At 38.8% G+C, this 72,089-nt stretch overlaps 1 protein-coding gene and 1 long non-coding RNA gene across 2 annotated transcripts; one reads left to right on the forward strand and one right to left on the reverse strand.

Moving 5' to 3' along the window:
- Nucleotides 1–1,807: 1,807 nt before the first annotated feature.
- On the reverse strand, nt 1,808–42,785 carry LOC138833892 (fatty acid desaturase 2-like protein FADS2B). Its single transcript, XM_070032319.1, has 12 exons — nt 42,180–42,785; nt 32,116–32,226; nt 28,389–28,586; nt 27,010–27,111; nt 19,472–19,597; nt 12,661–12,721; nt 11,159–11,235; nt 10,916–11,013; nt 9,689–9,785; nt 6,120–6,199; nt 4,681–4,806; nt 1,808–2,841 (listed from the first exon to the last, which is right to left on the reverse strand). The coding sequence occupies exons 1-12, from the start codon at nt 42,498–42,500 to the stop codon at nt 2,793–2,795; spliced, it is 1,446 nt and encodes a 481-aa protein (XP_069888420.1). The 5' UTR covers nt 42,501–42,785; the 3' UTR covers nt 1,808–2,792.
- A 184-nt stretch (nt 42,786–42,969) lies between these two features.
- LOC138833893 (uncharacterized) lies at nt 42,970–43,453 on the forward strand. The gene is made up of 3 exons (XR_011373972.1): nt 42,970–43,144; nt 43,242–43,284; nt 43,381–43,453. It is a non-coding gene; the product is annotated as an uncharacterized lncRNA (long non-coding RNA).
- Nucleotides 43,454–72,089: the final 28,636 nt, after the last annotated feature.

Genomic DNA, 72,089 nt, shown 5'->3' on the forward strand with positions numbered 1-72,089 from the left:
CCTGCCCCATGGGGTTATGATGAGGCTTAAATAAAACAAAGCCCACGAAGGGCTTTATTAAGGGTCTCATATAACAAATCCACTCCTGTGTATTCATTAAAAACAATGGAGTCAACAATGTTAGTGCTCTCCTCTTAAAAGATATTAGCATTTTTGTCTTAATTACAACAGTATTCACAGTAGCTAAGATATGAAAAGAATTGAGATGCTCATCAGGATATGAGTGAATAAACAACATGGCATGTGCATCCCAGGGAATATTATTCGATCCCAGGAAAGCAAAAAACCCTGCAATAAACAGCACAACTTGACCTTGAAGACATCATACTACGTGAATAAGAAGAGTGCAAAAATGCTTTATGTTCATTTCATCAAAAAAAGATTCCTATCAGATTGGAAGAAATTAAATTAACATTTTGATTTTGCAATCAGAAAAACCTTGATGGAACAAAAACTTACTGGGTAAATTTAGTAAATTTTAATTTGCTTCATCGCTTGCTAATTCATAAGACCATTTTCCTGGGTTCTCAGTTTGACATATTTTATCCTTTACTCTGTGTTGACTGGTATTTGGACTTGTGCCAGGGTAGGGGTTGAGGTAAGCAATGAGAGCTGGTTGCTCTACAAGCCACTGTTAGAATTTAGGTTAGCTGAACAGTAGGCCAGCAGCCCCTTACTTTGTTCTTACCTAGTTAACCTTCTCTCCCTCACCCCACCATGGCCTTCAATTTTGTGTTTATTATTTTCTTACTTCACTTAATAATGAACACATTTGTGAATCCCTAGACAGCAAGTCATTTCATTTACATCTGTTTGAATAACACAGGAACACAAAGGATCACCATAATTATTCACCCACAAATTGGATAAATGGTAGGAATAAATTCCCAGGAACGTGATCTAAAAAGACTGAATCATGAAGAATAGAACATCTGAACCAATCAAGAAATGGTAAGGGATCAAAGCAGTAATCAATGACACTGATCAGGATGCATTGTACACATTGTTGAATTGACCACCTGTTCTTTGTGCAATTATTTAAAAAATAAAACTTTAAAAAATCCTCCCAACGAAGAAAAGCTTAGGACCAGATGACTACAGCTTTCTTAAAACTAATTTCACGTTTTCCCCTCTATAATCTATGGACATATTCTAGTTCCCTTGAAATGTACACAGTAAACAACTCTAATTGGGGAACTACAAAGTAGGCTAATTTGAATGTGGAGTGGGGAATTCCTTTGAGATAATTAGTTTTGGCCAAGGAGAGGTCCAGTTGCTCTTTTTAGACACTAAGAGCACAAAGTGCCTGAGTGACAGAGAGAAAGCCAGTCACTGTATTCTCTTCCTGCTTGTAACCCTGACTTCAGATAGGAGAGACTGGAAAGGCATATCAATGGGAGAGATGGCGATCCTCACAAAAGAATCATGGAGTCAACAGTACTTTTTATTCTCATTCTCTATCCAGATTTCCTATTTGGTAACTCTATATTCCATACCACATTGGTATCTCTTACTCCCACACAACCACTTTTCTTTTAGATTTGACATGCATTTGTAATTTCCTAGGAGCTCAGAGTTGCTTAACATTCTGTTCTTCACCGGGGATTTGATTCAGACTCAAACAAACCAAAGGGTGTTTTTCAGAATGTGGAGAGAATGATTGCTAATGGGTAAAATTTCAGTCAACAGAGAAATCAGCAATGCTGATTTGCGTGGAGCGGTTATAGTTTCCCTCCTTGTAGTTAAAGTCAAGTTTTATCACAGACCCCCCCCCCCCCAACAATGACTGAACAGAAGGACAAATCAGCATGGTACAAACGAACCATGTCTACTTTATTCTTTGTGAGGAGGGTGGGGAGGAGATTTCTCTTAAGACATATTTAATTTGATGTAACTAAATTTGAGAAAATTCTTTGACACAACTTACAGTCTCCATGATAGAAAATGAAAGTCTTTCTTTGGTCCATGTGACTGAGAAAAGATCTCCAATCATTCTGCTCTGGTGGATATGGGATTAGGCCACCAAATCGTATACTCGAGTCTGTTGTTTTGTTTTGTTTTTGTTTTTAGCTGAACATAAGATACCTTCAAATACAGAACTGTTCAGTCGGTTGCTGTTGGGACTGATTGAAGTTTCCTAAAAGTTTTTTTAAAATTGAAATTCTAACTTCTCCTATAAAAACACTATATATACACACTAATTACAAAGATATATAGGTCCAGAAATGAAAGTCTAAAGCAATATATTCAAATCTTTGAAGATAGTTTAATGTTATTCAGAATAAATTTTTTTAAAGAGAAAGAACTCAAATGTTTGAGAAGACATAAGCAAAAATTTGTACTTCCTAAGGGACCTGTTAAGTCAAGATAATTTCTTTTAAGATGAGTTGCCCTGTTTACCGAAATACTCCATTGGAAGTCTCTCCTCTGGGTGGCTTACTTCTTCCTATGTCAGCTTCATCTGTAAATTTTACCAGGTTCCTGCACTGATCATCTTATGAGGTCTATTGTTCTATCTATTAAGATTCCATTAAGTTCATGATTCTAATGAAAAAAATGAAAACACTCATTTCCTTTTTATCACTGTGGCCAAAATCACCTGACGGACATTTCTTCTGCTTCTTATAGGCAAGAAGACCTTTAGAGAAGGGGTTTTTGTATGTGTCTGGGATTCACATTCCTGGCACACTCAGGGATATCAATGGTGCCACTGGCTGATTCCTAGTAAAGCAGGAGAGATCCTCATACAGCCACCAGTCCCCCAAGAAATACAATTAAAGGCATGCTCTGCATCATTCATAATAAGCATCCATCCAGAGAGCTGCAGATTTCTTCAATGCCCTGTGAGAAGAGTAAACGAAAGCATGTAAAAGGAGTTTCCAAATATCTTCTCCTCTACATGGTGTCAGGACAATATGACTTCCAGCTCCATTTGGTAAATTGGTCAAAACTATCAAACTGATTTGGAAAATAAGTTCCTCTTCCTTTTCTGAAAAATTGAGTTTAGGTTTCATTTTTTTCTCTTCTGCTCTTAAATATTTACAAGCCAGTCTGTCCTATATCCATTTACCTACAATATGTTATAATGAAGAAGGCATTTTTCTTTGCTCTGGATTATACAGTGATGAAGGAAACAGAAGTAAATCCTGTCTATGTGGAGTTCTTGGTACAGTTTTAGAGACATGTAATAAACAATTTATTGCATACTCAAATAATAATTTTTTTAAACTCAGTAGATCATTATTAACAAATAACGAATTACTTCAGTATGGCTGTGACAAAAGTCATCAGCTAAGAGAAGCAGGTGCCGTGAGATCGTGTTAGGGATTTGCTCTTGGATATTAGTGAAGATTAATCTGAGGAATAGGAATTTAAGAGGAGCCCCATTGAGTGAATGGGAATTGTCAAAGAGACATTGAAGAGATGCAGCAAATTGGAAGAACATCCATGAAGAAGAGGGAAGTGGTAAAGGAGTTTGGTAGCAACTGAAAGGAGAAAGGGAAGTGTGGTAGGTACAAAAGTGGGGGCATTGGAGAAGGATTGGATAAGATCAGGCATGGCTGTGTTGACCTTTTAAAGTAAAGGAGAAAGTTACTAAACCTGGATCAGGCTGGGACCAGCACAATGTCTTCTAGAAAAGTGTCTGGGAATGCCTTGGGATGAATATGGATTTTCAGTTTTTATAGCTCTCACTCCTCAGAGCCAGCCACCCCAGTTGGATCCCCTTTGTGTTCACTAGCCTATCAACAACAGTGGACCTGAAGATTTGATCATCTCTTTCCTCACTTAAATCCTAAAGCATGTGGGAAGTCTTTAAGGGATACAGACATAAATCACACATAGCTTTCATTTCCAGAAGCTTGAAATATGCGTTTGATGCTGGTAGTTTTTGCCTGTAATCCTAGCTGCTCAGGAGGCTAAGAACTGAGGATCATGGTTTGAAGCCAGCTGGTCAGGATGTGAGACTCTTTATCTTCAATTAACCAGCAAAGAGCCAAAAGTGGAGGTCTGGCTCCAGTGGTAGAGTGCCATCCTTGAGCAAAGAAGCCAAGTAAGAACACAGAAGGCCCTGAGTTTAAGCCCCAGGACCAACACAACGCACACACTCACACACAAAATCGGAAGAAGACTAAGGAATTTTCACTTAGCTATAGAAAATAATAGGTAAATGATAAACTTTTTTTGTTTTTTGTTTTTTTTGGTGCTGGTCTTGGGGTTTGAACTTAGGGCCTGGGCACTGTCCCTGAGCTTCTTTTGCTCAAGGTTAGCCCTCTACTACTTGAGCCACAGTGCCACTTCTGTTTTTTTCTGAATAGTTTATTGGAGATAAGAATGTCACAAATTTTTCTGCCTGGGCTGACCTTGAACTGTGATCCTCAGATCTTGGTCTCCTACTCAGCATCCAATAAACAGGAGAACTGCAGTTTGAACTCAAGTCTTTGTGCTTACTAGGCAAGTGCTCTTCCACTGGACTCATGCCCCCAAACCTATGGTACGTATTTCAGTTATCAGATTGTTGCTGGAGTTGTTCTCTGCAGAGTCCCCTGCTTATGCTGGGCTCACATGGAACTACCTTAACCAATGGTTGTGGGAGGTATGATTCATAGGCCAGTGAATTTGGTGGGGACTGTCAGTGAGGGAAACATGAGAGCTGTCAGCCAAGAGAAATTATGTTCGCACCTGACAATATCTCCAAACGCCTTCAACATGGGCTTGTTCACATACTGCAATCCGTGCTTGGCACACAGTGACTTCACCAAAGGGGCCACTTTGTGGTAATTATGACGTGGCATTGTGGGGAATAGACTATTGAAACAGAAAATACAAGTTAGATGAAAGAAAGAAAAACATCAGGGGTATTTTAGTTCCTGTATTACTACATAAAATTACATCAACAATGCAAACCCAACCTTGACCTTACACAATCCTTCTTGGAAGTTCAAACGTCCTGCCAATACACTCTCATCCTATTTCTTAACATGTCTGTCAGCCATGTGGGTGGCAAATGTTTGAGAAATGATAACAGGAAAAATATCACCCCCCCAATGCATTTACTCTGGGACAAGTCAGGTAAAAGTATGGGTCATTGTATCATGTGAATGACCTCCTCTGTCTGTAACTCTCTTTCTCTCTCTCTAACTTTCCATCCTGTGAAGAGGTGAATATTCATTCACAAGGGTCCAGTTATGGCACACGGGGAAAAGCTCAAGGACAGTAAGAAGAATCGATGAGATACAGATTTTATTCAAGGTCATGCAGCAATCCATCAGGTAGCATTCTTGTTTTTTAACCTCCTCTTTGATAAAATATGAGTAACAGCCCTTTGATTATTTTTTCTGAGGGTTTTAAAGACTAACATAAAAGAGAAGATGAGAAAAAATCCCATGAACAGGCAGACATCAGATCTCTCTCCTTCACTGCCTTTCTCCCAGATATTGTTTAGATAAAGAGATGAGGAAATTATCTTTCTGAATTTTCTAGAGAGATTGGCTATCCAATTTACTATTATTTCCTATTAAGTTTATGTTCAATAAACTGACCTATTGGTAAAGTATTTACAAATACTACCTGGGAATTGGATAAGGAATAGATTTGATGGTTGAGTATTTTATAATTTTGGCTCTAAAAAGACATTCAAATTGTCATTAAATTTCAATAAAACTTTGTAACTCATGTTATATGATTCCTTCCCCCCACTTGGGTTTAACCAACTAACCAAATGTTCATGTACACATGTTAACACGTGCATACACAGACACAGACACAGACACACACACACACACACACACACACACACGGACACACAGACAGACACACACACACATACACACACACACACATACATAACACCCTCCAACTTCTATGCCTCAATATAACCAGAAAAAAAGTCACTGGTACATTTATACTCTTCCACTTCATTTTCTCACAATTAGGGAATCTTCTTCCTTTCTTTTTGCCCTCCCCCAACCAGTGACCCCAATGGAAAGATAGTAGACTTTAGAGAATCCTAGTTTGTTTTAGCTCTTCCGAGATTCTGAGTGGAAGAACTGCACCCAGGACTATGTGGGTTGTTCCTTGTGACTTCCCTTCTCCTAGCAAGGATTGTCTCTATCACTTACTGGTGCTCAATTTGGAAGTTCAGGTGCCCTGTGAACCAATCGTTGAAAAAGGACTGTTCGATATTGCATGTGGCCAAAACCTGCAAAGGAAAAGCTTACATTAGATAGGAAAGGTAAAAACAAATGCTTATTCTTTTATGCAGACAACTGTCAACAGGTGCTTAGGAATACATTCCTGAGTGTAAGAATTGTAGCAGATATAAAAGATAACACAGTCCCAGGTCTTAAGAAGCTCAAAAAGATGATGAGGTTTTTTTTTTTTTTTGCCAGTCGTGGGGCTTGAACTCAGGGCCTGGGCACTGCCCTGAGCTTCGTTTTGCTTAAGGCTAGCACTCTACCACTTAAGCCACAGCACCACTTCTGGCTTTTTCTGTTTATGTGGTACTGAGGAATTGAACCCAGGGCTTCATGCATGCTAGGAAAGCATTCTACCACTCTAAGCCACATTCCCAGCTCTGATGAGATTTTTTCGTTGTTGTTGTAAAGATACAGTTACATGAGTAAGGTAATGAGTACATTTCCTATCAAGAATTGTTACCTCCTCTTTTGTTTTTCCCCTACTATCCCTTCCCTCTCCACCTCCCAACTCCTTCCCTGCCCCAGAAGTTGTAAAGTTCATTTTCAATATAGAGTCTTGTACGTCTCACTGTTACGATGGGTCAACCTGTATCCTTATTTCAGCATTTTGTTATTTCCCTTCCCCTCCCCAAATTAGAAAATTGTATATACAAGATGCCCTGCCCTGATGAGATGCTTTTAAAAAGACAGTTAAAAAGACAACGAAATATGTTTTTGCCAAGAAGCACATACAAGGCAATAGATATAAAAGAATATGAGGATTTCCAAAGAAATGGTTACTGATGATTCTTAGATAAACAAAATTATAGTGTTAAGATTAAGGATTTTGGCAGGAGAAAGTGGGATTGTAGAATTACTATAGAGATTGTAAGAATAGATTACCATTCAAAGAGTAGACTTCGTGGATTTGTAAGTATGGAGAAAGGCATATTTTAATGTTCCATTTTATGTTATGGATTAAGAAGTCATGGTTTCAAAGGAGGAATGCTTAGGAGAGGAACAAAGGTGCAAAGTCTCTGCGGATCTGATCATATAACATAATATTTGTCAAAATGAGCTCCAGGAAATGGAAATGGGGATTTTTCTTTGCTGCTGTTTTTGTTTTCTTGTCTTTTTGTCTTTCTTTATGTATCTATCTTTGAGAGAGTAAGGGGTTCACAGAAATGAAGTGACAAAGGTGAACAAACGCAGCAGTGGTACTAACTAGACTATATGATTTGTGGGTGGAGATGGGAGGAAAAAACTGGGAGAGAGTGCAAAGGAAGGGGTGACATTGTCCAAAACGAAATGCATTCTTTACCTAACTCATGTAACTCTAACTCCTCTGTACACACCTTTATAATAACAATAAAGATTAAAAAGTTATGGCCTCAAGAGGCAGAGGCTTTGTTTTAGCTTGCCAAGGTTAAGAATCCATATATCTCTATCTCATCTATCTATCTATCTATCTATCTATCTATCTATCTATCTATCTATCTATCTATCTATCTATCTATCTATCTATCTATCTATCTATCTGTCTATCTGTCTGTCTGTCTGTCTGTCTGTCTGTCTGTCTGTCTGTCTGTCTGTCTATCTATCTATCTATATCTATCTATCTATCTCATCTATCTATCTATCTATCTATCTATCTATCTATCTATTTATCTATCTACCTGCCATTTTCCTCTATGTCTTTTTTTTTTTTTTTTTGGTCCTAGTCCTGAACTCTGGGCCTGAGTGCTGTCCCTAAGCTCCTTTTGCTCAAGGCTAGCACTCTACCATTTGTTATATCACCATTTCCAACTTTTCCTGTGATTAATCAGAGATAAGAGTCTCATGGATTTTCCTGCTCTGGCTATGCTCCTCAGATCTCAGCTTCCTGAGTAGCTAGGTGAGAGCCATTGGTGCCCGGCTTTCCTCAATATTTTTTAAAATTTAATTTTAGCTGGATATTTCCCTTGAATGTAAATTAGTTGTTGTTCTATGTTAGCATTACTCAAAGTGTAGTACTGATCATTTTGAGGTACCCAGTGCCCTGTATTTACAAAATATTTCATATTGCTTCTAACACACTATCTTTTAATTTTCATCCTCTTAAGGAATGCAGTGAAATTTAGGCCCAGAGAGTACAAATATGGAACGTGTCATGACCTTGGTGTTAACATGCACTAGAGTGTTTATTTTGAAATTTTAAATAATTTCTGTTTCAGTTTCAAACATAATAGATAACAATAATATAACCTACATACAAAGTTCTTTGAGGTTTTCAATAATTTTTGAAATTGCAAAGTGTTTTTGGTGTCTTTCATTATTGTAAGAGATGGCACGTACTAAAAAACCAGAAATCTGGAAAATTAGTGGGAAGATTTTGTTCTTTTTCCATGCACTAGCTATAAACATGATATGGTAGTGTATTATTCTAAATAAATTTCTTACTATAAATTATATGCCTCAGTCACCACAATCTGTGATGAGTGGAAAAAGAAGAGTGAATGGCTCAATAGTTATTTTTTCAGGGATATTGGATGTGAAACATGATGAAATATTAGTATTTTTCCCACAGTAAAATTATAGGCCTAAGAAATATGCAAGAAAAAGTGTATAGTATATATTACAATATGCTGTTATCTTTACAAAGTTATTGAAACTCAATAAGAAATATACAAATATCTAGATTGAGTAATAGATGAAACAGTTCACAGAAAAAGAAATATGAAGAGAAAATAAATACTTGAAAAAGATTTACCTCAACAGATAATTAAATTAATTATAACTGGAAACCAACAGACAAAAATGTGGTTCTGTGGGCAAAAAGTTTAAGATGCCTCCTCTGTATCAGAAGAGAGTCCTTTGAGTTTACATATAAATTTGCAGAAGAAATAAGGTAATTACTGATTCCTTTGTTAGCACAATGAAGCACAATGAAGCATATGGTGTAATAGGAAGCAGAGCAGTTCTGCATTCGAAATAACGTTGTTAAGCATCGACAATATTTTGGAATACTCTATCCAGATATTAAAGTTAGGCAATTTTCAAGGTTCTTACATACAATTTTTTCTATAATTCTGTGAGTTTCAGATTCATTTGAAAGAATATCATTGGGGGATTAGAACAGGGAGAGAAAACTTGTTCCATAAATACCACATAATAAATATTTTAGTTCTCTCACAGTTACCCAATTCTACTGCATCATGAAAAGTCATAAATAATATGTAATTGGATGTATTTAAAAAATGACATAAAGCAGAAAGAAGTAGTCCAGGTCTAGTTGACTGATACTTGGTTTAGTGGAAAGGTTCTACAATCAAAGTGCCAAGGTTAAAACCTTGCTGCCATCACTTATTACTTGTGAGTTCTATACGCGTCCTATGATTTCAATGTTATGAACTGGTTGAGTGAGAATAACCTTTGTGCTTAACCTTGCGCCTGGCTTCTGGAAGCACTTTGTGAAGGTTATGTGATTCCTATCTGAGGTCACAAGACTCTTACATCAATCTGGTGGGGATTACCTGCGTGCTGAGCCAGTCCCGGTTCTCCTCTCTGCTCATTTTCATGGGTATGTGGCTCATCTGCGTGACATAGGCAATCCATGGGCTCTCAAGAAACCTTTCAGGGAAACAAAAGATGGGTGATGGCTTCTTAGTGTGTCTTCAATGGCAAACATTTGGCTTGCAGAGCCCTTTGGGGGAGGTGGCCAAAGACTGGATGGAATTGGAGAGATTCCACCATTGCAGTAAAAATAGTCTTCATCCTATATCCTCCTCGCATATTCTTCTAATCTAGCACATTTGGCCCTACCATTTGCCTAAACCAGGAGAGTAGTACCACCAAGAATTTCTAGGCTCTGTGCAAGGGTAAAACGTACCAGGTTTTCAAAGGACATGTGCAAAGTGTTTGACAGCCTGCTTAGTCATCAGAGAGAATTGGGTTCATGCTCTGTGTTGGCATTAGTCTTGGCCCTTACCGGTTCTATTGCCACAGACTAGTGATTTAATCTCTATGAGACTCAGTTCCACTAGCAGAAAAATGAAGATGATACCATCTACCTTGTAGACTTGTAGGAGGATTACATTAAAAAAGATAATGTATGTAAAGCTTTTAATGAAGTGTCCAACCCATAATAACTGTCGCTATACTTACTATTAGTTAGGATTTAATATAATAATGTGGTAGAATGAAGAAAGGAATAAACTAAAGAGTAGGACAAGGTTATTTAGGAAAAAGTAATAATTGGAAGTCATTTGGGCTTTGGGAAAATCTCTATGTACAAAAGTACTTCAAAAATATCTCATCTTGGGTAGGGTATGCTGGTACATGCTTATAATTTCAGCTATTTGAGAGGCAGGGATAGGTAGACCACAGTCTGGCTTTTCTGAGCAAAAGCATGAGACCCTATCTGAAAAACAACTAAAACAAAAAGTAATTGGGGTGTGGCTCAAGTGGTAGAGAACCTGCTGCTGTGAATCTCAACTGAAATTCTATATTTTCGAATCTGGGCAAGTGCTGAAAAAGGGAAATTGGGCAAATCATTCTTGTGAGAAATAGATCTTGCTCAAGTAATTGAACCATTGCCTTTTGACATTTATTTACACACACACACACACACACACACACGCACACACACCCTCAGTTCCCAGTTAATGGAGTATGGTGTTTAATCTTCTACCAATCACAGATACCTCTGACAAGAAAGTACCAAGACCATGTGAGTTGTGGCAATAAGAGAGCATTCTTACTTGACCAAATATATGAGCAACACAGTTCCAAAAATTCCATAGAAAGGGCCAAATGTGATGAAGTGTCGGATGTAAAAGCTGCTGACCCAGGCAATGTCCTGCAGAGAAAAAAAATACTGAGTATCATTTCATTGCTTCTTCATATCTTGGCTAAGTCTACGTGCTGTGTCTCAAGGGAACTAAACATTTTCATCCCCCTTCTTCTATTTGGCTTAGTTTCAGGTAATAAGGCAAGTTACTCACCCACCAATACTTTCGAAGGTACATCACTTGCATAGATTGCAGGTTAAAATACACAGGCATGAGGAGGGGGAGAGCAACTAAAAAATTAAAAGAAAACAAGAAGAGATGACATTAAAATGTGACTCAGAAACAAACCAGCAAACCTCTATCTGTTTCCCTGTCCTCCCCATCTGTCTCTTTCTCTCCCTCTCCATGCCTTTTCCAGAATACTGGGCCCTGAGTATGGAGATTCACACCTGTATCTTAGACTTTATTGAACTTTCCAAGGCCCAGAAGTTGAAGTAAGAATTTGATCAGAAGCTCCAGGCTCAACTTCCCTGAAAGCAGTTAGTGAGATTTTGAAAATTCAAGTCATGTGGGATGGGTGCACTTCCAAAATTTTGTTGTGAATTTGCAAGGTTTAATTTAAAAAATAATCAGATCCTACAGTCTTGTAGTTGTCCTCAAATGCTTGTTATTGGGTCCAGTCCCAATATGGTTGTCTTGTAGGAATGAGGAAGGTTCATCTACTTCCTGGCCAGAGACTTCAAACGTCTTTAGGTATTTTCTAATGTCTCCAAGGGAAAAAACTTGCTCCTGGTTGAGAACCATTGTTCTACCAGCAATGTTTGGTTCCCTTCTTAAATTTTTTTAATTTCCCAAATGTGCAAATATGTTTTAGAAGAGCAAATTTGCAAGTTATTTGAAAACTTCCCTTGTAGGCTGCCAGAAATTGAATTGGTGAAGAGGAAAATCTCTTTGCTATGATGTTCTTTTATTGGCATCAGAATTACTCAGCTAAACGAATTTGCCTTCTGGCTACTATCCCTGCATAGATATGTATGTATGTATGTATGTATGTGTGTATGTATGTATATGTATATGTATATGTAGTTGTGTGTGGGTGAAAGAGAGAGACAGAGAGGGCGGGGCAGGGAGGGAGATTATCTCATGCATTCTGTAGTTATAAGTAGGTCATGGGAATATCAAGCTTTCTTCCACACATACTGCTGGCTTTTGTTTTGAGTTCTTCTTCTGTCACCATGCTATATGTGGTTCATTATTACATTTCTTTCTCTTTTCCCTCCCAATACAAATACCACTCTTAGCTTTTGGTTGATGTGATTCTTTTCTCAACATGACAGTTCATACATGGCCCCTGGGTTGATATTCTGACTTCTGAATGTTTAGGTTGTCTCCATTTTCCCCTACCCAGCACCACCCAGTGTGTGTGTGTGTGTGTGTGTGTGTGTGTGTGTGTGTGTGTGTGTGTATGTGTGTGTGTGTGTGTGTGTGTGTGTGTGTGTGAGAGATGAGATGAGTGTTTAAGAGGCCTGCTTGATTTTCCATTTTACTTTTCAGATTTTCACACCAGTGGATCTGAAATTAGACATGCTGCTTTTCTCAGTAACGAAAAGATCTGGGCTGGTCTCTGTGAGAGGTTTCTGATCATGCCTTCTGGCTTGGCAAGTGCATGCATGAAAGAAATGGGAAGATAAAGAAAGTGCCTTCAAGAGACTCACCCATATAGAAGTACAGATGTTGCTTTTCGTAGTCAATGTATTTGATTTTCTTCTTACCATACTAAAGAGAAAGAATAGAACAAAAAGAGACAACACCTCTGATTATCACACTAAAGGACATTTGTGTATCTCTGTGTGTGTGTGTGTGTGTGTGTGTGTGCGCACACACACACACGTGCGTGAGTGCGCCTGCAATCATGTGCATCAAAGAGCCATTTGGTTAGTGTTCAATGGTTGGCAAACCTGAGACACAAGAAAAAACAAAACAGGGATGGGAATAAATATTACACTTTAGTCAAATAGAGACAATTATAGCATGCATGGATTTTTGTTTATTTTACTAAAGGAAAATTTTTTTTTTGTCACTCTTGGGGCTTGAACTCTGGGCTTGGGCACTGTCCCTCAGCTCTTTAGCTCAAGGTGAGTGTTCTACCACTTGAGCCACAGCACTACTTCCAGTTTTCTAGTGGTTTATTGGAACTAAGAGTCTCATGGACTTTCCTGCCAGGGCTAGATTTGAACAGTGATCTTTGGATCTCAGCCTCCTGAGTAGCTAGGATTATAGGTGTGAGGCACCGATGCCTGTCTTTACTAAGGGAATTTTGATCACTAAAAAAAATTGTTGGGGCTGGGAAGGTGGCTCAGTGGTAGAGTGCTTGCCTTGCATGTCTGAGACCCTGGGTTCGATTCCTTAGCACCACATAAGCAAAAAGTAAAAAGTCAGAAGTGGCGCTGTGGCTCAAGTGGTAGAGCGCTAGCCTTGAGCTGAAGAGCTGAGGGACAGCACCCAGGCCCAGAGTTCAGGCCCCAGGACTGGACCAAAAAAAAATATTGTTATGGAAATCATGTGGAGACTTATTCCCCTTCCTTATGTGCATTTACTGAAAAGGGATGGTATCGTTAAGCTTTCTTAAATTGTAATAGTTAGGATTCTGAGGCAAGCTTAGGCTCTAGCTCCATTATTATTGAATAAATATTTATTAAGTGGTCATGTGATAAGTGATATAGACATATTACTTCCTGTCTCGTTTTTCTTCTTTTATGATCTCACATGGTGATTCACTACTGTTTCTAAGAAGAGATAGCAATATGTATGAGCATTCTGTTTATTATGTATCAATACTCATTGTCTATGTTATTATTTTCCATTCATAACTTTGAATTTAGTTAACTTCCTAGGTTTTTCCTTGGTGAATATGACCTGTGGCCTAGCCACAATGACAGAAAATGCTCTGAGAGGAAGAACAGAAAGAATACCTATATCTCTGTAGTCCCAGCAGCAACTCAACTGTTCATTGAAGGGTTGACTGAATGAATGATCATTCACATTCCTCTTGTGCATTCAGTTACAACAGTATTAAAAGGGTTAGGCTCTTGTTTTTTTCCCATTTTCTTTCTACCATCTTAGGTAATAACTTCTTCACTTATTTGGATATTATAATTAGTCCCTACTCCATTTATTGTCAGAAATAAAAAGAAATAACACATGGCTGAGATAACTATTTGGAAAAGCTACCAAACTTCTAAACACCAAAGTAGTAAGAAACAGGAAAAAAAAAAAAAGAAAGAAAATGGGTAGAGAATGCTTAGGAGTTGACAAACTTCTATGACCTGGCTAGGTATTACTCTGAAGAAAGACAAAAAGTCTTGCTTGATATGAGTAAAGGAGATAAAAGACTGAATGGATGTGTATTAAGAAACAGATGTTTAAAAAAGTAGTGGAAAGACTATCAAGAAAGAGGAAAGACATGCTCAGAACTCATCTGAAATGTGCAACTACTGAATTTCAGAGTTGAAATAATTTCATGCTCTATATCAATTACAATGGCCTCAAAACCAACGTGTGTAGAATGCTGTGGTTCTGAGCTGAGAAAATTATGTCCTAAGCTACTCAAGGGTAGTGGCACAAGTTAGAGAAGTGGCCTCTGTAGTGTGGGTGTTGATTCTGGCTGTAGAAGCGTATCTAGGGAGTCAGACTGCTTCCTTGACTATACTTCCTCTGGAAGAACCATGAGAGAAATCAACATTCCACAATTCTAATGCTAGGCACAGAAGTCCACAGCACATCGGAGGTGCTCATGTGGCTTGTGGAACCATGGTGGGCATTCATTTATTTAAGAGTTAACAATAGGGCTGGGAAGGTGGCTCAGTGGTAGAGTGCTTGCCTTGCATGCTTGAGGCTCTGGGTTCGATTCCTCAGCACCACATAAGCTAAAAGAAAAAAGTCAGAAGTGGCGCTGTGGCTCAAGTGGTAGAGCGCTAGCCTTGAGCTGAAGAGCTGAGGGACAGCGCTCAGGCCCAGAGTTCAGGCCCCACGACTGGACCCCCCCCCCCAAAAAAAAAAAGAGTTAACAATATTTTAAAAGACCTACAAGCAAGAGTCTGCTGCCTTTGTAGCTGAGGTACATGGTAAGGTTTCCCCAAACTGAGAAAAATGATTTTCAAGATTTACACAATTTGTTTTTTTTTTTTTTTTTTGGTTTTCATACGTATCAGATCGATCCAGGTAATCACTGGCAAAGATTCACTCTTTTATTGTTTAGCACTCTTCAGTTTTTTGAGAAGGGAAAAATTTCTTAAGCATTTGACAACCATTATCCAACCTGTCCCCTTGAGGAGAGATTATTTTTTTGTGCTCACCATTATACTTCCTCTGTTTAAGAAACACTATCTTGCCAGGTGTTGAGAGCTCATGCTGTAATCCTAGCTACTCAGGAGGCTGAGTTCTGAGGATTGTGGTTTGAAGCCAAACCTGGCAGGAAAGTCTGTCTCCAATGAACTTCCAAAAAGTTGGAAGTGGAGATGTGGCTGAAGTGATTGTGGAAAAAACAAAAACAAAAAATAGTAAAACTCAAGGACAGTAACCAGGTCCTCAGTTCAAGTCCAAGGACTGGCACAAAAGAAGAAAAATGAACAAATGAAACACCATCTCTTACAAAGTTTAATGGTTTAAATAGTTCTTTACATGACAGGCATTAATGAAATATTAAAAGAAATCAATAAGTGAGGAATTTTACTCATGACTTTCTCCCCTCCCCACTTTTTTTCTGTTTAGAGGTAAAACCTGTCTTTTACAAGACATCTGGGCTCTGCAAATTATATAAATCAAATATCCCAAATAAATATAAGATAAATCTAAAAGCATAGTCTCTTTTAACTGGGCTAAAATTAGTTGAGACAACTAGAGGTTTAGATGTGTATGACTAGTGCTAATTGAAGAAGCGATTTATTTTCAGTCAGTGACAATCTTCTCATAGCTTTTTATTTTTCAGATGTGAGGCTTGAACTCAGGGCCTGGGAGCTGTCCTGAGCTCTTTTGCTCAAGGCTAGCACTCTACCACTTTGTACACAGCTCTACTTCTGGTTTTCTGGTGGTTTATTGGAGATAATAGTCTGAATAGCCTTTCCTGCCTGGGCTGGCTTTGAACTGTGATCCTCAGATCTCAGCCTCCCAAGTAGCTAGGATTTCAGGCGTGAGCCACCAGCACCTGGCATTCTTTCTATATCTTTAAGTTTAGAAAGTCATACTAGTTCACCTCATCTGCTCTTCTTTATTTTTTAATTGTTTTTTTTTATTGTGAAAATACTGTATAGAGGGGTTACAATTACATGAGCAAGGTAATGAGTACATTTCTTATCAAGCACTGTTGCCTCCTCCTTTGTTTCCCCTACCATCCCTTCCCATCTCCCCCCACCCCCAAGGCCCTCTCCCCAGCCAAAGTTGTAAAGTTCATTTTCGACATAACGACTTGTACATCTCATCGTAGCAATGGGTCCACCTGTATCCCTATTTAAATGATTTGTTTTTTCCCTTCCCCTCCACAAATGCAGTGAATACAAGGGTTATACTGTGGGGGAGGGGCATACAAAGCAACAAAGAAATCATCTTATAAATATGTTAGAAACAATCACATGAAAGAAAAAAACCATTTGAATATTATCTTGGGGTTCATTTCACCTAACATCAACTTATCTGTCCTTTTCAGCTTGTCTCAGACACATACTAGTTATTGCAAATAAGGGAAACCATGGGACCTATGTTTCTTTGGGCCTGGCTTACTTCACTTAATATAATTTTTTTCAAGTCTTTCCATTTCCTAACAAATGGGGCAATGACATTCTTTCTGATGGAGGCATAGAATTCCATTGTGTATATATACCACATTTTCTTGATCCATTCAACTACTGAGGGGGATCTGGGTTGGTTCCATATCTTAGCTATGGTAAATAATGCTGCAATAAACATAGTTGCACTGGTAGCTTTAGTGTGGTCTTGTTTGTGATCATTTGGGTAAATGCCCAAAAGTGGGATTGCTGGGTCATAAGGGAGCTCTATGTGGAGTCTTTTGAGGAACCTCCATACTACTTTCCAAAGTGGCTGAACAAGTTTACACTCCCACCAACTATGCAGTAAGGTTCCCTTTTGTCCACATCCCCTCCAGCATCCAAAATGAGTTAAACCATCTTAACAGGCCCATATCAAGCATTGAAATAGAAACAGCAATAAAAGACCTCCCATCTAAGAAAAGCCCAGGACCAGATGGTTTTACAGTGGAATTCTACAAGGCCTTCAAAGCAGAGCTCACACCAATACTCCTCCAACTCTTCAATGAAATTGAAAGAGAAAGTTCACTACTGAACTCATTCTATGAAGCCATCATAACCCTCATCCCTAAACTAGGCAACGACTCATCAAAGAAAGAGAACTATAGGCCCATTTCTTTGATGAACATTGATGCGAAACTTCTCAACAAAATTTTGGCCAATCAACTTCAACAATTCATCCAAAAAAATCATACACTACGATCAAACAAGATTAATTTCAGGGATGCGAAGCTGGTTCAATATACGCAAATCACTTAATATAATTCATCACATCAACAAGAGCAAGGATAAGAACCACATGGTTATCTCAATAGATGCAGAAAAAGTATTTGACAAGATCCAACACCCCATTATGATGAAGTTTCTGGAAAAATTAGGAATCCATGGAACATTCCTCAATACAATAAAGGCTGTATATGACAAACCTACAGCCAGCATTATACTTAATGGTGAAAAACTAAAGCCATTTCCTCTTAACTCAGGAACGAGACAAGGATGTCCACACACTCCACCTCTCTTCAATCTAGTATTAGAATGCCTAGCTACAACAATAAGACAAGATGCAGACATAAAGGGGATTCAAATAGGGAAAGATGAAGTAAAACTCCCTCTTTGCAGATGACATGATCTTGTATTTAAAGAATCCCACGGACTCCACTAAATTACTCAAGCTGATTCAAACCTTTGGCAATGTATCAGGGTATAAAATTAACCCATAAAAATCAATGGCTTTTCTGTATGCCAACAATGAGAAAAGTGTGGCTGAAATCAGGAAAGCAACTCCATAGTAAAAACCCCACAAAAATAAAATGCCTAGGAATTAACTTAACCAAAGAGGTGAAGGACCTCTATGATGAAAACTTTAAAAACCTGAAAAAGGAAATCAAAACAGAACTTAGAAAGTGGCAAAACCTCCCATGCTCCTGGATTGGAAGGATCAACATTATGAAAATGGCAATACTTCCCAAGGCTATCTACAAATTGAATGTGATACCTATCAATATTCCAAAAAATTCATATGGAGCAATAAAAGACCCTGAATAGCAAAAATGATCCTCAACAGAAAGAACAGTGCTGGAGGAATAGCAATACCAAATTTCAAACTCTACTACAAAGCCATAGTAATCAAAACAGCTTGGTACTGGCACAAGAACAGACCTCAGGACTAATGGAATAGAATTGAAAACCCAGAAACGAATCTACAGACCTATAGCCATCTAATCTTCGATAAGGGAGCTAAAAAAATAGAATGGAAGAAAGACAGCTTCTTCAGTAAATGGTGCTGGCAAAATTGGTTAACTACTTGTAGAAAACTAAAGCTAGATCCTTATATATCACCCTGCACCAGAATCAACTCCAAATGGATCAAAAACCTCGGAGTCAAAGCAGACACTCTGAAAACATTACAGGATGGAATAGGAGAAACCCTAGGTCTCCTTGGCCCAGGCCCAAATTTTCTTTATAGAGACCCATAAACATAACAAATCAAAGAAAGGTTGGACAAATGGGATTGCATGAAATTGCAGAGCTGCATGGCAAATAACATAGCTGGCAAGATCAATAGAGAGCCCACGGATTGGGAGAAGATCTTCACAAGCCATACAACGGACAAGGGTCTCATATCTAAAATATACCTGGAACTCAAAAAATTAAATCCCCCAATAACAAATCCTCAAAGAAACAACTGCCCAATAAATAAGTGGGCTAAAGTCTTAAAGAGAAACTTCTCTGAAGAGGAAAGAAGGATGGCCAATAGACACATGAAGAAATGCTCAACCTCTCTAGTCATAAAAGAAATGCAAATCAAAACAACATTGAGATTCCACCTCACCCATTTGAATGGCTATAATCAAGAATTCTAGTAACAACAGATGCTCTTCTTTATAATAGTGGTTTATATTATGTCAGAGCTAGTGGTAAGTACTGGGCAGGGACCTGTCTGCCATTGAGATTGCCCAAGTCAGGTGATACGACTTATCACATCTCCTGTTGTGGGAGTTTGGACTGAATGACCTTGATGATCATAGAGTCATGACCTCAAATATACTTCTGTTCTTAGAAGCTCTTTTTTTTGTTATTTGAAATCTATATCTTAAACTTCAAAGGAGAAAGTTTCTTAGGTCTTTCCAAACACAAGGATGAAAGCCTTTCCAGAATCCACTTCTAGGGAAGTTTCTGTGGTTTCCTAGGGCAGAGAAATACATACCTTGATAGGTTGCATATCTCCCAGCAGAAAAAGTGGGCCTACATCAATATCTGGGTCTTTGGGGTAGATGTTTGGTTTTACATGATGCTGAAAGTGTCTGTGATTCCACCATCTTGCTGACAAGCCCTGAGAGAAGAAAAAATTATTAACTAATAACTCAATTAAATTGTTAACTCATTAACTAATTGACAAATATCCTATCATTGTTGTATTAAAATGCATCCTCAAAGGCCAAATTAGATAGTTGCATTTCTATAGCCCAATTGCAAGGCTGGGTTACAGACTGACTCATGGGGCAAAAATTCCCAGTGCTTCTGAAGTCAGTTCTCTGATTCAGAAACAAATTTTGAGGCTAAACCAACTCCCCCAAATGAAAATATAGAACAAGTTACTGACATGAAATGTTTTTGCTCTTCTTCTTCTATTTGATGCTCATAAAAAATTTCTGAAGGTAAACAGGGAAGAGAAGATTACTTCTATTTTACCAAGACTTTAATTAGTTCTGGGAATTAAAGGGTGGCTCCACAAAGTATACTTCAATGAATATTTCAAAGAATCATAGATCTGAAGTGATCTCCATGGGAGACTTGGCTCAGATTATTATATAGCCCAGCTTCAATGCTCTCGTGCAAAAATAAATCCAAGCTTGAATCCTCTCTGATGAGGTTGCTGATGATTTTCTCTCTTACTAAAAGTTTTAGAGATTTTTCCTAAAGTAGAAGATTTGGAGGTATACCAACCTCTCTCATATGTTGGGTGCATAAATGCTGTTGTGTGGTTGTGGTAAAGCATTCATCCCTTTTGAATCTGCATTCTATCCCCACTAAATGCATTTATAGGCATTCACTCCTGGGTAGTCCAGAAAGCTACTAGATGTATGTATAATGTATATATAGTGTTGGCACATTGCCATACTCCAGCCCTTTTTATTGATGCTAATTATTTGTAGAAGAACATGGCACAGCATCAATTTTTAATACATCTTGCAGTTTCTTAATAGGTAGTCCTAGATCTGTGCTATTCCAATACATTTACTATCTGTAGCCAACTGAATTAACTATCATAAAAGAGACAATATTCTGAAGACTCAGTAACAATAAAACAAGGAAAGACAAATATTACACAAACATTTCTTACATCTGTTACATGCTGGTAATATTTTCCTTATTGCTGTCTGAACTTAATATTTTCTGACTTTATCTTCAATTTCTAATATTCTTTCTTTGCTTTGAATTTTTTTATTTTTAAAATTATCTTTAAGTCTACAAAGGAGTTTCAATTCAATCTACTATCCTTTCTTATCCTTGTTTTGGTCAATATTTTGATGTTTTGAATTTTTGTTTTGCTTTTCATGCTCAGTCTCTGTATATGTCTTTGCCAGTAGGGTTTATTTTAAATATATATGGAATGAATAAATTGCTTTTTAAATGTAACTAGTAGAAAGTTTAAAATGACAGGTTATTTTCATGTGACTTGTGTTTTATTTCTCCTGTAGAATACTGGTCTGGATACTATACATCTAGAAGGAGAGTATGCCTGAAAACCTGTGAGTGTTAGCTCTGACTTGCCACAGTTTTCTTGGGGCTTTGCTAAGAGATTGAGGAGACCCCTACACACTTCCAAACATAAGGGGTGGAATGTGTAATTCTCTTCCCACCCTATCACTCTTACTTCCTTACAGTGGGATGCCTCCTTCTACTCCCCAGCTCTCTCCTGAATCTCATGACAGCCTGTGAAAGCACTTTCCATCTGTTTCTGTTTGAAGATCCTTTTGATATCTCAGACTCAATGTATCCCCAATTGGGTTTGTCCATGTCTAGCCCATCTTTGGGGAACCACTGCGCCCTGTACTTTTGTCAAATTCTATAGGACCCTTTCACTCTCAAAACTGCGCCTGCACTCACTTATTATTATTCTCTCATTCACTCATTATTTATTTTGATGTTTGTCCCATGTGTCAGATGCTGAACCAGGCATTTGAAATGCCAAAGTAAACATGGTCTCATGGAACGCCCGTATTAGCAAACATGTAATCCAGTGGGAACAGTAGACAACTAAACAAGAGCAAGGGCGATAAAAGTGAATTCCCCTTTTTAATTAAGTTTCTCCAGATCCTCTTCTATCAGGTGACAGTATCTTCTAGCTAACCACTACCTGTGAGACAGGTTGTGATTCACAATAGGTCAGGGAACAGATCTTAACAGCATAAAGCCCTAAAGCTTAAAAACAGTGGCCAGGGTAATGATGGGTGTGTTCTAAACAACCTGTTCTACCTGGGCTGCTCCGTCTGGAAGCCAAGTTTACTCAGAGACAGAAGAGAGAGAGAGAGAGAGTCTTTCACGAGTAAATGAACGTTCTCAGCCTTTGTGCTTGGTTGTCCCTGACAATCATCTGACACACCTAGAGCCGTTCCTCATTTCTGTGTCAAGTCCTTTTTCAGTACAGGAGAAATAATACAGGCTTTGCCCTGCACCAAGCCTAATTTAAATGCCTTCTTGGTCATCTATGAGGTGTGTGACTTGACAATTTCCTGGGAAAATTCCAGGAAGCAACATACTTGACACTCCCAATGTTTTAGAATGTAGTCATGAAAGACAGCCTAGGTTCGCCTTTGTAGGAAGATCTCCATTGAACATATTCTTCTCCATTGTCCCTAGAATGACCTTTGTTTTGTATTGTTTTCAAAATTTGCTGGCTGCCAAGGATTGAAAGACACATCTCTAGAGGTCTACTGTGGCGTCAGGAGCAGTCACACAGCTCTTATTTTGAAATGCTTGGGACTAGAAATATTTTAATTCGTTTACAATTTTGAAAAATTGGGTTGGGGGAGATAGAAGACAATGATAAAAGGGGTGACATTGACTAAATTGCATTATACTTACAAACTGCCATGTTGAATTGAAATCCTTTTGTACAACTGCTTAAGGAAATTAAAAAATAAAATAAAAGTGTGCCGGGTGCCAGTGGCTTATACCTGTAATCCTAGTTACTCAGGAGGCTGAGATCTAAGGCTCTCAGGAAGCCACCCCAGGAAGGAAAGTCTGTGAGACTCTTATCTCCATTAAACTATTGAAAAAAGCCAAAAGTGGCATTGTGGCTCAGGTGGTAGAGCACCAGCCTTAAGCCAAAGAAGCAGAAGCTCAGGGATAGTGTTCAGGCCCAGAGTTTAAGCCCCAGGATGCCAAGAAATAAATACATACATACATACATACATAAAATTATTTATTTTTGTATCAGTCTTGGGATTTACACCAAGGGCCTGGGCAGTGTCCCTGAGATTTTGTGCTCAAGGCTGATGTTGTGCCACTGGAGCCACAGCTTCACTGCTAGGTTTTTGGTGGTTCCACTTCTAGACTTTTGGTAGTTCATTGGCAATAACAGTCTTCGGTACTTTCCTGCCTAGGCTGGCTTTGAACTGCCATCCTCAGATCTCAGCTTCCTGAGTAGCTAGGATTACAGGCATGAGCCACTGGTACCCTGGACCAAATTAAAAAAAATAATGGAACAAAGTTTTACGATGTGGAATTTTCTGCTGCCAGAAAATGTCAGAGCTCAGAAACGTATAGATTTTGGAGTATCTTAGATTTTGTATTTTCAGATTAGGGATTCCTCCACCTGTATTGCATGAAAAATCCGAAAACTACGTGGTCAATTTGTAGCTTACTTTTTGAGGATCTCTTTTATTGTGCCTACATTGCAAAGACTAGAAGATACTTAACTTCGCAACAGGGATGAATGAAAAGTCCTAAAGTGTATCACTCGGTATCTCTGCCTTTCCTGGGATTGGGAGGTGGAATGGAAGATCAAGTTTTGAAATTAAAAGTTGTGATGCAAACGCAAGGAGGGGATGTGACTGCTCCTAAGTTTCTTTGTCATCTCTTCTCCGCCCACCTTTCCTCACCGCAGGTGATTGTCTCTTCTACCTGTAGCTGAAGCCTATACTCATCTTGCTCGTAAATCACTGGCTTTGCTTGAATGAGGCTAACATAATACATCCTGCCTTGCTTTTAGACTCCACTCCCATTTTCTCGTTCTGTTTACAAGTTCATCAGTTCTAGTCATTTCAACTTGTGTCAAATGGATTCTGGACACACAATATATAAAGTGCTGTGATGTATAGATTTGAACCGGTGGGAAAAGCATTGGCTGTGTAAAGGTGCCAGCAGGGGTGGGGCTGATGGGAAATTTTGTACATACTGGCACCAAGTCCACTGCCAATGACCTCAGGGGCAGGCGAGTTTTACCTTTCTCAGGCTCCTTCAGGAGTGGAAGGCATTGGGCCAGCTTTCCACCTGAGTCTGACGGTGACAAGAAAATAGCTCTGCTTTTATTCTGTGGTATTTCTCAGTGAATTCTGCAACACCCACCTGGTATATCCAGCACAGACAGATAGATGCTGCTGACATTGCATGCCAAGGGAATCTTATGCTTCAATAAAACTTGTCACATCAAATGACTTTTTATTTCTCATTCTAAGCATTTTGAGGGGTAGTCATATCTTTAATACTGGAAATCTAACTCGAGGATTTTTTTCCACTGTATTTATAGAGTAAAAAAATAGTATAATTTGCTCCATGGAAGGTAAGAGGGAGTATTCTTTGCAAGTCAATGAAACTGTCTGAGATTTGAGGTCTACTTTCCTACCTTAATACTAACACGATTAAATACTTTTCTTAATGTGTCTGGGCCATTGCCTTATGAAAAGATTGTTCTGAATATCAGGAACAGTTAGAAATGACTGAGCATTTTCAGATACTATTATATGGTGCATGGATGCTTTATATAATCCTTATTCTATCCCTCCGTGTTGAAGCCATTATCTACCCTGATTTTACCAGTGAAGAAAGTGAACTTCAAACACATGTAATATCTTGTTCAAAGTGGCCTAGCTAATCGGTAGCTAATCAGAGTTTGCGTGGAAGGCAGCTCTGTCATTGGGTCAGTAGTATGTCATTCTGGTTCAAGTTAGAATCACCTGGGGGAGGGCAAGCTTCAAAACTGGTTTGATAGATCTTCCCACAATTGAATTTTATCAGAACATCTGAAAAAGTGTACAGCTTGGGGTAGGAGGGAATATGAGGTTTGCACTCAGTGCTACAAGTTTGCTAGACAGGCAATCTGCCACTTACGCTACACTCCCAGTCTTTGTGTGCTTTAATTTTTTTAACATTATATTTTTTCAGATAAGGTCATGCATTTTTGAGTGGATAAAGCTCATACAATGATCCTCCTACTCCGGCTTCCCACAGAGTGGAGATTACAGGCATGTACCACCACGCTTGGCTTATTTGTTCAACTGTTCCCACGTTATTTTTTATTTTTTTATTTTTGCTTTTGCTCGGCGTGGCCTCAAAAAACCAGGATTCTCACAATCTCAGACTACTGAGTACTTGGAATTGCAGTTATGAGCCAACTGTGCCTGGATAAGCATTTAAAAAAATTCTAGTGCCTCTAACTGGTAGGTCGAATTGAGAAACGCTGCTCAGAAGTCTGTACCATGTAACTCTCTGCTATCAATTTTTTCCACTTACCAAGGTATTGACATTGGCTTAAATAGTCAAACCCTTTGACTATCTATCTCCACTGTGAAATAGGGGCACTAGAACTCCCATTTGTGAAAATTACAGGATATAATAGCTGAAGGTGGCAGCTTCTATCTATTGTGACCTCCCAGCGGCCCTCCCTCGCTGCCCATGACTACTGCTCTCTCTGTAGTTCCAGCATTCTTGTTGTCTCCTTAGTAGCTGGCTGCTTCTAAGGGGCTGCCAGCTGGTAAACCACAAAATAGCTTTTAAAATAAATAATTAGTAACTTCTATGCTAACACATAGGCTCCGAGTCTATGTCCTCCAAATTTTTTTCCTTAAAAGGGTTGAAGGATTTGGTTTAGTGGGGGTGGGGCAGTGGGGGAGAACCAGGGAGGTGGGAATCAGATCATTAGTGACTACAAACCCCAGAAAGCTAAAAGCAAAGTAGAGATCGTGCTTCACTCCTAATATTGTAGATGAGAACACTGAAGAACATAGACAGGCATGCAATGAAGGTGCATTGATCTCACAAACGGACATGCTGAATAGAAGCCCCTTTGTATATCTACTTAAAGATGATGAGGATGATGGTGATGAAGATGCTGCTGCTGCTGAAATTGTGAGTAATGTCAGAGCTAAGGCTGAAAGTCACTCTGAACAATGATGCGCTGTCACCTTGTTTCAGTTGTTTCTCTAATCATTCATTCAAAAAATGCTTATTTGAAGGCCTGTTGTGTGTGTGGCATGCTGCTAGCCACTGCTTAGAGGAGCTACCCCATGGAGCTTATACCAGGGCGGATGAGGCCGGCTGTCACCATTTTGATCTGTCCATACGTTTAGGTTTTGTAACCAACCTGGCTTTTGCTGACCATTCTCTCCCTTTCTCTTCACTTTTATCTGGTCTCCTTCAGCTTTTTTCTTTAGCTACTTTTTCAGAATCAATCAGACCTGCTGGATTCCTTCTAGTTCCCAGCAAAAAGGTTCACATTTCTTCTAAGATGACTATATTTAATATGCAATATGTAGAATATAAAATATAAATATTACAAATAACTCAGAGCCTGGGTACTGTCTCTGAGCTTTTTTGCCCAAAGCAAGCACTGTACCACTGGAGTCACATATCTACTTCTGGATTTTTTGGGGGGAGGGGTAGTATATTATTGGAGATAAGATTCTCTTGGACTTTATTGCACTGGCTGGCTTTGAACTGCAACATTCAGATCTCAGCCTCTGGAATAGCTAGGATTACAGGCATGAGCTACCAGCACCATGCTAGATGAATATTTTATTCATGAATTTACAGTATCTCTCTCTCTCTTTCACTCTCTCTCTCTGTCTCTCTAGACAGACCTGATGTGTGGGACTGTTGTAAACTTTATATAGTGTATGTATACCTACATATATATATATATATATATATATATATATATAATATGATATATGCTAGATAATCTTTTATTTTACATGCCAGTACTGGGGTTTAAACTCAGGACTTGTAGCTCTTGCCAGGCTTTTGTTTTTGCTCAAGGCTGGTGCTCTACCACTTGAACCATATTTCCACTTTTGTATTTTTGCTGATTAATTGGAGATAACAATCTCACAGACTTTTCTGCCTGGTCTGCCTTCAAATCTCAGTCTTCAAACCTCAGTCTCCTGATTAACTAAGATTACAGATATGATTCACTAGCAGCCAGTGATATCTTTAATTTAATGGTTTTTTTTAGGACAATGAGAGGCCATGGATTGTGCCAAATAGCCTCAGAGTAACCAAAATATAAGTTTCTTAAATAAAAATGAAGTTTTCTAATAAAAATGAAGATTGTAATTTATCACCTATTTATGATGTTATATTGCCTATTAGTATGTATAAGCTACATAATTAGAACATTTATATTTGGGGGAGATGATAAACATTTTTTTTACTGGCGTGCATACACAATTGGGAATGGAAACCCTGTCTTTGGGAATAGCAATGAGGGGTCCCCATCTCATTGTCTGACACACATTGTACCTTGAGATGACACATCACGAATTTGTGCATCAGATGGTTCCACTTGGACTTCTTGAACAGGGAAAGATGTCCTATGTCATGCTGCAAAAATGCACTCTGAGCCTAGGAGAGAAAAAATCGGGAAGTATTTCTATTTCCCACACATGCCATCTTCTTCCTAATCTCCCTCCCTTTGTACAGGTGTCGGAATTCTCTCTTGACCACTATTAACAATCTCCCAGTGTGGAGTAGAAACACCAGGCCTTGGGGTTCTTGATCACTTAGGAGCTGCATGACTCAGTACATCTCTTCTCAGGTATTTACATCATACATGAAGGCAATAACACCTGATGTGTGGGGCCTTTGTACAATTTATATAGAGTAAAATATTCAGTACATGCAGGCACCAAATACTTGTTTCCTTCTTTCTTTCCAATTCTTGCTCTCCAAAGAATAAAGCAAGGTGGGTTTTCAAGGGAAAAAAATGAATGATGTGAACATTTTGGACTCCACTTGTACATGACTTCTAATTCTCTACGAAGATCTTTCTCACTTCTTCCAACGAGAATGAAATGAATTTCTATTCTAAAGCAGCATGTATTCTTTCCTCCTGATGGCCTGTATCCTCATTCTGCCTGGCAGAATGTCTTCTACCTTCTAGAAGCAGAGTGGCTTCTACCTGCATGGATGTTCACATTCCTAGAGGAAGAGTGTGTGAATTTCCCTTTATATCTACAATACAGTCTTGTGATCTTGGGAGCCACGTGCAGAAATCATACTGCATGTACTTCAGCCAAGATTTCTCGAAGTCTCTCCAAAGCACCAGTTTCTATTTGTCCCTTACAAGACATTCTTGCTATTCTCTGAAATCACAGTCTAGTTCATTGATACATGTTGGTGGATCAATGAATAAAAGGTAAAGAGGAATTTTACAGGACCAAGGACAAGATTATAATTACTGAAATTGTGGGTGGGGAGCAGACACAAAACAAGATGAAGAGTAAATAGCAATTGTCACGGATTAAACCTTTACCAGGTGTTTGATATCATGCTAGGTGGTTTCCATATTAGCTTGCTTTGTGTTCTTCAGAATTTTTTAATATATATTTTTATTATAAAGATAAGGTACAGAGAGGTTACAGTTACATGAGCAAGGTAATGAGTCCATTTCCTATAAAGCACTGTTACCCCCTCCTTTGTTTAAATATTCATGATTGTTCTTACTCTATGGATGAGAGAATCCAGGCTTAGTGAAGTTTAGTAACATGTGGATAAATGTTTAACCTTGATGATAGCCTGCCAAGATGTATCAGGCAGCTGCTGACACCAATCAAAAAAGGGAAGAAAAGTCTACATGCATCTCACCAAGGCTACTGCGTAGAATTAGAATACCAGCTTACCTGAGACACTGTGAGGAGAAAAGAAACAAGTATTGTAACCGTCCAGCCACTACCAAAATGACACAGGATTAGCCATGCTAGGACTTCCAAAACCAGGATCTGGGCAAGGTGGAGGAAAAAGAAGCCCAGGTTGGCATTGAACATGTTCATGCTTTCCAGTGTCCTTCGCAATTTTTGGAAATCTTCCACCAACTGTGGCTGTAAAATACATATTAAAGGGAAGAAGAATTAGTTTTCCCTACCCCAAGAGGAGAAGAGAGTATAAAGACGTAACAATGTATTCTTACTAATTACTAATGGCAAGCTTGGTTGTGCGTATGAATCTGTATTTTCCAGAATATTCCCATAGTTACTGGTGATCTTTACAAGATGCCTTTCCTCTTTTCAGCCCTTGAATGTGTCCAAGGAATTCTTTTATGGAAAAGTGTGAACACACAACCACATAATTCACTTATATGAGCTCTAAGGATGAATTTTTGAGGATTATTTCAGCAGATTTTTGGAAAGCAGGTTAAGGTTTCCATTGTCCTATATATTTACTATGTGAATGTGCCTGTGTGTGATTATGTACGATACATATTGTTTTGCAAGATCAAGCTTGCCACACCACCTAGGGAAGTGTGCAGGGGCTTGCGAGAGGTATCACTTGGTTTGATGCTATACTGTTTTTATAGCCAGAACAGTTGAGAAGGTGACTGAAATTTGGAAAAAAAAGTATCAAGTTTGGACAGGTGGAAGAAAGGAGAGAAATTCCAAATTAAAACAATAAGCAGCTATGAAAGTAATTCTAGATGCCAGAGTCTCATTTGAAAATACACTGATGTAACCTTAAATTTTTGTTTTTCTTTACTGTGGACAGTAAAGATTGGCAGGCAAACACTCGACTACTTGAGCAATACATGTAGTCCTTTTGCTTTTTAGTTTTTCAGAGCTGGTCTCAGATTGACTTTGGCATGGCCTGGCCTAGAACTGCAATTATCTGCCCTCCATCTCTGTATGTGGCTGGGACCATAAAAATGTGACACCATACCTGGCTTGTTTTAGAGGCAGGACACAATTAGCATTTGCTTTCTGGGCTGGCATTGAATGTGATCCTCCTATCTCTACTTCCTGAGAAATTACCATCCTCTGCTAGCGGTACAACTTTTAAAGAAACCATTACTGGCCCAAAGTCTGTATGGGGCTCATCTTGCAGTACTCCATTAACCTTACAATTCTGGTGACCCTACATAGATAGTTTGAATAACTGCTATCAGTCACCTCTCAGGTTGCTCCTAGTCTGATCAACTTTTCTAATTGACTGATTGAGTAGAAGTCATCAAAATCCAGAAGACTGACTGGATTGAAATATTCATCTAGTCAGTGACAAATGGGAGATCTCAACCCACAACTCCTGACACCCAGCGTCATAGATTTTTATGTACGAAGACCTGAGTATCTGCATGGACTACCTAAAGAAAACTTGTGGCAGACTTCACCTCCCAGAGATGAGCATGGTTTTAAATCCTGGTTATCTTATAGCTCTCAGCCATTATCGAGAGTTGTCTTTTCCTGACAGAAAGTCTTCAGGGGGTATCAACTAAGCTAGGTGTCATCTTTTCTCGCTAACCTGGGGCCATCTTCCCCACATGAGGGGAATCCATCTGGAATTTTGTAAGTTGCTCTATCATCATTGGGGTCACGATAACACCTAAAATGATCAAACATTTATATGTCCAATGTTGTTCTAAGCTCTTTGAAGAACGGTACTTCTCTCATTCTTCTTCCTGACAGTTCGAATAAAGTTGATATTTTACGTAAAGAGAAATTGATGGACAGAGAGATTTGGAAATGAGTCTGAACAATTTGAGAGTGGCTGGGATTGTGACTTAGTGCAGAGCCCAATATTCAAAGCAGAGCTATGATGTTGATACATGGCCATGTGATATCTATATATCTATATATGCATATGGAGTGACTCTAAGCCATTAGTCTCAGTTCTGTTCAGAATCAGTTCTGTGCCTCACATTCTCCTCACATTTTTGTTTCATTTCTTAAAGAGGAAATAAACTCCTACCTTCTCTACTTCACAGTGATATATGGACCAGTACTTTGTACAAGTAATTTAAAAAAGTTAACAAATTTAAGTTCTTGTCCAATAAATCACAGCTGAACACTAGTGGCTCACATTTATAAGCCTAGAAACTCAAGGGACTGAGATCTGAGAATCACAGTTCGAAGCTAGCCCAGGCAGGAAGGGCATGAAACTTTTATCTCTAATTAGCCACCTCAAATTCAGGAGTGGGAGGTGTGGTTCCAGTGGTAGAGATCTAGCCTTGAGTGAAAAAATTCAAGGGACACTGGAGGTCTTGAGTTAAAGCACTAGTACTGTACATGCACACACACAACATTACAAATTTAAATTTTTTACCATTAAGGATCATCGCTTTAAGCTTTATGTAAAGCCATCTAGGTAAATTTTTCATCTATAGAAACCTTTGGATGACATTATTTCATAGACTGAGAATATTAAAGAGAGAATGGTATTCTTGAGAATACTGAAGAAGTTGGGGTGAGAAAGTGACTTAGAATTCCAGTTCTTTCATATACCAAGTGGTGGGATTTTCAAAAGGCCATTTATTCTTCACGAGTGGTAATTTGCCCACATATAAAATGGGCAAGAGTTAGGATATATTTAAAGCTTTCATTCAGCATTGTTTTATGGGCTTCTTTTTTTTTTTTTTTTTTGGGTCCAGTCATGGGACCGGAACTCTGGGCCTGGGCACTGTCCCTCAGCTCTTCAGCTCAAGGCTAGCGCTCTACCACTTGAGCCACAGCATTATGGGCTTCTTAGTACATGTCTGATCTTGTGTAGGCAAACAAAAAGGACACTGGGATAAGGAAAATAAACACATTCCCTGCTCATGAAATCCATTGTAGCAAGGAATAGAGACACAGACACCAAACACATAATTACAAGCAGTCACTGAAATAAAAATATGCCTAAGTTTCCTGACACAAAGCAGGTGCTTCGAGACAGAGAGCTACTTTTGAGTAGAGTGCTAAAAATTGTAACAAGGAATATAGGCATAGACACCAAACTCATAATTACAGGCAGTCACTGAAATAAAAATATGTGTAAGTTTCCTGACATAAAGCGGGCACATTGAGACTCAGAACGACTATTGAGTATAGCAGTAAGAATTTCATTCTTTGTTTCACAGTAGTTTAAAAGTTCTGAGGATCTAAAGAAATGACTCTGCTTAGAGAGATGCAGAATCCCCTCTGACTAGTCCTTCTTTTGTCTTTCTGTGTCTTTCAGTTACTCCTAAAAATACTAGGTAGAATATTCCAGAAGCAGAGATTTCTTCAGTTTTAAATGGTGCATTGTTCTGAGTCACATGATGGAATCTCTTTGCTATTCTTTCTCCCCCAGTTCAGAGCACGAATCATCCCCATGTCTACTATATATCTGTGTTTTACATATTGCCCCTCTAGTGGTGAGTGATGCGGGTAATCAAGGTATCTCTCATGGTATCACATTACTTGTACATAGGGCCCAGTACCACTTCCAAGTACCCACTGAGGTCATGAAATTTACCTTCTGTTACTATACTGTCTGGTGGGCTTACACATGCATGCCATGTACTTTCTTACACTGTCCCCTCCCCAACCCAATACTAAATTGACCTTGAAATGTTCCCTTTCTCCATCATTCTTCCTTTTGGGTTCCTGACCCATTACTTACATCTTTATTTCTCTCCAGGCTGGGCTCTCCTGGGGCAAGCTCTCCAACGAGCAGTGGCTTCAGGTACCGCTTCACGATGTCCTGATCCAGGTGCATGGCCGTGAAAGCATCCTGGAAATCACAGATACTTGTTGGAAGTGTGGGAGAGGAAATACGTTTGTTTAGACACAAACCCACTTCTTACTTGTCCTGTACCCAACTCAGCAATCAGCACAACATCCAACACAGTCTTGGCTTCTAATTCTTCCATGTGGAAGTTTTGAGTTGATGAGTTACACTTCGGACCTTCCTATGAAAGCATAATGCCAGAGACCCATTTAGCCTAGGTAGTGTTTCTTCAGGCACAGCCAACATGGCCAGGGTCTCCTGGAGCATTGGCGGAAGATAACTGTTTATTTGACTGAGTATCAGAGAAAAGAGTTTCTTGAGTCTCTTGGCCAAGATGAATCTTTAACTCATAAGCTTACATATGGAAGTGGTCTATACTGTCTGAGTCACACAGTATCTAAGACTGATGATGACAATTCACTCTTTTAAAGAGGGCCTCCTTTAAGTGGTTGGTCAAGACCCAGAAGAATGAGACTTCCTGCTTAGGTCTTTCCAGAGAAAGACATTTGATTTTATGACAGTGGCTAAAAGCAAAGACATGAGAAGTCACGAGATCCCACTCCTTACATCTGGGTTGTCTAAAGGAGTACACTCTTCACAAAGTTTGTTACGGAAAGGCTCCTACAACGCCACAAAAAACCACCACTACTTCCTGTCAACATCATCTACTCACTCCACATTGTATGGAGGAGCAGTGGGGCTCTTAGGTCTTCTTATGTGGGGAAGTAAGAGACTCTCTTTCTACAAGAATGTGAATAGTGGGGTGGGAGGAAGAGTCTGTAAGCGATAGATGCTGGACTTTGTGCTGTCATGGTTTGGGGGTGAGAGGGATTGAAAAGGAAAGCAAAATAACAGAGGTTGTAAGTTGAACATATAGAGGCCATAGAATACTCAAGAATGGTGGTTGTGTACAGTACGGATCCACAGACCAAACCTTGGAGTCAGTTTTCCAACATTTAAAATCTGAGGTTGCTGCTTACTAACTCTAGGACAAGTCTGTTGACTTGTGTGTATTATTCTACCCTCTTGTCCCTAAATGAGGTGATTATAGCCACACAGTTTATAGAGTAATCATGAAGATCAAATGAATTAATTTGGAATGTGGATTGGCATGTACAAAGAAGCTTATAATAGCTATTAACACGTGTTGTTGCTTATGAAACTCTAGAGATATAATGCATTTAGTACAAGAATCCAATAACAGTCTTCCTATACTCTAATGCTAATGAAGAGTTGTTCCTGAATATGTCAATGAATACAATAAATCCGACATCTTCAAATCATGTAGCTGCTTTAAATATATCCAAGAAATACATATATACCTACTTGTATAAAGGGCTTATACACTGATTAGAGTAATGAAATAGATTTGATATCAACTATTTGGATTCATTTCACCTATGGATCTGTAGATGTAATGATGTAACTAGGGCTTTTTTTTTTTTTTAGTTCAGGCTTTTGTCTTTTAGAAACACTCCAGGCTTTACTATTCCTTCTGTATACTTCTTCTTACATCCTCCTTGGGAAATGATGATATCTCAAGGATGTTTAAATTTTTTCCACATTCTATGTGACTACAGTTTAGTTCTGACCAGGAAAATAATGAGTCAATGATTAAGAAAATGCTGAATGTCTCTCATGGCGATACATCCTGACAAAATTTACACCTGCTTTGCTGTTTCATAGCAGGATAGAATGGTGGATGTTAAAGGATCAATGTTAGGGCAAAACAGAATGTAATCTATTGCAATTACATGTTTACAACATGCTGATTATACTATTCTTAGTTTATCATTTCTCCTGATCCCCAGGGAGGTCTATACTGTGATGACAAATACCAATGAGGTATAGACTTTTCCAGAACAGTAAGTATTGATCTGTTTTGTGGAGCTTTGTTCTCAGTGCATTCATGGGGAAATATAGCAAGGAAGTTTTAGAAAATTCAATAGTTTTCTAATAGAACCCAGATACTAAGTTGTGAAATCTGTTGTTGAAAACCTGCAAGAACAGGTTCAGTTACTTACATTCCTGGGCAAGTATAGTCCTGCTGAAGGAAGGAGAAGGAGTAAAATGAAGATGGGAGAGAGCTAGAGTTAACCCCATGCATCCTATGTGAAAGATGTTCCGTGGGCCAACTTGTAGGGTATAACTTATATTACACAGGAAGAGACACCAAGTTTGAAAAGTGAGAGTCCTTTTGATGTCATATCCCACCATCAGTACAAAACCAGGGTTGGAATTTGGGATTATCTGGGCCTAAAACAATGAAGTTGTAAGCAACGGCTCCATTCTTGATATGTATAATTGTTTTTCTAAGGGACACAATGCAAGATCTTTTTTTTTTAAATTTTATTTTATTTTATTTGAGAACATACTGTACAGAGGTGCTACAATTACATGGGCAGGATAATGCATACATTTCTTACCAAGCATTGCAGCCTCCTCCTTTGTTTACCCTTCACCTCCCTTCCCCGCCTCCCCCCTCCCCCCACCCAATTTATACCCCCCTCCCCCCACCCAATTATACCCCCCTCCCCCCCCACACCGACATTGTTAAGCTGGTTTTGACATGACACAATGCAAGATCATTTTTAAATGATGCTAAAATAAGTTTGCATCTACTGGAAAGAGGATAATGGTGTTTCTCCATCTTAGGTTTAACTTTTTAAATATTTTTTTATTTTATTGTAAAGATGCTGTACAGAGGTGTTACAGTTACATGAATAAGGTAATGAGTGTATTTCTTGTTGAACATGGTTACTCCCTCCTTTGTGATTTTTTCCTACTATCTCTTCCCTCTCCTACTCCCCCACAACTACGTGGGAAGATGTAAAGATCATTTCCAACATAGTGTCTTTTGAGTATCATTGTTGCAATGGATCATCCTGTGTCCTTGCTTCAGCATTTTGTTATTCCTCTTCCCATCCCCAAATTAGATAAATGTATATACAAGATGCAGGGTACCAAAATCAAATACAGTGACAACAGGGGATATATCATAGTGGGAAGAACATACAAAAGAAGCAAAAATAATCACAGAGTTCATTAAAAACATTAGCATCAATTCATGGTGCAAAGGGAATTTTGTTTTGGTATGTTTATCTAGGCATTTCCTGTGCCTTCTCAGCCTTACTTTCTTCTGTATCTTTTACACTTAACAGATAGTCTGTGTCTCTTCATGTACAATTCACTTTGCTTGATTTCCTCCTTCCATACAGCTAAGCTCTTCTTTGGCCTTTAAGACTTATATTACAAATTTCCTCCCCTCACTCATTTACTAAAGTTAACTCTAATCACTTCTAGGCATTCATGGCACTTTGTTCCTAGATCTTTTCATATTAGGTTGCAATAAAAGAGTATATTGGCTTCTTAATTATTTGTGAGTTTTCTGAAGACCAGAACTACTAACTGCTATGGCTTAATGTGTGGCTAAGACCCACTGCATTGCCCCTTACATAGCATGTGATGAATACATGCCTGGTGAATAAGAGAACAGGTGCATAGATACATGGATGTAACAATTCTTTACGGGAAGCATTGCATTACTGAGGCCTTGCTTTCCAAGATGCAGGTAGTAAATGCCTATGCTCTTTCTGACCGCCCCCACATCTCTATTTTACATTTTACTATTGTCACTTCTTTCATTTTCCCTCACTAGCCTTCTGGCTCTCTTCTCCATCATCATCTCCTCTTCTGAACTTATTCACAAATTTATATAGCCATTCAGCTAGAAATGGATCAATCAATATAACAAAGATGTGATTATTATGTTTCTTTTACAAACACTTTGGAAATGCTGCTAATTTATTTTTAGCTAGCATCAACAGGGAAGTGATATGCTTTCCTATAAAAGCAATATAATCCCTAGTGAAAGAGAAACACATGTAAGTCAGAAGGCCTGAGGCCAAACACTGCATTTATAATTTAAGCAATATTACTCAAGTTGTTGCTTGCAGGAAGATGCCCAGCCAAGAGGACAAGTGTGTCCTGAAATCCTCCAGACATTCCATTTGTCAAACCTTGTGTCCATGGAGCTACCACCACAAAATGTCTGCCCTTTGCCATTGAGACTAAGCTACTTGGAGGTAATGATGGATCAGGCACCTTTGCATGGGGTGATTTACCTCAATTCCTAAGCCTAAGCTTTTTTTCTCCATGTAGATAATATTATGTAATCCATCACATGGCTTTACTAGTTCCTTCATTCATTTAGTCACTCATTCTCAAGCCTATCCATGCTAACATCGTAGGCTTTGAAATGGCAAAAGGTGGCTAAATCACAGGCTTTGGAATTAGACACACTAATAAATAATTGCACACAATAACCAATATGATTACTTGGGTCCACTGATATGGGTTGAAATTTTCAAACAGAAGGGTATGAAGAAACAAACATGTTAAAAAATACCAATGGAGAGAATGTATGTCATGAATAAGATAACTGAAATATAGGGTTTTTTCCCCCTTATTTACTTAGAAAAGCTTACAAGCTGAGACGGCGGCTCAAGTGGTAGAGCCCCTGACTATCAAACATGAGGCTCTGGGTTCATACCCCAGTATTGCTAACTGCTAACTACTCATGAGACTCTCTCATGATCAGCCAAAGATGAAGTTCCCATTCCCACACCTTTGGGGAACTCCTTTTCTGCTGTTCTTTCAGATCTTTCGTGCTTCAAGGGTAGTGGCTAGAGGGAGGCTTTTAATATTTCAGATGAAGAGTGTGCTATTACTGCCTACATGAATCATAATGCACTCCACCTCTGCTTTCCTTTGCTTCTCCTGTCCCAGCCTTGCATTTGTTGACACTGTTTATCCCAAGCTACATGCAAGGAATTTTCTTTGGGAGTTAAACACTATGCTACATTTCTCTACATAGGAATCTTCAAGATGGTTGAAGACTATAAGCTTTCATCATCCATCGTTGTCTTATTCATCTGTGACTCAGGGCAGAAGTTTTTTTTTCCTGTGACATTTATGGGGGAGGTTGTCTAGAGATGAGAAGCTGGCTGCCCTCCACATAAGATCATAAATCTCATTTCTTTGTTCCAAATATGTATCAGTGAAGGCAAGGCAGCATTTACATTTTGGTGGAGCTCAGAACAATGTTGCTGTCTATAAAATTGATAGCCAGCTATTTATTCATATGTGTGTCCTGTTATTAAAGTGTTTCGTGATCCTCATTTTAAAGATTGCAGCACTGACCATTATGTTGTCATTATATGGCAATTTTTATAATTGATCCTCACTGTTGCACTTAGAAGCTGTCTCTGGCTTTTCTTGGGTGAGCTCACACGAGTAAAAATATCCAGGCCAAAACTCTAGTAATTAGTACTGTAACAATAGTTTAAGAATCATATCATTTGAAAGAGACCATTTAAGTCAACGTTCCTTTGATGTGTTTATTTTCTTAGAGAAAGTTGAGTTTCTTAGAGAACATTCAAACCCATGTCAGAAGAAAGGAACTAATAATAGAACACAAAGTAACCTTCATTCATTGAGTATTTAATCTATGCTGAGCACCATAAAGAGCACTTCATTCCACTTCCAGAGATGGTAAAAACAAAACTAAGGTTAAGATGTTATTTTCCCTTTATAGATAAAGAGATTCCAAAGGCTTGAACAACTTTCTATGGTCCAGCCTAGTAAATGGAAGACTGGGTGGTCCTACTAAGTCCAGAGTCCAGAGGTCCTACTAGACCTGTTTCATTCAAACCTTCTGCCTTTAGGCATCAGACTGTACCTCTATGCAGCAAGCATTTTAGAACAAATGAAGAGTAGAGTTAATAATACCATGGGGTAGATGTATCATGTAGGTAGGAATCATTATCCACTTTCTATGAGGCCTAGAAAAGAGTTCCTGTGTGAGCAAAAAGAATGGGGGGGGGGTACAAACATGGGTTCAGGGCTGCCATGTAGAGACTTATACTCAGTACTTTAAGTTCTATAGAGAATGTTTGATCTCAGGTGCTCTGACTTCTTAGCTAGGATGCACAATGCATTTCCCATCATATACCGTTCTGTTCCAACTAGAGAGCATACAATATAATCAGAGCATCTAAGCGGATGATAAATTAACATAAATTAATGATGATATTTTTAAAGGAACTGTGGATTCTAGTGGTATGACTACTCATTGCTACCATCTAGTGAACCATAATTTAATGTCTGGTATACATTCCACTTACTAATGAAATATACATTCCACTTACTATAAACCTGGGTAGGTCCATTTCTCCTTAGCAGATCATGAAGTTGATTCTCAGAACATTTCAGTGACTTTCCTAAATTTTACTAACCTATTCAAAGGCTCAAGTTCCCAGCCCTCTGAGTAACCAGAGGCTCCTTCTGGAACTTTTTAGTAATCTGGAGCCAGCTTTCCTTGGAGAAAATCTTTCCTCTGAACAGCTTTAGATTTATTTTTCTAAGGTACGTAATACATAATTGACCATGCATGTGATTTTTCTTTATTGCCACATACATATTTTAAGGCTGCTTGGCTTTTGTTCCTAAGGATCTGCTAGTATTACACTAATCATTTTCCTCATTGTTTAGAGTAGGAAGTAGAGGCATAATAATACCCTGGTTTCTGGGAGATAATGATCACTAGCAAATTATAGATTTATTGTCTGGCTACTTCAAGTGAGGCTGGGATATTTCCTTCTCATTATTATTCTAGTTATTTTTTGGTGGTTCAGGGACTTGAATTCAGAGACTTGTTATTGCTAGGCACGTGCTCTATAATTTGATATATGTTTGTAGACATTTTCTTTCTTTCTGTTTTGACTTATGTGATTTTTTTAGATAAGGGATTGCACTTTTTTTCCCCAGGACTAACTTTGAACTGCAGTTCTCCTACCCACACTTCTTATACAGCTGGAATTACAACCTTGAGCCTCTGTGTTTGTCCTTATCTGAGATTTTCAACATAGTTGAAAGCCCATGTCTTTGCCAGCACATCCTTGAGCTAGTTTTGTGATGTGTGTTGGAAAAGCCTGATCCATTGTACCTAACTTGTAGGACTGAGGGAACAGAAGAAAAAGAGATCAGTGTTTCTCTTTCAAATCATTTTTATATTTGTTATTTGTCTGTTATTTATACAGAAATGTTCCCCCACTTTGCTAGATTTCTAGACATGTATCACATCTATGATACTTCCATCTCTTGCTACAGGATCCTTTTCCCAAGGAAAGGTGATCATTATTTTAAAAACTATTATTCAGATAAGAGAACAAGGGATGCTAGCAGGGTGTGTCCAGATGAGAGAATGAAGACAGAAAAGTGATGAACAAATAAGACATTGGTGGGATAATTCAGGATAACTAAGATTTGCAGGAACAGATGCTGATGGCATCAAAGATTCGGTCTCCTGTGCTTTATAAATCTACCAGTCATTTGTAAATTTTCTTAGTAGCACACCCTCCTTTCAGACTGTTGCTCAGCAAAGTGATATCTTCAGTCCTTGGCCTGGAAACTCAGCTGGAGAAGTTCTATGCTTCTTTGTGTGTGAAATCAACAGGTACATCAACAGCAACAAAAAGACTAGGTTTCAGATTTTGCTCTGTCATACTAAATTCTAACCTCGAGCTTGTTGTTTTGTTTCTTTTTCTTTTGTATTTTTTGGGTCCGGTCGTGGGGCCTGAACTCTGGGCCTGGGTGCTCTCCCTCAGCTCTTCAGCTCAAGGCTAGCGCTCTACCATTTGAGCTACAGCGCCACTTCCAGTTTTTTTCCTGCTTATGTGGTGCTGAGGAATCGAACCCAGGGTCTCATGCATGAAAGGCAAGCGCTCTACCACTGAGCCACCTTCCCAGCCCGTTGTTTTGTTTCTTTAGATCTCTATTTCTTTATCTATACAATGTAGAAAATAAAAATTCCAGTTGGGAGGAAATAGACAGCCTATGTAATACTATAAGCTGGAACTTCCTGAATAAACTCCTGTTTCACAACAAACAAGGAGAGAAGGTTGACAAAAAGATTCTACACAGCAGAGGATGTAGTCACTGAGCTAAAAAGACACCATACAGAACAGGAGATTTTTGCCAGCTCTACATCAGATGAAGATCTAATAACCAGAATATACAGAGAGTAAAGAAAATCCCAAGGAATCATTAAATCCAATCAATAAATGGCAAAGGAGCTAAACAGATACTTCTCAGATGAAATTCAATCAATCAATAAATAGATGAAGAAATGCTTAACATTCAAGGCCAGAAAGGAAATGCAAATGAAAACAATATTGAGATTCCATCTCACTCCAGTCAGAATGTCCATCACCAAAAGTATGACCAGCAACAAGTGCAGGCAAGGAAATGAGGGAAAAAGAAACCTTGTGTGCTATTTGTTGGAATGTTACGTTAGTGTATCTCCTATGGAAGTCAGTGTGGAGGTTTGTCAAAAGCCTAACCATATCATATGATTCAGTGATCCTGGAGCATTTATCTAAAAGAATATAATAAAGGCATAAGACTTAATAAGACCCAATAAAGTCACCTGTATGTGTTCATAGCAGCACTATTGAACTGTTCACCATACCAGTGTTGTGGAAATGGTCCATAACTAGTGAATGGATTAAGAAAATGAAATCTATACACACATATACACACAAGCACACACATATACACATATGTAAATATAAATATGTTTATATGCACATATGCACACAAGCATACGGTGGACTTTTATTCATCCATCCGGAAGAATGAAATTTTGTAATAACATAATTTGCAGAGAATCAGATGGACGTGGAATAAAAATCATATTCAGTGGAGTAAGCCGGGCTAGGCTTAGAAAGATGAAGGGCAAATGTTTTCTCTCATATATCAATGTCCATTTTGCTTAACTTTGATTTTGCCTTTCTAATGGATTACCCTAGTTTTCGTTTCCCCTAAATCGACTGTATTTCAGTTAATACATTCATATGAACGTGCACACCACCCAATGTGTTTACTTACATGTCTATAAACGAATTCTAGCTTCTACATATGAAAGAAAACACACAACTATTATCTCTCTGGATCAGGTTTACTTCAAATTAACACAATTTCCTCCCAATCCTTTCATTCCTTTGCAAATGTTCATCTAACGGAAGAGCAAAATTGTACTATGTATATATACCACATCTTCTTGATCCATTCAGAATATAAAATTTGTCGCTAACATCTTCATAGACATGGTCAAATTTATTTAGACATATATGCATATATGTATTGTACATATTCTTAGAACGTGAAAAAAAGAATAGAATTTGTCATTATCAATTGCTGGATATGTGACACATTGGTCACCACTGTGAGTATCAGCTATCTCATCTGTAATATGGAAATGACATTCAGCTTCATTGGGGGAGGTTGAAGCAAGGTATCACATTTGAATATATCCATAGAAGTGGGCTGTATCACCTTTGTCTTACTGAATGAGTTACCAGGTGCAGAAGAGCTCTGCAAACACTGAAAGTCCTGGTAATCGTTGGCTCTTTCGTTGTTATTGACAACAGAGTTGTGTCCACTGGATGGCTTTCTTTCTTTCACTCCAATGACATGAGTCAGAAAGTTCTGTGTGAACTTCATATATTTCTTCCCCCCCCCCCGATTTTTTCTTCACCTATTTGCCAGTTTCTTCTGATTAGACAGTGTGACTGCACTTCTATTCAAATCAAAACCAACACCAAGAACATAACCAAACCCAGAATGCACCAGCAGTATCCACTATCAACATCTGAATATGCCCCAAACTGGGTGTGCATATTAACTAGACTTGTTTAGATAGGAATCTTGAAAAATTGGTTTGGGAGGAGATGAGTGATGGTGGAGCTGAGCACGTACTTGAATGTTTTGGGAAGAGAGCCAAGAACGGAGCCATGTAGCAGCCGGCAGAGGCAGAAAAGGGGGGGGCATGGAGGGAGAGTGCAAGGGAGGGGAGAAGAGAGAAAGAGACAGAGAGAAAGCTGGGAAGTCCTTACCGTGGCATCTTCTCCGGCGTAGTGATTGAGGACCCTGTGCCCTCCTGGATGCTTCTCTGCCCACTTAGTTACATTGTAGACCTTGCGGTTGATCACCAGCCACTGGTCGGCCTCCCGATTGTGTCTCTGGATCTCCTGCCAGGTGTACGTGTTGAGACTCTTGCTGAGCACATTGTTCTTGCCATTTGCCTCTGGCTTTACATAGCTCTCAGCTTTCCCATTTGCTCTGGGTTTCCCATTCGCCTGATGCGTCTCAGCTAGGTAGGGCTGACTCGTTCCTACAAGGCTCCCGTTGTCTTCAAGTTTTTCTTCAAGCTTCATGGTCACCGAATCCCAGGGATCATCTAGATGGACTCCTGAGCTTTCTATTGTTCTACCTGGGCCACGAAATGACCGCTTTTCTTCTCTTTCATTCCCCTGAAATATGATGCCTGAGCAGAAACACTCCTTAGTTCAGTTGACCCTTCACAAGCCTGATAGTGAAACAAACTTCCCACCTGTCCCTATTCTGGTCTGTCACCAACCTCTCCTGCTCTGAGGGAGGCTGCACATTCTTTCAGTCTTTACTTCTCCCCAGGCTGGCTGGTCTCTTCGCAGCATCCTCCTTCATCATTAAATGTCCCTTCAGTGAAGAGTCTGGACCAATCGCAGCCCAGCTGAATGCTGAGCTCCGCCCCCAGGGAGGAGGCGGCTGTGCCCTGTGCTCATCGAGTTGGGTTGGGTCAGTCTGTTCCCTGAAGTGCCTGTGAATAGACCTTGAAGGTTGCAAGTTCAGCTTTTGAGCAAAAACTTTCCAACTCTCCAGGACGACACAAAATGCTTGGTGGACTTGGGAAATATTCTTCTGACAGGTATCATGCATCACAAGTCAGGGATTCAAATGCTTTTTTTTTGTTTTTAAAGCTTCCTTGTAGTTTGAGAGAATCAACATCAACCACCACTTTTCACTGTCAACATGTATAAAGGTAACAACAACAGACATGTGCTAGATAGAACTCATGACGGTTTACTAAGTCTTTGTCACACGCTTTATCTCGTCTAATCCTCCCATCCTTCTTCCAGTATTCCATCTTCCAGGTGAGGAAACAAGGACTGGATGCCACAGGTAAGATTCCAGCAGTATTATTCTGTGAGTGACAAGTGACCCCCATAGGTTCTTATCCAATATTCCAAGCTCTTGACTTTGTTTCCCAACCTCTAGATAACAGACATAATAATATGACTTCGTGGTTCAGAAGCAGAAATTGAAGAAGGTTGAATAAGCGAAGATGATGAAAAGATTGTATAAGTGGTAAGTGAGGAAGACAAAGGGGGAATTCTGACTTTGAAAATATATATAAAATAAGAGGCTGAGGAAAGTATATAGCAAAAGCACATTTTATGATTGGGAATCTATGTGATGAACTACATCTTTAAAAATCAAATCCAAATTTCCCATACAAAGTGATTTAGCCCACTATTATTTATAAATTATTTGTTTACCAAATTCCCCTCCAAAGCAAAAATTGCCTAACTGTTCAGCTATAAGAAAGGCTCTATGAATGATGAATATACTGAATATTGTATAGATATTTCCAAAGACTTTGGTAGACCGTTTCACAGCAAGGGACAAGTTATTTAGTGGATTGTATTAAATCAGTGGCATATGATGAGCAGAAAGTAGGTCACCAATGTTGGCAGTGGTTCAACCTGGATTATAGTTCTATTCAAAATTAAATTTAAAACGTTTGTGGTACTTCCTAAATTTTCTGTTTTATATATATGTGTTCTAACTACATACACATACAAATCTGTATGTGTATATGTATGTTTCTACATACGTATGTATATATACAAATGCATATATACCTAAGCGTATATACATATGTGTAAGTATATATGTATATACATATACGTGCACACATATATACTGCATTCAGGTCTTTCTAAAACATATAAGAGCCTATCCCAGATATACAAAGAGTTGGTCCTTCTCAGTACCGTCCCTAGCTTCCTAAAAAAATTCTAATTCTTCACTGGGGACACTTAAGTAAGTGCTTCAATGCAGATGTAATACTCCAGGTGGTTATGATGACAAACATTAAAGCATATTTAATCCAGAATTTCTTTTAAGGATAAGATCCTGACCCAATAATCTTACAAAGAGCGTTTTCAGAGGCTGACATCTTTTATCAGTTGAGAGTGAGTCATCCAGTCATTTCTTTACAAATCCATTAATTGAGTTCATATTGAGTGGCTTCTGTGGGCTGGCACTGAGCCTCCTGGCATTTTCACCATCTTTAGAAACAACTGAGTCTTTTTTATTTCATCATTCAGCAGGACCTTAGAACAGGGGTTACCATGACTCAAAGACATCAGTGGCTTAGGAGTTGCGGCAGTATCCCTGATACTGGGCTTTCAGAATGCTGGTGTTCCAGCCTGTCAGCCTGAAATGGTTCAGAGTTATTACAGAAGTGTTTTCAGCTTCTTCCTTTAGTAATCTGCTAAATATTTCCCAAGAATTTATGGCTTTTTGTTGCTGTGCTAGATAAACTGGAAATGACAAATGAACATAACTTTCATTTTTCTCTACAGAGATCTACTAAAAGCACAAAAAGAGTGGCAACTTCTTTGTAAACCTGCTGAAAGACAATTAAAAGAAACCTTTCTGTTTCCTATGCATTCAGTTTCTTTGTACAGAGCTAGATGTTCAGAGTTCAAAGGCCAGGACTAACACTTCTAGGATTATGAATTCGGACAAGTGCCCTAACCTCTCTGCTCCTCAGTTTCCTCATTGTAAAGCTACTAACACCAATGCTGCGTAGATTTTCCTTGGTGACAATTAAGCACATCAATTCATTTGTAGTGCTTGCAATAACATTTAGAAGTAATCTATAAGCAATTAGCTAATGCCATTCTTCTTAAATTGACATAATAATTACATATATTTATGAGGCATGGTTTCATATTTCAATACAGGTTTGTTTGTTTATTTATTTATTTTTGGTTGTGGGGCCTGAACACTGGGCTGGGTGCTGTCCCTGAGCTCTTCAGCTCAAGGCGAGATTTCTAACACTTGAGCCACAGTGCCACTTCTGGTTTTCTGCCTGGGCCGGTTGGTTTTGAACCACGATCCTCAGATCTTAGCCTCCTGAGGAGCTAGGATTACAGGCACGAGCCACTGGCTCCCAGATCAGTACAGGTATAACTACCACTGCAAACACATGCTTCTTTGTGATGGGGGAATTCAAAATCCTCTCTGTAGATATTTTGAAACCTATACAATTAATTTTAGTGAACTGTAGTTACCCTGCTACTCTACATTACAACTTATTAAAAGTTATTCTTATTCAGTGTTACCCTTTTATCTGTTAGCCACCCCTTTTGCCCATTACTCTCCAAAGTCTCTAATCAGTGTTTTATTTTACCTCTATGAGATTAATTTTTTAATTTCTCATCGAAGTGAGAACATTCAGTGTTTGCCTTTGCATCCTTGCCTTGTTTCATTTAGCATAATGTCTTCTAGTTTCATCCATGTGGCTTGAAATAGCAATTTTTATTCTTTTATAGAGTTGCATACTATTCCTCTGTGTTTGTGTAGCACGTTTCATTTATTTGTTAATTTGTGGCTAAACACCGTGGTTGATTTTACTTCAGGCTTATTGTGAATGTAAGGGTGATACTGTAATAAATGCATCTTTTGGATATTCTTCAGTAGTGCTATTTCTAGTTGAGGACCTTGATTTGAGGCCCAATGATTATATTAACTTATATTCCCAGTAGGAGTGGGAGTTCCCTACTCTCCACAAACTAGCCAGCTCTGGTTGTCCCTGCCCCAGCATAGAATTCCATGACAGCAGCTGACGAGAAATTGCTGTTACATGCTGAATCTTTACAATAATTTGGTTTTTCTAAAGGGAAATAGGATGGTACGCATCCAATGGGCAGGAAGAAAAGGGACAAACATATGTCAGAAGTCAATGTATTGAAAGTGAATAAAACCAGGAAAAGGGTATTGAGCGTCAATCACAGGCTGTAGAAACAGGTTGAATTTTATTTTTCCTTCTCTCACTTACAAGGGCTGGATTTTTCTGGAAGAATTCAACCTTGCCATCTTGAATCTTATTCAGGCTCCTCCTTTCTCCTTCTCCTTGATCTCCTACTCCTCTAGCACATCTTAATTGTTCAAAACAATGGGCTTTATTGAGCAATTTCCTTGCTTTTCTCAAAGAATCCCCCTTTCTACTTTCTTTCCTCTGTGTGTGTGTGTGTGTGTGTGTGTGTGTGTGTGTGTGTGTGTGTGTGTGTGTGTGTGTGTGTGTGTGTGACTGAGGTTAGACTTTAGGGCTTTGAGCTTACTTAACAGGTAGTCTTGATCTACATCCCTAGTTCTACTTCTTTGTTGCTGTTGTTGATTAATAGGAGATAAGACTCTCATGGGTTTGTCTTCCAGGCCTATTTTTGTTATAAAGTCTTCAGATCTCAACCTCCTGAGTAGACAGAGGTGTAGGTCTGTGCCACCATCATCCGGCTTCTTCTGGTTAGTTGTGAGATAGCGTCTTGCTTTTTGCCTGGCCTGCACCACAGTCTCCCTGTTTATGCTTCCTTCTCTAGCTGGGATGGCAGGTGTGTGTATCCATGCCCAGCTTTTCCTATTGAGATGGAGTCTCATGAACTTTTTGCTTAAGTCTGTCTGGAACTGTGATCCTCCCAATTTCTGCTTCTCAAGTAGCTAGGATTACAGACAGGAGTCACCAGTACCTGGCCTCTGCTGTGTGTTTTTATAAATTCCATATGAATATCTGGGCATCCCTTATTCTTGTAAGTTCCTAGAAGAACCAAAAAAGTCAAACTTACACACAGTCTTGTAGTAATTCCCTCAAAACCAGGACATCATTCTTTTAGGGGAAAAAAAAGGAAAATAAAAAAATGTTCTGTAGCAGGCTCAGATACCAGTGCGTGCTACTTTTAGCTCCTGAAGATTCAAACTCTATAACTAGTTGAGAAAGAAGACATTTATGAGTGAGAAAGCTTTGGCCTTAGCACTAGCAGAACTGTCCAGACATTTTTTCATATGTTAAAATTATAAAATTTGATAAAATACTATATTTTCACATGTTCCTTACTCTCTCTGAACCTCAGTTTTCTTTTCTCTTGCCTAAGCTGCCTATAATGCTTGTCTCCAAAGGATTGTGGGGAGACTCAAAAGAGAAATATCATTTGTACATGTCTGTTTTTATAATAATAAGTAGAAACCTCTCCACGAGTCCTCATTCAACTGGATGCAAGCCGTCTGAGAGGAAAAAAAAACTATTCTTAGCCACTGAACCATACAGAGTGTTAAACTGGGGGGTTAGGCCTTCTGTTGATTCGCGATCTATGCCCTATGACTTGGAGCTCCCTGATGATTGACATCATGTACATAAGTACGAATACCAATATGGTTGTAAGTGGCCAGCCTGCTTTCCAGCTTAACTCGGCACACCCTTGGCTCTGTGTGTGAATGAGCCATTGTACAAACTACACACCCAGTTTTATTTTCCCAGGGCAATCTGTTCTAAAGCACAGCTTTATCATTTCGACAAAATTTGCTTGAAAAACACTTCAATTAGTTGCTGGTGCCCTAGGTTAAGAGAGTCCCATTGCATTGAGGTAAGCATTCGAGACAAACTGCTTTATCCTGTCCCCTGTCAAACTGTCATTGGCTGCCTTGAAGCTACCAAGGGCCAGGATTCAAATGGGACAGCTCAGCTCAGGTTTCTCACAGATTTCACACCATCTTTTTCCTGTTTTGGTCCCAGAAGCAGCCTTATCTCATTAGGAGAATGGGGGGGTGGAGAGTGGTCTTATCGGAAGAACATTCCAGATTGTGCTTAGATAGCCAAAGGAAAGAGAAGAGCTAGAGATTGGAATGTCCTAAGCTCAAGGTGTTTTGTTCTCCTCTCTCTCTCTCTCTCTCTCTCTCTCTCTCTCTCTCCCCCCCGTCTCTCTTCACTGCTCTATTTGTACAGTTTACAGCAGCCTTGGGTTTTCTTTTCTTTTTAATATGTTTTTTTATTGTGAAAATACTGTACGGAGGGGTTACAGTTACATGAGCAAGGTAATGAGTACATTTCTTATCCAGCATTGTTGCCTCCTCCTGTGTTTTTCCTCTACCATCCTGTCCCTCCCACCTCCTCAACACCCGCCTCCCCGGCTTCCGCCACCGACCTAAATTGTAAAGTTCGTTTTTTGACATAGTGTCTTGTACATCTCATTGTTGCAATGGGTCAATTTGTATCCCTATTTAAACATTTTGTTTTTTCCCTCCCTAAATTATACCAACATCAAATACAGTGAAAACCGGGGTTATACCATGAGGGAGGGACCTACAAAGCACCAAAAAGTCACATGGTACCTTATAAATGTGTTAGAAACAATAGCAAGGAAGAAAAAACCACTTGTGTTCCTATCTTGGGGTTCATTTCGCTTAACATCATCTTATATGAGCTTTTCTGCTTGTCCCAGACATATACTAGTTATTGCAAATAAGGGAAACCATGGGACCTATGTTCAGCCTTGTGTTTTCTTCAAGTGTTTGTTCACACATGAATAAAGGTGGGAACAGAATGAGCAGGGATTGAGACTTAATTTCCAGTCTATCCATGACCTTTCCCTGGTCCCTCAGGTATGCTTATTTGCAATGAGAGCAATGAAGAGACATTTTTTCAAGCGTTTCCTGTACATCCCATATTTACTCATCTTCTTTTGCTTCATTCTCATAATAGTGGCATGTCAGAAGTGTCAATACTGCGTGTCCTACAGGGTGAAGCAAGTTCAACAAGATTAAATATCACGCCAGGGTGAGGCGGCTTAAAGGGGGGAGAGATGGATGCAGCTTCTTGACCTTTCTTCTTAGAGACTCCCTAAATAGTTGTTCAAGAAGAAAGAAATGCATGCATGGATACCAGGCTTCTGCTAGGTTTCCGTGACTGGGTAATGTGATTTTTTTTTTCCATGAAAATTTCATGGCGAGTTTGCTCCTGACTCAGTAATAAACTTTGCTTACTGCTCGGTTGAGGTTCTGGAGATTCTGTAGGTTTGTCAACGTTGGGGTTTCTGAGGTCCTTGACCTCTGGTCTCAGGTGTAATGAGTTTTGTGTGATATCATTTTTCCTCCAGAAGGAAGAGCCCACATTCTTTCTATATGCCTATTCATGTGTGCCTGGCGTAGGGTTGAATTTGCAGGGAAATAAGATTCCAATGTGATTTATTTAATGACAGCCTGTCTTCACCGGAAGCTTTAATTTTTCTTGTCTCTTTTCTTCTCGCTCCTTCCTCATCCTCTCCTTCTTCCCTCTTCTCCTGGCTCACTATTTTCTTTTTTCTCCTTCTTTTTCTTCTTTATAGGTTCGGTGAGACAGAATATTAGTGTCTTCCTTCTCCAGTATTTCTACAGCTGAATGGAAAGAAAATCTTATGGGTCTATATTACTCTGAGGGAAATCTGTTTTGCAAACAAAAACTAGGCAGATGTTCCTGTGTGATGACAAGAACTCATCTTGTGACTCTTGTGGTTTGAGAGTAGGGCATGTGGTGTATTCAAGTGTCTTTATAGGCTATTTTGAATTTTTAAAGCTTATTTTCATCTGTATTATGCATTGTATCACATCAAAACAACGTTCCCCATATAGGAAGTATGAAAAAATTAAGTGATGGAGATAAAATATCAAATGACCAGTGATGAAATAAAACATAAAATCCATCATGTAGTGAGTTTATTAAATTTTGACAAATGACCCTGAATGAATGGGGTTTTTGTTGACTGATCTTGATCATTTTTTGAAAGATTTAATTCATAATCTTTCAAGAACCAAATAATTTAGTGTTTGATTCCTAGGTTTTATTATTTTTAATATTTCAAACTTACAGAAGAGCAGAAAGCACAGATAAATGAATACAGGTTGGCTATTGATTAGAACAAAAATCTCGAATGCTCCAAGATCTGAAAGTTTTATGAGGTCACATGCCATCATTTGCAGGAAATTCCACAGTGGAACTCATGTACCAGGTTGATTGCAATCAGGATGCAAGTGCACACACAGCATGAAACGATGCCCAGACTCTGTGTATGAGATATGTGTGAAATATATAGTATAGATAATTCTGTATTTTGGACTTAGGGCTTATATCCAACCTATATTATTACATATTGGTGAGTAGTCCAAAATTTGAAAAAAATCTTAATAGTCCTAAGCATTTCAGATAAAATTACTCAGCCTACACTTATATATATTCATCTTCTATAATTTTATAAAAGGAATTTTCTTTACCAATTTTGCTTTATTTCACCCACATCTATTAGTTTGTCTGTATGTGTGTCTGTCTGTCTGTCTATCTATCTATCTATCTATCTATCTATCTATCTATCTATCTATCTATCTATCTATCTATCTATCTATCTATCTACCTACCTATCATCTTCTATTTATGCATTATCTATTTTTATCCACCCATTCATCTGTTCCCATTCATCTACATATATCTATCAGTCAACCATTCTTCTAGTTGTTTTTGCTAATTGATTTCAGAACCCAGTTACTGATATTCTGACACCTCACTCCTAAAGTTTTTAGCATGGTTTTAAAACAGACATTAATTGTACAAAGGTGTTTCATTGTGATCTCTTTTTCCCCCTCAAGCTCCTTTTCTCTTCCTCCTCTTCCTTTTAGCATATTTAACAAAATAATTTGCTTCTTTGTGGTATTTCTATACCTGTATATACCGTACTTTGATCAAATTTACCTGTTTCTTTTTCATATGCCCCACACATCCCTTTTAACAAAACAAGTGTAATGGATTTCTTAACCCTATTTTCACACATGTGCATGGAGCACTTTGATCATATGTATTTGTCCTTCACCTTCCAGGATGATATCCTAGGATGAAAAGAGCAATAAAAATGAGTGTAAAGAGGAAAACCTTGTTTCACTTTTTTTTATGAGACAGGATGTTCCCTGCCTGGAAGAATTGTTTACTATAAATTACATCTTGTTAAAGTACCTTTGACGGCCCTTTTGTTTCATTGTTTAGTGCGCAACTGACCCATCTCCCTCTTTCCTTCCCTCCTTTCCTCCATCCCTTCCTCCTTTTTGCTTTCCTTTTTCCCCTTTTTGTTCTTCCTTTGGAAGAACTAGGGTTTGAATTCTGGGTCATATACTTGCTTGGCTGATGCTTTCCTGTGATGCCATGCCTCCAACCTAGTTTTTCACTGGTTATTTTTGAGATAGGATCTGGCTTCCCACACAGGCACACGTCTGAGCTATAACTCACCTACTTTTTAATATCATGATCATTATTTAATATCATTGCTGGGATCACAGGTGTGTGCCTCTGCATCTAGCTTCTTTCTTCAGAGATAGAGGCTCAAAGATTTTTCTGCCAGGGCTGTCTTAGAACTGCCATCCTCCTCATCACAAACTCCAGTGTAACTTGAGATGACAGGTCTTGCGCTACACTCAAGCAAAGGTTGAGAAGGGGTCTCGTGAACTGTTCTGTGCAGTCTGGCTTCCAGTGGCAATCCTCCTAATATCTCAGAAGTAGCTAAGATGATAGGCGTGAGCTACTGCCATCAAGAGTATAGCATAATGTCTAAATCTATTAATCTGTCAATCAACATTTTGGTTCTTGATATCACTTTCTGTTTTCTAACACCAACTCCCTATGTCAGTGTAAACAACACCTTACATTTACACCTATGAGACCTCCAGCTTACTTCTGACTGTGATGCCTACCTTTCTTTCTTTTTCTTGTAGGAACCAGCTCAGATTGCTGCTGCTCTAAAAGACAGGAAGTGACCTCTTCCATCTTTAACCACTCATGACCTCCATACTTCACAAATAAAATGGATTTGCCTTTCAAAAAAGGCATTTTATTGTACAAAATATTTGACTGAGGCAGCACTGCTTTTTGAGGTGTGACAACAATTGATTTCCTTTAATGACTGCTGTATCTTGGTTCTTTGGAATCTCTCCCCTCCCCATTTTTGTCAGTGGGTCTTATAAATATGATTGCCATTCAATGTTTTAGCTGTGCAGTCACTTGAGTTACCAAAACAGTCTCTTCAACTTGCAATTGATGGAATATAACACACGAATAGAATCAAGGACAAAACACATGATAGTTTCAATAGGTGTATCAAAAGCCTTTGACAAAAATTCAACATCTCTGAAGATGATAGGAATAGAAGGGATGTACTTGGATCTAATAAAGGTTATATTTGAGAAATCTAGAGTCAATATCACATTGAATGAGGAAAGCTTGAAAGTTGAGAAGAGTGTTCACTCTCCCACTCTTCATTCCAGTGCAATAAGACAAGAAAATGAAATTAAAAGGAGCCAAACAGGGAAGCAAGAAATAAAATCATCTCTGTTGACAGATGATATGATTCTACACCTAAAAGATCTCAAAGATTACACCAAAAAATTCCTCAATGTGATAAATACTTTCAGCAGTTTAGCAAGCTACAAAATCAACATACAAAACAACCAGTAGCATTTCTATATGCCAACAATTAATAGGCTGAGAAAGAGATCTGGAAAATAATTCTATTCTTATAGCCTCAATATGCCCCTGCTTAAAAAAAGACCTGGGAATAAGCTTAACCAATAAAATAGCAATATTTGTGATGACAACTACAAGAAACCTTTAAGAAGGAAATTGAGAAGATATAGACCTTCTATGTTCATGAATAGGCAGAATGAATACTACGAAATGGCCCTACTACCACAAAGAATCTATATATTCAATGCAATACCCATCAAAACCCCGATGCCATTTTTGCAGAACTAGAAATTAGAATCCTTAAAGAAAATCAGAGCCCAAAGAGCAACATCAAGACTATAATATTATTAGGTTTCAAATTATACTACAAGGCCATAGTAACAACAAGTACAGAAACAGATATCAAGATGAGTGAAACATTATAGAAGACTCAAAAATAGCATATACATCACAGCTGAATTCATCTGAATGATGATCCAGAAACACATACTGGAGACAAGAGAGTTGGATGAAATTGTAGTAGCTAGTGGAGATAGGATTTGAGCTTTATGTCCATGAAACTAATTATCTAGGGAGCTTTGCCCATGTGGAGGCTGGGTCAGGCAGGTGGAGCTGGGCAGGAAAAGCTCACTAACCAGTCCAGGATGAAGTGTTCTTCATCACATGGATTCTGGAAAAAAAGAGAACAACAAAAATTAGCAGACTCAACAGTCAAGATGGAGAAACAGTGTCCAATAACTCCAAATGCCTGAGGGAAAATGTCCTTGTATCAAATGATTAATAAAAATGGCACTTTATTTTGGTTGGTACATTCTCAATAAGGGTTTAATACAAAGTTATGAGTTTTTAAATTATTCTTTAAAAAAGAGACCTGCCTCTGAGATATAAACCACATATACAGAAAATCTTGTTGAAGGAGTTGAAAATGAAAGTTTGTGTGCCTAGAACTTTTTAGCAAGAGGAAGGCAGTGTTATGAAAAGAGCCAGACATGCCTGGTTGCAAAGTCTGGCTGCTACCTTTGACCAGATGAACACAAGCTCATTGCTTGTGGAACATCTGTGGTGTACCAGCCTTCTGCTGCTGTTTCTGCTGGTTCTGGTTGCATTGTATTGTATGTGACTCTTTAATTGTCTGACTCTGCTCCTCTCTGGGACTTTCTTCTCCAATTAGAAGCAGAGGCTAAGACTTCCAGGTCTGTATTCTCTATCACCTGTTACTAGCCTCACCTTTTTTTGGCAATTAAAAAGGTAAATGGGAAGAAAGAACAGAAAGAATTCTGTAATGGGGCATTGAGCTCATCCCTTGAGCCAGTGTATCAGGAACATCTCACAGTGGCAGCTGTAGGGTGTGGGATTGTATTTTTCAGGACTGTCTCATGCTTTGGAATGCTCTTCTGGAGGAAAATGGCTAGACTCTGGAATATAGTTTTCTTGGTGGGGATCAGGTGCATAACCAGTGTGTCCAATAAGATATCTTTACCCCAGCTGAAAGGAATTACTTCTTGTGAATAGAGTATGAACTATGCAAAAGCAGTGTGCATCTTCACCTGGGGATGCTGCTCTGTGAGATATCAAGGTTACATTTTGATTTCCTTTCCTAATCCTGCTGAGATCTACCTTGACCTTAAAACCTAAAGCATGTGATAGAAAAACCTATTATTCTATCCTTTGGACCAAGCCCAAGTCATGACTTCTGTGGTAGCTTGCTCAATTGCACAGATCTTTCTATTTCGCAAGTGGAATTTTATGAAGACACTGAAGAGTGGCGCATTTATTCAATGTAGTGATACTAAAGGTCATCATCAGAGCGGGCAGTAATAAATCATTTGTTAAGCAGTCAAGGTATGTTAGCTCTATTCTAAACCCTTCTGCAAATTAGAAAATATAACCACCCACATACTAGTTGTGAATTGAGTATAATAAGCAGTATGTTTTTCAATTGTCTACCATCCTTCCTCTCTCCTCTCCCCTGTCCCCGTGGTTTTCATTCACAGTTGTGATTTCATCTCGTGACCACAAACTTTCTTTCTGACATGCATCCCTTATCACTATTATAATATTTATTTCCTTTTTATTTTTTTATTGTGAAAATACTGTACAGAGGGGTTACAGTTACATAAGCAAGGTAATGAGTACATTTCTTATCCAGCATTGTTGCCTCCTCCTTTGTTTTCCCCTACCATCCTGTCCTTCCCACCTCCATAACTACATCTCCCCTGCCTTCTTTTTTCACACACACACACACACACACACACACACACACACACACACACATATATGTTTTTATTGTAAAAATACTGTACAGAGGGGTTGCAGTTACATGAGTAAGGTAATGAGTACATTTCTTATTGAGCATTGTTACCTCCTTTGTTTTTCCCTTATCATCCCTTCCCTCCCCACATCCCCAACTCCCCGCTCCCCCGCAAATTGTAAAGTTTATTTTCAACATAGTGTCTTGTACATCTCATTGCTATAATGGGTCAACCTGTATCCTTATTTCAGCATTTTGTTATTTCCCTTCCCCTCCTCAAATTAGAAAAATGTATATACAAGATGCAGGGCTCCTGTCTTCTTTTTATTTCCACGACCTGGACCAGGTCAATGCCGAAGGAATGTTTTGCAAGTGAAGAATGAAAGAATGAATAAAGTGACTCCATTGTTTATACAGTAAAAGAAATCAGACAGTGAAACAAAACTCTGGGAAGCCTGAATCAATGCCATAGTATTGATGCTGTGATACGAATATATGTACTCAAAGAACTGTTGGTCGAATGCTTTGAATTGTCAAAGCATTGCCATTTTCTAATGAAATGGTGTATAACCTCTCCTCTAAGGATGTGGTACCATAGGAGCAGCCCGATCTTTCTTTCCTTTAGGCTAGGGTGGGCTGATAACATGATTGGGCTCCCCAACCCAACTTTAGCCTCTCAATTTCTTTTGGAAGTGATTTCCATCGTGAAGAGAGGAAATATAAATACAAGGACTATTAGCAGTCGTCCCGTCCAACTACTTGTACTAGAAATCCAGAAAGGCTTGTTTGGAGCCAGTGTGAAAAATAAGGAGATGCTAGGGGGAATAAACCAAGTGTACATATTCTACAGATTTTTATGGGTTTGTCTTGCAGCACTCTAGTGAGTGACTGAGACTCCCAAAGTAAAAGACTGTGTATACTGTGGTCACCATTGTCTCTTCAATTTCAGTGTGGTAGGCATTTAATAATCATTTTGTTCAATGAATGAATAAGTGATTGCTTAAGCAGAGGAAGTAGCTGGGGGAAGGAAAGGGATAGCTGGGTCCAATTGCTTTGAACTTAGAACATTTTATATCTTCTGTAGGATGGTAAGTGACTAGAAAGACTAAGTCAAAGCCTATCAAAGTGCGTAGGGGGTCGGTGGGAGAGGAGGAGAAAAATGAATGAGGGAAATGAGTAAAATGCAGGCAAGACAGCATTGTGTGTGCCACAGAACTGAGAAAAAAGAGGGAAGAGGCGAGTAAAAGGGGGTGAATAACACAGATCAACATGTATTGTATACATAAATTGCTTTGTTAAGTGGCAAAAGACTCAATACATATCTTACGAATTCAGAAAAATGAAAGAAGGGTTGGTGTCGGGGGGGGTGGGTGAAAATGATAAAAGGGTTGATCAAGAGGCTCTGCATTCATAAACTACTCTGTTGAATGACAATCACTCTGTGCAAATATCTAAAGAATATATTTTTAGTTATCAATTTGTATTTTATTTATTGTTAGTGACAGGTGATGTGCAGATGGATGACAGTTATGGAAGTCAGGTAATGAGCACATTTCTTTTTGAACAATATCACCTCTTCCCCTTGTTCTCTCCCAGTTTTTTCCTTCCCATCCTCACCCACAAGTTGTAGAGTTCATCTTCAAAATAATGTCTAGTGAGTACCAGTGCTTCATTGGTTTACCTTACTTTTAATTGGTAGCCAATTAAAAGTAATTGGCTACCGTAGTTGGAGTCGCCATTTTAGCTCAGGGAGTTTTGCTTTGGAAATTATGGCAGGATTCATCTCAGGAGAATTCATCTCAGCCTCCTCACCAGGAGTTCTTGGAAGATAGAAACATTTGTGGTCTCTGCTCCTCAGTGGCTTCTGCTGCCCTCTTGTGTTTTCTGTGTTCCCACCACTTGCCAGGAATAATAGGGCGTGTGGGATCACCAAGAGCCCACTGTCTCCTCCTCATGTGGCTCCTTCATTAGAGCTTGGATCGTGTGAGGGCAAACCACCTCTTCTGCATCCCTCAAGCCTGGCAGTACCCAGTGTCCACCATTTGATTACAGAGTGACTAACAACGTCCGGAGCACAGTCACAGAGAGGTCATGTGACTGGATGTAAATCTTAGTGAAATGAAACCCCAGGGGAGGAGGCCTCTCCTCTTCATGCTCAGCCTGTTGTCTCCATTCAGGGTCATCTGAATATTGTCTTCACATCTTAATTAGATGTCCTTAGGTCTTTCATTCCGGGTACATGCATTTGTTCCCTTCTTCTAAGATGTGCTGTTTTGACTCTCATGTAATTTGCATCGGATGTTTAGATCTGATGATAATTTCAGAGCCTGCAAAGCAAATATCTCACAAGAGGACACGAGGCCAAATGAACCTTTCAGGTGACAAGATAAAGAGCCAAATCCCATTTCCAAACACTGTTTACTCTAAGTGACAGTTTTAGGACTCTGTGGGGTAATGTTCTGTAATGCAGTTAGCTTCCGGATTCTTGGAGTCGTTTTATTTAATTTTTTACTATGTAACTACAATGATCCATATTATTAGTGACAATTTTTCTGATAGTCCTCATAGATGATATTTGGCTTTATTGTGAACAGAATCTGGAGGAAACCACTCAAAGTCACACATAGCTCAAATGTGACCGAGATTTGGACACATTTCTAAGTAGCTTCATATCTTCAGCTCTTTGTGTTTTGGCATGGTGGGTGATTCAGCTATAATTAATTTTACTGGTTGTCTATTCACTGCAGGTGAGCAAATTTCCATCTTCTCTCCTCTTTTCAGGATATCTCTCTGTATTTACCAAAGGGATCTCTTTAGCTCCTAACTTATTGTCTATAGGGAGATTCTAAAGTAGAGGGGCTGACACCATTCTTCCATGAAAGAAGATAATCATGTACATTATCTTCATGTGTGGAAATATCACAAGAACTGGTATAGGCTGATAAAATATGATATGTCACATGCATGGTATAAGACCCTTTACTAGAATAACCTACAAAGACTTGTGGGTTGGCTCTGCCTCTTATAATGGAACCAAGATAGCATCACAAATACTGATGACATAAAGTACCACCTTCAAACTCAATGAAATGAACAGAAAGTAAAATTTGGAAGGATTCTTCCTTGCTTGCCATGATCAAAAGCTTTTTAAAAGAGATGACCCCGGATTCAACTATGACAGGTGGAGAAGCCATCGGCAGTGGTCAGGAGAGAACACAAGCAGATTTAAGATGAGCAATGACCTCCCTTTGTGCAAATGCAGAACCAAATTTTCTGGCTCAGGGAATGAAGGAATGAGGAACGCTCAAATTTTCTGGCTCATAGTATCCATTAAAATAGGAATTTGGAGAATTATAATGTTTACACTTTAAGGATGATAATGCTAACATTGGATTGTAAGTGCCGAGTTCAGGTGATTGGATCTTATACAGTCTTAGAGAGTTTTGCTATTTCTATAACTTTATTGGATAGGAAAGCCTTAGACTGACTGAATGAGAATGTTTCTTCAAGAGCTTTACTTGAGAGATGATAAATTATTGGGCAAGAGTATGAAGAGCAGAGAGCAAGCAGGAAGTTTGGGCAATGGCATAAGGTGAGAGGTAACGAGGGCTTGAAAGGGATGGGGGTGGAGAGAATGGCCATAAAAAGCTGTGACACCTCCTAGCCTTTGCATTCCCACCACAGGTTTCACCCCTTAGCTTCTCTGTTGAGGTATCAAGGAATACTACTATGTATGGAATCTCCAATTCGTATAATTATAGCTGCAGGAAAAACATTTTTTTCCCTCCTAGCTTCCACTGAGGAAAATGGAAAATTCGTTATCCTGAGTTATGTTTTATAAATCTTTGTCTCCTGAAGGGAAGACAATATACATGGATGGAAATCATCTTCCCACTACTCTGCTATTGAAAAGAATGACAAATGCATGCAAGCACATTGCTGGAGACTGGATTTGAGCCACAGTAAGCTATCCTGGAAAGAGCTCAAGTCAATGTTCTTGCAATGTCTCTGTCTCTGTCTCTGTCTCTGACTCTGTCTCTGTCTCTGTCTCTGTCTCTCTCTCCAATGTAACTCTGGCAGTGAGAAAACTCTTAATCTTTCACATTTTCCCTGCCTTGTATGATCAATGGATGAGATTTGGGTTCAGTGCTTTTCAACTTCTTTCAGTGATAGAGTCTCCAGCTTAAACACTTTCTTGGAAGGAGTTGAAAATCAATCACTGGAAGACAGAGCAATGCACTTGGGGTAGAGAGCTTATTCAGCCTCTGCAGAAACTACCCTATTGTACTCGACATCGTATCAATGAACATTTTGGGTGGTTAGATGACATCAGGTATTTATTTAAGTTCCTAGTTACACATGCATCTTCAAACAGAAATTCCATACTTAATTCCCCAGCGCCATTGTTAGAAAGATGGAAGATACAGATCTTACAGGCTGGCTGTCCTTCAATGCCTCTAATATCTTCCATTTGTTCCTGTCTTGAGACTTTCACTAATAGTTCACTCTTGCAAAAAATTACCTCTTTTCTGTATTTTTGTCTGATCTACTACTTTGTCGTCAATTAAAAACATCCAAATAGAGCATTTCCTTCTGAAAAAGATGTGGTGGGATGTTCTTCTCTTTGACTGGTTTTTTTTCAATGACATGTGAGAAACCCAAACAATATGCTGTCACGACTGCAGTTCTGTAAAATTTGACATTTTAATCACAATCCATTATGACTGTTTTTCTCTCAACTGTCACTTTTTGCTTTGTCACACTGCCTTGTGTTGGGTGGCTTTGGGAAGTTTTGCATCTCATTTTCCTTGTCTACAAAATGAAAACAGAAATGTTACCTCTCAATGCTGTTGGGAAGGTTAAACATGTTCACACATGACAGTTGCTTAGAATGGTGGCTCATAGACAATAAACTACTATTTTATTTTTTTCACAAACCATCAAAATAGTAGATGTCAAGATTCAAGTTCTGGCTGGACCACTGGTGATCATAGATAACATGAGAAAGGATGAGGAGTCACATCCTTCTGCCCCTACAGTGAATGTTACTAAGACACCGGAGAAATAATGGCGTCCAAGGTAAGACTAAACTCTAGGCATTCTGATGAGAATTAAAATACCTCTGTAGGTATTTCACTATTCACATCCAGTACTATCAGTGGATACCAACATCTCATGGGGAAATTGTACTATCCAATTGCTTAGATTAGCTAGTTACTGATTCTCTTTTTCATCCACATATCTCCATGTACATACTCCTACTCTTAGAAGAAGCTGGAGAAGAATAGTGGTAACACAAAGCACCTGCCAAGAGTACCACAGGAATCTATGATGCTTAGTACTACCAAACTGATTTTGACCAGGTCGGATTGGTATTTTAAAATTTGAGTTGATTTTCATTTATGGTTAATGCCTCAATTCCATGTACCATCAGAGAGCACAACCAGATATGAATTATAACCCTAGAATTCTTAGAATTTAGATCCATGCCATTACCATACACAAGGATACATTCCAGACAGTAGAAGGACTATCTATGTAAAAACTAAAAACAAAATATCACATGAAGGACGTGGGGTGACTTTTTTAGTCTTGAATTGGAGAGAAACTTCTATTGTGACCGGGATATCTATAAAAGAAAGGGCTGATACATTTGATTACCATAAACAACAAAAGCATGCATAATGCCAAGTGAGATCGTCTACATAAAAAAAAAACAACAAAAACACAAAAAATGTGTAATGTCAGGAAGCTAAATAGGATAAGGTTAATTTCTTTAATATAAAGTTAGTCACTATGCATTAGGGTCCCTACAGGGATAATCTTTTCTCATCTATCTGAGAAGCCAATATTCAAATGCTTACTAAGCATTTTTCTGGATGTATTTTAGGGAAAATCCTCCATGGAGTACTAGTCTGGATAAAAATATAGTACCCCAGTAGAAGACATTGAAGCAACTTGATCAGTTACTCTGACTCACCAATCTCCCCTGAGCAAAATGGAATAGGATGCTGTATTAGCAAAACCTAGAGACAACTCACATTTCTACCAATTGAGGACCAAGGTACATCAGTTCTCATTCCACTGAAATGAGAAAGATGCATGGCAGTTTGCGTGGTAATTGTGTTTGAACAAGGAAGGTGAGAATGTACCATTGAACATGCTTCCATCGCAATGCATTGATACTTGGATAGCAAATCTAGATCTTCACTATTTCACTCTAGCAGTGGCAGAAGGGATGAGGGGTGTGGTGATGTGGACCAGGAGGCGAGAACCCTTCTTTCGAAGGGCTTTTTGTTGTACCTGGATGGATAGGTACCTGACCTGCCTATCCACTAAGCCAAAACAAAGTTAAAAAAATAATCCTCAGAGTGGTACATATACTCACCCCTTCCTTTGTATTTCTCCATTCTGTGATACATGCAATGAATTCTTACCTGCCTGAGTTCTCCCTCCTTCCCCTCTATTCTTCTCCCCCTCCCCCCTTGGCCCTCCCCTCCCTCTTGCATTTCCCGTTACTTCTTTTGTTGGGCTTTGACTTAGAAACCCCTTTCTCTTGATCCCTGTATCTACTTTTCCATTTTAATTTGACATCTAATATTCTCCCATCTTTTAACCATTCTCAGTTTGGTTTTCCTCATCATAGTCACATTTAAGAACCATAACTCCCCTCTCCCCCTGTGAAGGCTCAGAGGGCGAGAGCAGATCCACAGCTGTGTGTACCTTGGCAAGGAGTAATCATGCCTAATTGTTTGCATATCTTATCAGAGAGAAGAAGCCTAATCATCTCTTGTCAAAATCTCTAGAGACCAAGCTCCATGTCTGTTTTCTTCTTTCCTTCTTAAGGAAGTCTAGAGCCAATGGACTTGATTTCACCTTGAGGATGGAGCAAGAGGGAAAACACACCTGCACACTGATACCCAACCCCCAGACACACACACACTCAACTTTTGCCAGTACTGGAATTTGGACTCAGGGCCTGGGTGCTGTCCCTTAGCTTTTTACTCTAGTCTAGCACTCTATAACTTGAGCCACAGCTCCACTTCCAACTTTAGGCTGGGTTACTTGGGAATAAGAGTCTCACAGACTTTCCTGCTTAGGCTGGCTTCAAACCAGGAATCTTAGACCTCTGCCTCCTGAATAGGTAGGACTATGGGTCATGTGGCTTCTAGCCACACTGGATTTTTTTTTATGTGACCAATTTTTTTAAAAGCTGTTTTTCTGTTTTCAAGATAAATATTTTGAATGGCATAGAGTTAGATTCCTAATATACTCCTAATATGTGTACTGCAATATGAGTTTGATTCTTTCTAATTTTCATATTATTTTGTGGGTCCTATGGGAAGCTGGTTTTTGTGCTTAATTTAAAATGTAGTTTGCCATGTGATAGTGTAATAATATAATATATATGTATATATGTATAATCCTAGCAAAGAGATGGAAAGGGGAACTATTTCTCAAACCATTTCACTTAATGTTAGCAGTTTATCCGACTTATTCTAGTTTCCTTCCATAGCAAATGCTTAGGTTCATTATTTGGTTGATGACTTCAATTTCCCACTAGACATACATGGAATGGATTAATGAGGTAAACAAGCTGGGAGATTTATGCATAATATTGCAAGCATGATACAAGGGATTCTTTCAAGATTCTGTTTTGCACTTTGGAGGATGACTGAAATCTCCCAGAAGTAGGTTTGGATACTCTCTGAGCATCTATTTAAGTCCAGAACCATGTACAGAACTGCCTATCCTTATCTGTGAGATGATGCCGGTGTGCCTGGTGTACAAGGAAATAGCTCTCTGTGCAGGAGCAACTTTCACGGATCAAGGGGTTGTTAATGATAAAACTCATTTCAGGAGAACACAACGGAGCCAAACCTTATGATTTTCCTCAGTCGAAACCTTCTCCCTCAGTGTGAAATACAAGCATTTCTGTGATGAGTTAGAGAGAATCCAGAGAGCAATTCTGGTGAGCCAGATGCTTATGCGCACTAAATTATGGAAAGTTTAAGGCAGAATCTCTGTTTTGATCAAATCTTCACTTTCCAGTGGCCAATGAATGAGCAGACTTGTGTGTGTGTGTGTGTGTGTGTGTGTGTGTGTGTGTGTGTGTGTGTGTGTGTGTTTGTGTGTGTGTTAGTATTCATAGAATTCATGCTAAGTTTGGGGGGGATCATCAGTGGAAGAGCACTTAACTCTCAGCATGTGTGAGGCCTCAGTTTCCCCCATTTCCAGCACTGCAAACAAACACATAACCTCCCCGAAAGTTTGGGATCAAAATCACACCTTATGTGAGCCTGGATCTTGTGGCTCATGCCTGTCATCCTAAAGTTACTCAGGAGGCAGAAATCTGAGGACCTCAGTTTGAAGCAAGCTAGGGCTGGAAAGTCCATGAAACTCTTATCTTCAATTAACCATATAAAAGCTGGAAGAGGGGCTGGGAAGATGGCTCAGTGGTAGAGTGCTTGCTTTGCATGCATGAGGCCCTGGATTTGATTCCTCAGCACCACATAAGCAGAAAAAGTTGGAAGTGGTGCTGTGGCTCAAGTGGTAGAGTGCTAGCCTTGAGCTGAAGTGCCCAGGACCAGAGTTCAGGCCCTACGACCGACAGAAAAACAAAAAGAAAAGCTGGAAGAGGAGGATGGCTCAAGTTGTAAAGTGCCAGTCTTGATCAGGAAAAAAATAAAAAGATAACAACCAGGGGACAGTGGTTAGGCCCTGAGTTGTAGTCCCTGTACCAACACACACACACACACACACACACACACACACACACACACACACACACACACACACCACGCAGAATATAATACCTGACAATCAGAAAGTATTCTGAAATGTCCCCAAGATCTTTCATATTCATTATTTTACTTAATACAAATATACAATTAGTCAATGCTTGTTATTATCCTGTTTTTACAGATAAAAAAACAGGCTGAGGAAGGTCAAAGAGTATTCTACTGTTCCCTTTTTCACTATTGTTGTCAGTATTGCTATTATTTTGTGGTAAGAATATATAACAGGAGATTAATGCTTTCTGCAAATTCTAAGTGCACAATTGAACATAATTAGCTATGGGCACTCTACTATTGATGTTCTCTCTAGAATGAATGTATAATCTGTCTCATTCCTGTCTTTACCTCCTCCATGGCAGGCATGATTCCGGAAGCCCTTCTGTGAAGTTAACTCCTTTAGAGTCTATCTGCATGGGAATGATGCAGTTACTTTTCTTTCAGTGTTTGGATTTACTTCAATTAGGTCATGTCCTGCAGGCCTAACTCTGTTGTGACAAATGTCAGGGTTATCTTTCCTTATTTGAGACTGAGTAATATTTTTCTGTATGATACGGGACATTATTGAATCCATTCAGTTGTCAATGAAAGTTATGACTTGACCGTGTTTGTGGGAGTTTCCCAATTGTATCCTGAGGTGGAAACTCCTTACATACTTACCAGCCATGTAGGGGAGGGAGACCCTGTTTCTCTACAGCTTTTTTTTCTTTTTTTTGTCAGTCATGGGCCTGAACTCTGGGCCTGGGCGCTGTCCCTCAGCTCTTCAGCTCAAGGCTAGCACGCTACCACTTGAGCCACAGCACCACTTCTGGCTTTTTCTGATTATGTGGTGCTGAGGAACTGAACCCAGGGCCTCATGCATGCAAGGCAAGCGCTCTACCACTGAGCCACCTTCCCAGCCCCTCTCTACAGCTTTTTTGCCCAGCTGGCATCTTATTATATTTGGGGTTTGCCATTTGAATAGCTGAGAAGTATTACTTATGTATAGTAAGACTTTTATTTTGTGAGAGAAAAATATAAGACTTTTCTATATAAGTACTTTTTGATATATTTGGGTTTGCAATTACATTTTGTCTCCTGAGAACTTTCGGTTTTGCATTTTTCAATCAAGTTATGGCACCTTTGGATATTCGTAACTCTATAAATACATGACTGAAGAAATCTGTTAAAAAAAAAGAAATCTGTAAAGCAACTAAAATAAATACTACTATTATCATTTATTTCATGTGGCCTATCTAAGTCTCTGTCCTTCATTTTGTTTTCCAGTTTTGGTACTGTCCAATATTCTTGCAGGAAGTTCTTACTGTTACCACTCAGTGTCATGAAGTTTCCTTAATGGTGGATGAAGACCAACTTAATAGTAAAGCCCAGGTGGGGTGTGGTCAAGTGGTAGAGTTCCTGCTTAACAAGGGCAAGCCCTGAGTTCAAATTCCAGTAAGTGCCCCTCCCCCAAACATGTCACATTACCCCAAAGAAGAATGAATCCGTTCCTTCTCACTTTAATCTCAGAACTTCATTCCACCTGGGATGTCTTTGTATGCCAACTAATTGTCCTCTAAGACAGGGAGATGTTGTTTGTCCTGAGGCTTTGTCCTGATTCCTGGTGTTCTGTGATGAGCCTTTTGAGTTTAGAAAAAAAAAAAGTAAACACAACAATAACTGAATCATAAAAGCAGTTGTGTTTCTTTGGATTAAATTTACATTAAGCAAGAAAAAACATTTCTTAAGATTTTTCATGCTACTTCAGGGGTAATCTCTACTTACAGTTCTTAAGAGTTTCATGCCAGCTCAGTAGTAGTAAGCTCTACTTAATTTTAAATTTGGGCTGCGCAGGGTCACTAGCTCCTTTACCGCTAAAACAAAAACAAAAACAAAAACAACAACTTTCCAGATTTGTTACCTTTGTAACTCTCTTTTGAGTAATGGTTTTGCTGGCAGGTTCAGTTCCCAAAGTTGTGTTGTTAAATTCTTCTCTAATTTCTGTGTAGAGAATACTCGAGTTCATTTGCTTTGTAAAGCTACTGCTGAATTTTACATTCCAGCAAACTCTTGGTTTTCAGTTTGAGAACCATAAATTCCAAATTTTTTATTATTCTTCATTGCCACTTTCCAATGCCGGGAGTTTACATTCTCCATAGGCCATATTTTGAAATTATTTGTCTCTCTCCTCCCCCAAAAACCCACAAAGCAAATAGGAAACAACAAAGCTTCATAAATTATGGAAAATGCTAGGCTCCCTCAAGATTCTCTGTATATGGACAGAAGGTGATATAAAAAATTAATGGCATAAGAAAATTATAGATACCTGTAGAGAACAGAGCAGTAGAATTGCCTAGGACCCTGCCATTGTTGGGTATGTGTCAAAGGACAGTAATTATTATTATTTTTTAGGACTGAGATTGAGAGCCACAAGGACACCAGCCCTTTCATGAATCCCTGATTGCTGGTACTGGGGCTTGAATTCAGGGCCAGGATGCTGTTCCTTATCTTTTTCACTAAAGGCTGGAACTCTGTCACTTGAGCCACAGTCCTACTTTCAGCATTTTGGTAGTTAATTGGAGATAAGAATCTTATTAACTTTCTGAATACACCTAAAATATGTTAAAATAAAATTAAAAGTACTTACCTACTGGAATCTTCTAGCACTCATGACTTAGAGAAGCCAGTCAGTTTCATGCTTGAGAAGTTTTTTTCCTCCTATTTCGGTGTCCCACTTTTAATCTCTTTTGCCATTCTCTACTGCTTCCACTCAGTTTTTTCCTTCTTCATGATGATCTATCCAGATGATTTACATACACTGTTTTGTTCCAGTTCCGAGAGGGTAATACATTTTCTACTCTGATACTTTCCTTTTCGGCTCTGCTCATACCATTCCTGATCTTACTCTAGAGAATATGGCAAAGACTCACTGTTTTGCCTGGATTGAGAAGCTGAAGAAAGAAAGGTGCTCACCCAGACATGATGCCTACCACTGTCTATTAATCTTCGTTTACTCCTGTAAAGTGAGTGGTCTACATACTTTTCTTCTGCCACCATCTATTAAACTGTACTCATCCCTGATAATTCTAGAATTGCTACTGGGTGGAGCATGCATCACCGAGAAAAATCTTGAGTTGGAAAATTGTTTTTCTCAAGAGAACAGTCATCAGAATTAAAATTTAGTCTGTCTCTACAACCTGACTCTTGGATAGGAAAAAATAGCCAAGGAGCTACCGTGAACCCATCTCTAGAAGCACGGTATGGGGCTGTTCTTCCATACTTCCAATTTCTGAGAGAGTGAGTGTACATGGTTACGTGACTCACCATTTCCTTGATGGCCTCCCATAGAGGGCTGGGAGGGTCGGGACGTGCGGTCTGTAGCATGGACTCAGGCTGCAAGTGGGGTGGGGATAGCATTTACTCATCTCTACTTGAAGTGGCCCTCCTTGACTTGGACTTCATTCCTTCAATTCTATATCCTGTTGTGTGTGCAAGTGTGATTTGCTTTATGCATTCCGAAGTCATATTTAGATCCAATTAACAGCTGACTCTTTGGCAAAGGAGTAAAGTCTCAACATTATTTAATAAGTCCTGGTTAACTATTGCTTAATGTGAGCCCTCTTGCTCACGAGTGGGTTTTTTTTTTTTTTTTTTTTTTTTTTTTTTTTTTTTTGTGGTTGAAAAAGGGCATGCCTTAGTGGTTTTTCAAGCTGGGACCTGAATTGCTAACTTGTCATCCAAATCCTTGTTAGAATGTATCCTGGCTAACCTTGTTTTAAGAGCAGTGAGTCATTATTTGAGAGAGCTAGCCATTTTAATGGAGTTGAGCCCCATCAAGAGCCCTTAAGAGAAGCCCTTGTAAAATATCAGAGATAGAGGCATTTCTGGGCCTATGTATCTTTGTACCATTAGGAAATCTCTGGAGTCTGAGTAGAAAGTAGTTGTTCCAAGTGACTTCAGTGTGTCATATGTACCCATCCTGACCTTAGTAGACAAGGCCCAGGGTTGTAGATCAAGATGTATCATCTTGGTAAAGTGCTCTGTCAAATGGCAACTTGTACAACTACTTAAAGACAATTTTAAAAAAAAGAAAGAGAGAAAAAGCCAAAGTATATCATTGTAAATATGGCAGAAAGTTAAAAGCTTTTCTATCCACGGCTGGCAGAGAAACTGTGATTTTTTCTTTTGTGCCAGAAAATTGTAGAAGTTAGAAAGAAGTTGGTGGAAATACACCAAAAAGACAAGGGTAGTCATCTATGATCAAATGTACTAGTGACTATCATAATTAACTTTGATGCTAAGGGGAGGATGCCAGAGTACAAGAGGGAAGTATTTGAATGGAAGAAAGGTAGGGCTAAGGGGATACAAAAAGAGACAGAAGGTATATTTCCTCTCGTTTCTTTAAAGATCTTCTTTTGGTTTGAAGAAACACAGATTATATGCACAAAGACATAATTAATTAATGTAAGGCGGCCTGTTGGAGTCATCTACTTATTTTCAGAAATGACCCTTTACCCACAAGAATGAATCCAACCTAATAATTACACATATTTCTAGGCTAACATCTGCAACTGGCCAAGTGAACAACTGTAAATAAGTTTGTTAGCTCAGTAAGAAGACAGAATGAGCTGGGCACCAGTGGCTCACACCTGTAATCTGAACTACTCAGGAGGCTGAGATTTGAGGATTGAGGTTCAAAGCCTAGGAAGGGAAGGTAAAAAAAGAAGCAGAAGACCGAATAATGATTGGCAATTAGCTTCTGCTTTGTTCTCTTGGTTCCTTCTTTGTTTTTCGTTGTCCAGTCAAGTTATGCATGCAGCTCTGTATCAAGGTTTGCACTTTAGACCAGGCTCTGGCTTCCCAAGCCTGTTCTCTTCTACCGACCTTGGTAATTCTTGACTCAGATACCAAAGTACTTCCTAATCAACAGAGAAAAGATCCTAGAAGTTGAATATGGAAATCTTGGGCCACTTTTGTGTTTGCTTCTGATTTCTTCTACCTTTTGCTTTTGTTGAGAATACACCCATGTGGCATCTCATGAACCATTTTAGTTAGCTGACTGATAAGGCATCATATTGTTTTGTATTCACTATGGAATATGATATTCTTAAGGATCCATTCAAGTTTTCAGCTCACGTCTCTAGCATCTAAGATCTACCTACATTAGGTCAAAAGGCAGAAAATGAAATCATTCTTTGAACAACTGAAACACCTGATTTTCTTTTCTTAAATTTATTCTTATTGTAAAGGTGATGTACATAGGGGTTATAGTTACATAGGTCAGGTACATTCCTTTTTGAACAGTGTCACCCTTGGTTTTTCCCAATTTTTTTCCCTTCTGGCTCTTCCTCCTCACAAGTTCATTGTTGTATAGTTCATTTCCAACATAGTGTATGGTGAGTATCACTGCTGAATTAGTTCACCCTTTGTTCCACCATTTCTGGGCTCCCCCCTTACTCTTCCCCAAACAGATGAGCTTATATATAAGACAAAAAGTACAGAAATCAAAAAAAGACAAAAGGGGAAAAACAAAAAAATACAAAAAAATAAAATAAAAAACTTCTTGTTTCCATTTCTTGGAGTTAATTTCAATAAATATCATTTTATATTATCATATGCACATAGCTCTTGAGCTTTTGTGATCCTTTCCTAACAACATTCTCCTTTGATCTCACTGTGTGAATATTTAGAGTCCTGTTTAATTTATCATGTCCAAATGTGATTATGTTTTTTGACTTGTTTTTGACTTGTTTTTTGACATGTTTACTTATAGACTTATAGGCACATTTTAATTACTACAAATGAGGGAAACTATGCAATCTCTGTTTCACTGGCTCCGGATTACATCACTTAATATAATTTTTTCTAAGTCTTTCCATTTCCTTATGAATGAGGCAATGTCATTATTTCTGATGGAAGTGTAGAATTCCATTGTGTATACATACCACATTTTCTCTTTACTTTTTCACATTTTTTTTTTCCAGTCCAAGGGCTTGAATTCAGGACCTGGGCACTGTCCCTAAACTTCTTTTGCTCAAGGTTAGCACTTTACCTCTTGAGCCATAGTGCCACTTGTAGCTATTTTTTTGTTTATGTGGTATTGAGGAATAGAACCCAGGGCTTCATTCATGTTGGGCAAGCACTCTACCACTGAGCCACAGTCCCAGCCCCTGTACCACATTATCTTGATCCATTCATCTACTTAGGGACATCTGGGTTTATTCCATATCTTGGCTATGGTAAACAATGCTACAATGAACATGGTTGTGCCAGTAGCTTTAGTGTGGTGTTGTTTGTGGCCTATTGGATAAATCTTCAGGAGTGGAATTGCTGGGTCATAAGGAAGCTCTGTGTTTAGTCTTTTGAGGAACCTATGTACTGCTTTTCAGAGTGGTCAAACCAGTTGATATATCCACCAACAGCGTAGTAGTGAAACACCTGGTTTTCTATTCATATCTTCCCTTCATACTACCTTCTTGCCACATCCTTTACATATACAGTAGCCTCATAATTTTTTATACTACCTCATCAATGACTTATGTTGACTCCTTTAAGAAACTTTTCTAAGCTTGGTGCTGGTGACTCATGCCTGTAAACTTAGCTAGTTGGGAGATAGAGATTGAGAAACTCATGATTTGAGACCAGCTGGGGGAAAAAAAAAGTTGATGGGACTCCATCTTCCTCAGTTGCTGCGTTGCTGTGGCCTTTGCCTATCATCCCAGTGACACAGGAGACTGAGACTAGGAGAGCTGTCATTTCTGGTAAGCCTGAGCAAAAGTTTTTGCAAGAACCAATATCACCCAGAAAAGCTGGTTGTGGTGGTACATGTTTGTGTTTCCAACTATGTTGGGACAGATTAATAAGAGGAATACAGTATAGGAATGCTGGAGAAAGAAATGAGATTTGATCTCAAAAATAACCAAAACAAACCAGAGACAAGACTCAGATAATAAAGTGCCACTTAGCAAGTATGAAGCTTTGCCTGAGTTCCAATTCCTGAGTTCCCAATTCAACTTCACTTATGTCCATTAAGTAACATCAGTCCTCACTCCTCTGCATCTACCTAAGCACCTTTTTCCTCCCAGAGTCGAGATGACACGATCCATTTTATTCTGTGGCCTGATAAACTGGAAAATCTGTGAAGACAATCCACCTGACTCATTCACTCCTAACTCTCAGCAAGTCTCTGATGAAAGTAGGAACTTATTAAACACATCATCAAAGATGTGAGTTAACAAGCAATTCTTAAGAAATACTTTTACTTTGAAGAGTTATTCAAATGTTGACTGGGTAGAATATTTCACGGGTGTATTTGCATTCCAAATGTAGCAGGTGTATAAACCCTTGAGCTAAAGTGATGCTATTTTAAATGTGGCATGTCAAGCATTGCTTGTCTGTAGGTGAGTCAGGTGTATTAGGTGTTTGCATATATATTTTAAGCAGAAACCTCAGAGAATTTCAAATGATGTGGATTACTGGGACCACAAATCCATTTTGGAACTTGGGAAGGTCATTGAGTATTCATCTAATTTAAGTTGATGAATTCTCCTCTTGATGAAATCTTAATTTTGTTCATATGGAGGTCATTTTGCAGGGTATTTGTGTCTTCTTGCTTTACAGGGAGCTAAGCCACCAAAGAGTAGCATGATCACAGGACAGGAAGTTTGTGTGAATTAGTCCTTATTTTCTTATATGTAAAATAAGAGGTTAAATTCTTTAATCTAGGGAGTGACCTTCAGCTGAATGTGTTTTGTTCCCCCAAGCAACATAGCAAAATATTTACTGAAAATAAACACAAGCAATATCTTTTTTAAAAGTCAAATAAATATGGTAAAAGGATTAATACAGACATCAAGTTTTCTCCTTCAATGCAAATGCTACCTCCATACAAAACTGGATTTTGAAAGTAATTTGCTGAAATCACAGACAAAATGGCAAATATACATAAGTCAAAGGAGTCCCAGAGATGACTTTATTTTTTTGAAAGGGGGTTCCTAAGCTTAACATGGTATTTTGTTATTTTCATCAAACATGTTAGTCTCCTTACCCTTTTAAACTTTTTATTTGGACATATTTCCACCTATAGCAAAGTTGAAACAAGAATTCATTCTGAGTAAACATCTCTAAACTAATCACTTAGAGTCACCAACTGAGAATATTTTACCCACGTATCATCTCTTTGTCTCAAATGTGGTTTACTTTTGTTCCTTTTTCTGACCATGGATATATTCCTCACCCAAAAATACTTGACAGAAGCGGTAAGACCCTTGTGTTAAGTTGTTATCATCAGTCACTTTTCACTGTGATGCCAAATATGAGAAAGGAGCTATGACATGAAAGATTAACCAGACACTTGATTTGAATT

The sequence above is a fragment of the Dipodomys merriami genome, unplaced genomic scaffold (genome assembly GCF_024711535.1).
Source record: "Dipodomys merriami isolate MVZ:Mamm:240054 unplaced genomic scaffold, mDipMer1.0.p SCAF_21, whole genome shotgun sequence".
In the NCBI taxonomy this organism is placed as follows: domain Eukaryota; kingdom Metazoa; phylum Chordata; class Mammalia; order Rodentia; family Heteromyidae; genus Dipodomys; species Dipodomys merriami.

What these genes read in the sequence shown, in the direction of transcription:
- LOC138833892 (XM_070032319.1), bottom strand. Translation starts at nt 42,500, where the DNA reads ATGAAGCTTGAAGAAAAACTTGAAGACAACGGGAGCCTTGTAGGAACG. An exon ending in ACGCCGGAGAAGATGCCACG is followed by an intron (nt 32,227 to 42,179) that starts GTAAGGACTTCC and finishes TGTGATTTCCAG; the next exon opens with GATGCTTTCACGGCCATGCA. An exon ending in AACTTCCAAATTGAGCACCA is followed by an intron (nt 4,807 to 6,119) that starts GTAAGTGATAGA and finishes CTGTTTCAATAG; the next exon opens with TCTATTCCCCACAATGCCAC.